This window comes from Microtus pennsylvanicus, chromosome 20 (assembly GCF_037038515.1).
Source record: "Microtus pennsylvanicus isolate mMicPen1 chromosome 20, mMicPen1.hap1, whole genome shotgun sequence".
Classification (NCBI taxonomy): domain Eukaryota; kingdom Metazoa; phylum Chordata; class Mammalia; order Rodentia; family Cricetidae; genus Microtus; species Microtus pennsylvanicus.
The window spans coordinates 18,633,023-18,705,111 of NC_134598.1; positions in this window are offsets into that span (position 1 = coordinate 18,633,023).

A 72,089-nucleotide genomic window follows, 5' to 3' on the forward strand; every position below is an offset into this window, starting at 1 on the left:
TCCAACTTCAGGAGGTTTGATGCCCTCTTCTGGCCTCTGCAGGCACATGCACTTCTGTGCCTATACCTACACACAGATATACATATACATATACACATAATTAAAATTTTTAAAAACCCCATCTTTAACAAAGGAATAAGTCAACTCTGGACAAGTCTTGAACCCATACAGCTATGTAGTGTCTTTTTCTTCTTTGAGACAGAGTTTTTCTGTACAACAGCCCTGGCTGTCCTGGAACTTGCTCTTATAGACCAGGCTGGCCTCAGACTCACTGAGATCCTCCTGCCTCTGCATCCTGAGTGCTGGGATTAAAGGCATGCACCACAACTACCCAGCTGTCTTTATTATTTTAGAAAAAGAAGGAGAAAGGGAAGAAGGCATAGTTTGTGGAATTTATTTCTTGAGCTAGTTCAAAACTGAAATGGAGATGGAAGACAATATCAATGTCTGGCATTTTCTTGAGTGGTTCTGATTTTGTTCTAATTGCATTGGGCTGTTGTTTAAGGGTTTCATACAGTAGAGTGATACCTGATTTATAACTTGGAAATTCTGCTGCAGAGTGGAAAAAGTGAAATGTGGCTGAGCACAAATGGATGTCTATTATAGGTGACTACTGATTCCTGTTGTGAGTGGGTACACATCAAACCAGTTTTCTGAATTAGAACAGTAACAATTCATTTTTTCAGCTTAAGAATTATCCTAAATGTTTTTATGAACTTTTCTGATGGGAAGAACTTTCAAACATATAAATAAATATTCCTTTTATAAAATGAGCAAATTTGTACGTATGAGCTATTAACATTTATGAAGAGATGGGCCTACATCTATCATAACTAAAACCTCATGGAATTGGATATGGAAATCTCCCTTTAAATTCCTAGTTGATAGGTAATTTTTAAAGCATTTGTTATGACACTTTTAAAGAAATATCTAATTTGTTTTTATTTTTAATTGTGTATAGTGTGCACGTGTCTGTCTATGGGCATATGGGCATAAATGCAGGTACCTACAGACACCAGAGATATCAGACTCTGCTGGACCTGGAGTTACATATATTTGTGAGGGGTGGGACGTGGGTAATGGACTTCAAACTCAGGTGCTCTTGAAGAACAGGAGATAATCTTAACAACCGAATCATCTCTCTAATCCTGGACAAATCCCTTTGTTATGTGGCAAGGAGGAATATGAGACAGTGTGTTGTATAACCACTGTATATTCCATTTCATAGGGAGCCCATCAGAATGAATTACATTTTCATGGTCTTTCTCTAACACATCTGAGAATGCTGTTTTTGACACTGAAACTGGCCCATACCCAATTTCCTTTTTGAATCTTTTTAAGTTAATCTATATCATTTTCTGCTTCCCTTTCCCCTGCCATGTACCCTACCCCTGCATGTTCTCAAAATCATGGTCTCTTTTCATGTATCCATATCTGTATACACACACACCTAAATATATACAGACATAACTTTCTCCCTCTATCTATTCTTACTTGCCTGTATATAAGTTCAGAACATCAAAGAAGAACAAACAGCTTCTTTGTTGACGAAGGAGCCCTTAAACTAGCCAGCTGTAAGACAGTGTTCCTCTCCAATGGCATGTGCTGTCCTCATGAATGGTAGCTTCTACACTCTCCTGTAGTACTGCACTTTCTAATTTAGATCCACAGGTTCCCTCAGCTACAGTTGGTTGGTTTTTTTTTTTTTTTTATTAAGTTTTCACCTTGCAGCTGCTACTGTCTAAGTGCCTGATTCATAATGCATGCTTAGTTATTATTCGAGTGAAAAGTTCAGAGGCTGTGTGATCTTGATGGGCATGTAGTGTGCGCCTTTGAAGAGTTCAACAACCCAAACGAGGAATTATTCCAAATTTACCTTGATAAGGAAACCAAGATGAAGAAATTATGAATTCTCTAGGAAACAGATGCAGAAGTTGTTCAACTCTGGCTTTATTGCCAAACATCTTACACTGTTAGTTCCCCTACCTGCGTCTTAGTCCTGAATGTGAATGCTCGTTGTTTTTTGGGTTATAAGGACAAAAGGAAACCTGCCCTGGTCTACCTATATAGTCACACTTTGTCATACTTTGCACCTTCCTTGGAGCTTGGAGCTCTGTAAATTCTTCTTTCACGGAAATTTTATAGACACATCTCTGGTTCTTGTTCTGTGTGTTAGAGTCGGGGTTCATTTTAAGAACATGTGAACTGCTTTTATTTCACATCATGATACATATTTAAGATTGTTGTGCATGTTAGCTAATTGAAGAACCACAAAAGACTGAAAGGAAAAGGAATTGTGGGGTTGCCATGCATTTCCTATTCTTGTAGTTCTCCACTTTCCCCCTATGTATTTGAATGATGCAAGCAAGTTGCATAAGGAAATTTGAACATATATATTGTACGCATCTCTGCTGCACCTTGTTCCATTATCCTTTTAAACTTGCTCAAAAATAAAATTATCTGTAATTTGGGACCCACTATGATAGATCTTTATGGGATTGAAGCATGGGATCCCCCTGTGTGCTGTTTGCAGCATTTCCAGTGTTCTGGCAAGACTGAAATACATATGACATAATAATTGCTCTAGAAAATTAAAGTTGTTTAATTCATTTATTTTAATTTCACTTGTCTTAAATATTATTGTATCTGCACCTAAAATTGATAATGCTAAATAGGAACAAATGGTCCAATTTAGCCTCATGTCTTAAATTTTAAAATGTTTAAAGAATGTTACTAACTGGGAGATAACAAAAATAATGTCAAAGGGGAAAGACTTGGAAATGAAGGAAAAGCTTCATATTTTCATGTGGTAGGACTTTCTACACTAGGCCCAGTCTTGTATTTTCATCTTATTCTTGGTCCTCTCAATTAAGTAACTGGATCTGCTAGCACGCATTTTACTGTAGCCAGTGAGATTATTCCTTGGGCCCCCTTGGCCAATAGCTTATCAAACTTCAACTCTACTTCAGCTTAAATCTTCTTTATTCCTTGTATATTTATACTAAAATATGTGCTTGATTTTCTATAAAGTTATAATCATTAATATATGGTTTGACATTGTGCTTCTTATTTACCAGTTCTACTCCTCTAAAATCATTTAATTCAAGTGGGAGTCAATAAACTGCATAGGTTTATTTTATAGACCAATTTGTATTATGTATAATGTCCTAATATTGTCTTGGATCAGTAATATGTTTCCAGGTCATCAATTTCTCACTTAAAGGTATAATTTAGTACCTGTTATATGCCAGCCAATGTGCTTTATTTACCCTATAATCCTCATTATAATAATTGTATGACTCAAAAGAGGTGATGAATAAATATTTTGTAGGCTGGAAGCCAAATGGATGAAATAAATAGGATCATAAACATGTCAGAGTAAAACCTAAATATTAGGGTTATGGGTAAAAGAATCTAAAGGAAAGAGATGAATGTAGCCATGACGATTTTTCTCAGTTGACATTTCTCTACACTTTCTGTCTCTCTGTCAAAGACTTCCCTTAGGCTTCTAGATGGGCTGTGACTCAGCAGATGGAAGAGCAACAGTCAATTACCGAACGCCATTGTCTGGTGGCAATGGTCAACCCTACTGTTCTTCATCTCCACTTGACTGGAGATGGGCAGAGTGTTGATGACAGCAAGGCACCTATGAAGTTAAATGCATGAAGAGGAAAATGGTTTTCATTTTCACATGGCTGCAGGGAAGCCTGAAGCTTAACTTCAGATGCCAGACCAGAGTTGTAAAATATGTTGCGAAGCACAGATCTGGACAGGGAAATCAGAGCACAGTATGTAATCAAAACGAGGGCAAATTTCTTATATTTGTTTCCCGTTTTGTTTCTGTTCTTTTTTTCCTCAAAGGATATAACTGTGAGAATAGAGAGTCAGAACTGAAGAGGCAGTTGCTTTGAATCCAGGCATTATTCTTACGATGCCAAAGAATGTTTCCCTGTTTTCAGGGGCAAAACTAAGACAGGAAGAAGTTGTAGTGAAATAGTAGGGTAGACAGTGCGCTCATAGTTGCTCCCCTGAAAGAATATGGAACCTGCTACATGGAAGATTGGCATGATCACCTGTATTCTAAAGTTAGAGAAGTCTACAGATTATTTGAAATGGGAGAATGGTGTTCTTATTTTTTGGGGGGGGGGGGGTTTGAGACAGGGTTTCTCTGTAGCTTTGGTGCCTGTCCCGGAACTAGCTCTGTTAGACCAGGCTGTGGTGTTCTTATTTTAATAAAAGAATATAATTTTTAGAATTGAGTGCCTGACCTCGGTGGACATTTAGGGAAGAACATTTCAAGCAGACAGAATAGTGTGTAGAATAAGAGCAAGTGACTAAAAATGTAAAGAATGAAGTGAGATAATAGTGTATCACAATTATGGATGTAGTTCACAAAGTAAATCACAAAGGGGCACATACCTTCTGGGCGGTTCTTTGGCTTTCATTACAAATGCAATACGAAATCATCAAAGTCACACTTTGGAGTGGGTGAATGACACCTGTTTATCTATTTAAGAAGTGCCACTCTATTTGCTATATTGACTCAAGAAGCAGAGAGCTAATATGGCTCACAGTAGGATTTGAAAGTCAACACAGTTTTTTAGATTGATAAACATAAAGTTTCATGGATAAAGAAAAGACAAGTATGACTTCAAACTTGGGCAGTCCTGTAATTCTGCTGCTGCCCTGAGAAATACTGTGGCAATATGCTTAAAAATAAAAAAAAACAGTGTATAATGTCACGGGTTTTGAAATGTTCAGCTTGAAGTGTTTCTTAGATGACATGACCAAGAAGTCATTTGTGATGCCTTTAATCCCAGCACTCGGGAGGCAGAGGCAGGTGGATCTCTGTGAGTTTGAGGCCAGCCTGGTCTACAAGAGCTAGTTCCAGGACAGGAACCAAAAACTATGGAGAAACCCTGTCTCGAAAAATTAAAAAAAAAAAGAGAAGTCATCTGTGAAGTTGTCTATGATTTGTCTTGGAAACTGAACCATTAAAAACACAAGTCAAATTAGGAAGTGTTCATGAGAAAACATCTCTCTCTCTCTTTCTTTCTCTCTCTCTCTCTCTCTCTCGCTCTCTCATACACACACACACACACACACACACATGCACAACACACATACACACACACTCATACACCAACACAGAGGACACCAGAAGGATAATCTATCTTGCATTGCATTTATTAGTTACAAGATTAGATTCAATAATCAAATTGTATAATTCATTTGTCATGATAATTCCACAGGAGACAGTAGTATTCCATATTGTAGATGGGAAAAATTTGATGTAGGTCTAGAATAAAGACTCTCTAGTGGGAGATCTGTTACTTCATAAATTGTGCCTCTGTAATGACACAGAACTAGGTCTTCAACAATGAAAGAAGGAAGCAGTCATGCTTTATCATCTGGGAATAAAGTGAAGACCAGAACATATAAGCTTATTGGTTTTAAGGGATTTCTTCTATGTTCATAGGAACATATTCAGAGTACCAGGCTATGCATGGCAACGATGATGTCTCACTGAGGAATTTTTATTCTCTGTAAAATTACCCAACGTGCTAACAGCTTTGATTTGCATGTTAAGAATAGAGCAATTATGAATGACTTCTGTTGTTTACCATTAGGTTCATGGTTTCTTTACAGAACTCTTCTGGGTTTATAGTTGGATAATTGTGATATTTCTTGATATATTCCCTCTTTCATGAGAACTGAGGTTCTTTGAGATTTGATAACAACAGCATGCACGAAGGTATATGATCTGTTTGTGGAACATAGGTGACATTCACTGCCTGATTTAGTGAGTGAACAAAAGACTAAAGTAAAATCCCTAAGGCAGTGTGCTTTCTTTGTACTATTCTTTCTTAAGCAAGGCATCTACAATATGGCTCCTTTCCCATAGTCTGCTGTCATATACTATTGAATGGTTAGAAGAAAACAGAGAAAAAAAATCCATTTTGAGAATTGTGGATATTCTCCATTTCATTCCTCAAATAAATGTCTAATTAGCACCATGAGTCCAACTTTCTCATTTCTGTGTATCCCCTTTAAAAGAAGAGAAGGCCTGTTCCGCAGCCTCATGGGATATTCTTTGTAAATATTTATTAAATGAACAAAACATTCTGATAGGATTATGTATTGATTTAAAGCTTGAAAACACGCAAAAGCTGTGGGACAATAATAGGTTTTAAAAACACAGGTGTTCTCCTGAGGCAAATGCCAGAATTTATACTGTTCTTGGCTTTATAATAACAGTCTTAGCATTCAGATACTTCTGTATTTCTTTGACCCCCGTGAACCTTACTTTATAAGTGAAATTCTAGGAATACAACAAAGCAAAAGTTTGAATATAAGTTATTCAGGAAAGTCTTACTGTGCTAGAACAGTGTGGAGCTCATAGAATTTTTGAGCAAAGTGGAAAAAAAGCTTTCAAAGCCCATCACTTGCTACTATGCGTTTGACCCCCTGTTTGAGCCTGCAATTTCAGATGTTGTGCAGTCTCCAGTAGAAAAGAATGCTGCTGAATGAATGGTGTTCACTCGTTGAACCTTTCCTTTTGCTGAAAGAAAAGGAAATGTAATAGCAAATAAAATTTTAGGCTGAGGCTTCAGCTTCAAAAGACAAAACATGTGGGCTGCTTTTTAGCAGGAGCGGAATGCACATTTTCAGTGGGAAAATGTGGAGTCAGAGGTCACAATTGCTGTGGCACAGATCTCAAGGAGGAATCAATACCAGGTGATCATTATATGTGCCCCCGAGAGCACAGAGGGTCAGAAAAATAATGGTTTGGGGACTCTGAGAAAAGTAAGAATGGAAAAAGTTCCTATCAAACAGGTAAATATGACTCTTCACTTTAACCTTCAAATATAAAGCTCACTATTTTAATATTGCAATAAATTATAAGAGAAAGTACTAAATGGGAAATAGAGATTAAAATAACCTTTTCTTATGAAGTAAGATGGACTTAAGTGTTGCTTGAAAAATATTCTGCTTTGGGGAATCAAGTTTCATGATTGAAGGGACTGATTTGAAATTGAGTATTAGACAGAAAGTAGGAAGGATTAAATATATCAGATGATGGGGTTGGGGATTTAGCTCCACAGTAAAACACTTGCGAAGCAAGCACAAGGTCCTGTGTTTGATCCTCAGCTCCTGGTGTGTAGAGGGGCACAAAATAACAAAATATATCAGGTGAAATTGGTGTTAACAACTGATTTGTGCTATTTACTGCATTAAGAAAATGAACTGCTTATAGTGAAATGTAAAGAATTTGTGGCATGTTCATTATTTAATTATCTAATATTTTGCCTTTTTTTTTCAAACAAATTTCTTTATCTCCTGTAACCCTTCACCTGTGCTTCAGGCTTCTGTTTCCCATAGTCAGTCAATAGTATCCCCTATCTTCACTCCACCCCCCCCCAGAATAGAACTAACAGTAAAATTAGTATAGTAATATTAAGTTGGAAGCTGTAGTATAGAGAAAGAGAAAAATCATTCATCATTCAAGGACCAGATTCCTTAGGAAAATGTGGCCCTGGAGTAGCTTGTAGCTCTTTGACTACTTTAAAAATCTGTGCAAATTGACTATCTTCCACTGAATCAGAACCCCTAGAAAGGCCTGAGTCTATGCTACCTGGTATCTCTTTTTGGTTCTGGGTTTATGAAATAAGCCATCATGCAGAAAATCAGAGAAGTCAGATAGGATGAGTTTGAAGATAAAATATGAATCCAGTTTTATGTAACAGCAGCTTGTCTGGATGCTAGATCCCTACTGGCTAGCTTTCTTGGTACTGGAAGTTACCTTGCATGCTTTGAGAGGAGAAAATTAACCAGCAGTCTCACTTACATTTGAACCCTGCAAGCAACAACACTGCCTTGCCTGACAATATTATTACCACTGGTGCAATACTATCATGAATATATGGGAGTAACCAACCACTTTATAGCTGACTCTAAGGCCTAGTAATGAGTCAAGAATCTGTGGCTAGATAGGTCCTAAAGAAGAACTCGATACTGTTATTCTGTTTAATGGACAGAGTATTAAAATGACTCCTAATGACTTATTTATTGCTCAGTGAGTCTTTCAACACTTTCCAGAGAAGCTTTTCCTTGAAGTACGTGGCATTTAGCACAGAGACTCAACTGATCGATGGGAAGTAAATAAGAGAGTTTGGAGCTCTCAGCTTTAGAGGAAACATGTATTTTATACTCCTCACCTTAAGCTTAAGGATCTTAGTAGAAGTAAATATAGGAAGATTGTAAAGGTCAAACACGGTAGATAAGTTATTTTTTTAAGTGTTTTCTGGATGTAGCAGGGCAGTTACACATATGAACTCACAGTATGCTTAAGACCTAAGACAACTTAAGTCAGACAAAAGGCCAGCATGGTTGGAGGTGGTAGGCACAAAATACCAACATTAGCTGAGGAGCCATTGGCATTTTTATAGCTGTTGAGAGAAGGGGAGTCAATTTTCTTTAATGATGTGTATGTAGGTCAACCACTCACTAGTAGAGGCTCCATGCCCAAGAGTCGTAGGGTAATAAAAACTAAACTCAATGGGGGAAAAGTAAGAATGTTTAAGTTGAGTGAATTGGAATTGGCAAATTTGATGGTGGTACGTGAGGAGTTGGGGAAGGAGAGGATGTGAAAATTTCAAATAATTAATAAAGAAATTATTTAAACAATGGAGACTAGTCATTCTCTTTCTAATCCCACCCATGTTAGAAAGCCACAGGAGCTTGATACCACTACACTAATTTTTCATGATATTCCTTCTTACTGTGTCTCTATCTACCAGCAAGGATTACATTTTCTCTACTTTTAACTTTTGGATGTTTTTGCTCATATTCATATTATTGTGTAAATAAGGGGAAACTAGCCTGCTCTGAGTCATTCTCATAATACTTCTGACACCAAATATAGTATGTAGAAGGAAGGGTAGGTGGGGGTCTCTGCATTAAGCTGTTCTCTAATTCTTTGCTCATACCAATTTTTTTCCTGTAATTTACCTCAATTACAATGCTGTCTGACATTTCCACAGAATCCATATTAGAGGTTTGGTCACAAAAGGCTGCCCCCTGGCTGAATCTTTAGAGGAAGGTGGGGCTCTCTCATACTTGTGGTAGACACAGTATCAGAGTTTTTTCCTTGGGTTTGATATTTTACTAGAATGCATGAACGTACTTACAGTTTATCATAAAGGGAGACATACATAAAGAGGCTATGTCATCAGGGACACGTTAAGTTTCCATTGCCCTGTCTGGACTCTCTGCTCTCCTGGCACATTCAGGCTTGCCAGTGTAGAAATTCTATAGACTTAATTATTTAAAGTCTGATGGAGATTTTAATATATATAATAATATATGTAATATATATGTTTGATCAAATTGTTGGTCCCTAATAATTAAATTTCTAGTTTCTCTCTCCTCCCTAAAGATTGATGGTTCTAACTTTCTAATCATGTGATTTGTTTTTCTGGGGACCAACCTTTCCTTTGCAGGAGATTTCCACAGGTCAATTCATCAACATAAACTCAAATTGGTTTACATGTTCTCATCAGGAATATAAAAAATCTTTCTTCACTTTACACTTTCAGTAAAAACTAAAAATTGTGTTCAAAGATATTGAACTACACTTTTATGAGCCCTGGCCAGAAGCTATAACTAAAAATATAATTATTATGTCATGATAGCACATTGTGCTTAAAATTCATCTGTTTTATTTTTATTTTGTTATTACCCTAAGCTGGCTTTGTCATTGCAAGCGTAACATCCCATTTCTTGCTGTCTCTCTTCTGCATGATAATGTAAACTTGGCAAACAGTATTGAATAGGTGTTTGAAGAATAAATGCATTCACATCTAAAAGTGCCCCAATTACCATCATATCTTTGGCAAGAACAAAATCCCAAAGAATGCAAATGGGACAAATTATGTTGAACTTATTTTTAACAATCACCAGATCTCCTTTCTGGAAGGCAACACTGTAGGTATCACTCAAACTTGATTATCAAGAGCATCAAGGAAGTTAATGGCCTTAATGATCTATGGGTGTCTTAGCTAGGTTTTCTATTGCTTCAACAAGACACCATGACCAAAGAGCAAGTTGGAGAGGAAAGGGTTTATTTGGCTTACACTTCTACATTGCTGTTCATCACTGAAGTAAGGCCAGGATAGGAATTCAAATTGGGCAGGAACTTGGAGGCAGGAGTTGATGCAGAGGCCTTGGATGAGTGCTGCTTACTGGCTTGTTCCCCCTGGCTTGCTCTGCCTGCTTTCTCATAGAGCCCAGAACCACCAGCACAGGGATGGCACCAACCACTGTGACTGTGTCCTCCCTCACTGATCAATAATTGAGAAATTGCCTTACAGCTGGATCTCATGGAGGCATTTCTTCAACTGAGGCTCCTTTCTCCCTGATGAATCTTGTGTCAAATTGACACAGAAAACCAATCAGTTCTGCAGGCCTTCCTTCCAGTCATTAGGATGCAGAATACCTGAGGTGGGATCCTGACAGGTGTATTTATAAACTTACCCGGATAATTCTCATCAGCTATGTTAGGGGAATAGCGGTACATGGCAGGTAGAAATTAGTAATTTCTCTAGTGAGTTTTAAAAGGTGGAGCTAGTTGAGAATGTTCCAGAAATCCTGAGGTAGGTCTTCATTTGAAGTTGGACTGAAAGATGTAAATCAGTACCTTAAACTTGGAGGGAAAAAAAGATCAGGAGGTTAAGGGTGAGAGGGAAACAGTAACAGATTTTACCTTTTCAGTTTTCACCCTGATGTTGCTTTTTACCCATCTAAATGATACTCTTTCCTAATAATTTCCAAATTAGAACATAATGGTTTTCGGATTTAATTTAGAGAAAATAATATAAATAATTTCATGTTACCACCTGTGTTTCCTATATATTTTCAACTACAATGGCCTTCACTAATCAGTAGGCAGAATCCTGAGGTTGCTGTGAGCTTATTATAAACTGAACTTGGATTTTACAGAAAACATTGGTGCTCACGGGATTTTATCGACGCAATAAAAAGTAGACACTGGTACTGATAATCTGTTGATAGCCTCAGACTCTGGAACATTTTATAAATTAGGATAAGCATATTACATTTTAAAGAATCAGATTGTTAACTTTTAAGCTCATTAGTTCTGCAAGTGGCTAATGTCCACCTGCTAAAAATAGACCCAGAAGGCTTCAGATGGCCTGCTTAATTATACTTTTATTATTTAAAACAAATTTTAAATTTAAGTGAATTTTAATCATATTCTTCACCTTCCCAAGCATCACAATCCCCTCTCCCTACCTATCCAGCTAACTTCAAGTTCTTTCTCAAAAAAAACAAACAAAAACCAAATTCTATAACAAAATCCCCTAAAACCAAGAAAACAAAATGTCCCACCCAGAAAAAAGAAAACACCAAACTGTAACCAAATAAAAAAAAAAACACACAACAAAACTCTGGAGTCCTCTACACATTGGTCAATAATTCCTGAACATGAGGCCTGTCCTGAAGTGATTAATATACCCAAGGTCATTGTATTGGGGAAAATTGGATTTCCCTCTTCCAACACGTATAAGTGGCAGTTTAATTGTTATCCTTGATCCTAGTGGCTAGGTTTTCACTTATTCTTTTCTCTTCTTTTCTCTTCTTTTCTTTCTTTCTTTCTTTCTTTCTTTCTTTCTTTCTTTCTTTCTTTCTTTCTTTCTTTCTTTCTTTCTTTCTGATTATGAGAAGGAACCCATTCTGAGACTCTGATTCTTGGGTTACAAAGAGACCTAGGGTAAAATCAAATACTACAGATCTAAAAAAAAACAAAAACAAAAAAAACCCTAACAATTAAAAGACTCCTAATGATATTCTGTTGTACTCATAGATCAGTATCTTATCCAGCCATCATCAGATAAGCTTCCTCCTGTAGCAGATGGGAACAGATGCAAAGACCCAAAAGTAGACATTACACAGAGAAAGAGACCTTGGATCACCCAGTTCTCAATGTGATGTCTACATCAAATACCTTCCCTCAGAAATCAGGAAACTTTGAAGAAGGGGAGGCAGAAGTGAGGAAGACCAAGGGGATGAAGGACACCAGGAGATCAAGGCCCACTAAATCAACAGAGAAAAGCTCATAGGAATTCACAGACACTGAAGCAACAACCACACAGGTCTATGATGTAGGATGTCCTTCTGTAGACTGTTAATATGTGTTTATCTCATGGGTTGATGAGTATAGCTGTTTTGTCCAATGGTCAGGCAGAATAGAGTTGGGAAGAAAATCCAATCCAAACAAAGAAATGGAGAGGAAGAAGGAGTGGAAAAGACGCCACCAGCTGCTAGGTAAACAAGATAAGAGATAACAAGCCACAAATCCATGAGACTAATGAAAAATATAAACTAATTGAAATGGATTAATTTAAGATGTAAGAGCTAGTTAGGAATATGTCTGAGCCATCAGCCAAAGAGTTTGTAATTAATGTAAGTTTCTCTGTGATTACTCAGGACTGGGCTGCTGGGCAATGAAAGCCAAGTCTTCACAGGTCCTCTGCATAAATATTCCAGCTTTCAGCTTAGTGCTTGGATGAGATTCCTGAATATGTGAATAAGTGGGTCTCTGATTGTTGTACCTGCTCTTGGGGCACTCTTAGTTTTCTATTGGCTTGGCTTGTCCAACTTTGATATGATGGTCTTGGTTTTATTTTATTATATTTTATTTTTCATGTTTTGTTCCTTTCTAATGAGAGACAGAAAGGGAGTAGATCCAGAGAACAGAGCGAGTAGAGAGGGACTGGGCAAAGTAAAGGGCAGGGACTCTATTCAGATTAAATTGTATGAGAAAAGAATCTACATTTTGTAAAAGGGGAGAGGAACATTAAAAGATAGAATATACTAAGATTAAACAAACTATCACATTGAAGTTGAATAAGACAAACCATCAGAAGAAAAAGAGGCCAAGAGAATGCACAAGAGTCAGGGACCCATTTTCTTGTACATTTAGGAATCGCATATAAACACTAACTTGGAAATCATAATAAAAGCAGAGAAAAATAAAGCAAACACATACAGACCCTATGCATGCTACCTCAGACTCTGTGAGTTCACATGAACTTTCCTCATACTGACTTAGAGGACCTTGTTTTTCTGGTGTCTTCGATCCACTCTGGCTCTTACTGTCTTTTGGCATCATTCCTTGGGGTTTCCTGAGCTCGGAGAATTTGATAGAAACATCACTTTTAGGGATGAGTGTTCCAAGGTCCCTTATTATGTATATCTTGCTGTGGTTCTCTGCAATATTTTCCATCTGCTGACGGAGGATGCCTCTTTGATGATAACTAAACAAGGTATTGATCTATGAGTATAGCAATACAATTAAGAGTCATTTGATCACTACTTTGTTTATTTCCTTTTTTACACAAGTATTTTTTAGTGTTACCCTAAATCTCTGCGCTATCTAGTCTCAGGTAATTGGTCACCCAATTAGCATCAGGTTTAATTTTCTTCTCCTGTCAAATCGGGTTTTTAATTGGCTACTCCCAAAAGTTTTGTGCCATTATTCCCCTAGCATATTTTGCATGCAGTAGGGTTTGCGACTGTCTTGGTGTTTACATTTCTCTTTTGAGCATGTGCAGAGTACTTTCCTATGCCAAGGATGCTGGAATATAGGGATGAAATAAATCTCTATGTGGGCACCTTCTGGACAACCACTTTCCACAAGTTGTGGAGGTATTGCCTTAAACAGTGGGGCCTTGCTGTCAGTTTGAGAAAAGCAACCTATAGTCTTGGCAATAGCCTGGATTGTGTGAGAATTCCTATATGGCCAAGAACTCAATTCTATGTAAACCACAATCTTGGTGCTAGAACTTTTGTTTTATGACAAGAGATGGACAGTTGGGAGTCTATCTTCCCCAATATTCAGCAATTTCATTTAGATCACCTTCACTTGTGTTTATATTTTAGGAAGTTTCTACTGTATTACATTTCTATACTATCTCTCAAATGTCCCCTAATTTCGCTGTCTCTGTGTATCACCCCCACAACCCATTTCCCCTCCCAACTTAATTTTCCCATTCCAGAATCCTCATCCATCCATAACTATCTACTCTATTTACCTTTTCTAATGAAATCTATCTGTTCTCTTTAGTTCTCTATACCCACCCTCTGTGGTTCTCTGGACTATAGTTGAGTTATCATTGGCTCTCAGCTAATAGCTGCATATAATTTAATATATACCATATTTGTCTTTCTGAGTCTGGGTTACTTCACTCAAGGTGATTGTCTCTAGTTTCATCCATTTGCCTGAAATTTTCATGATGTCATTCTCTTTTTTCCTTTCTCTTTTGAGACAGAATTTCTCTGTAGCTTTGAAGCCTATCCCAGAACAAGCTCTTGTGGATCAGGCTGGCCTCAAACTCACAGAGATCTGCCTACTTCTGCCTCCCAGGTGCTGGGATTAAAGGTGTGCACCACCACTGCCCAGCCATGATGTCATTTTTTTTTATTTAACAGCCGAGTAAAACTCCATTGTGTAAATGTACCACATTTTTTAATCCCTTCTTCTGTTGAGGGATAGCTAAATTGGTTATTTCTGGTTATTATAACTAGATCAGCAATGCACATGGTTGAGAAAGTGTCCTTGTGGTAGGATGAAGCATCCTTTGTGTATATGCCCAAGAGTTTTATGGCTCGATCTCAAGGCAGTGGTTATGTGAGTTTCCACTCCCATCAGCAAAGTGGGAATGTACCTATGATACTCCACATCCTCACCAGCATGAGCTTTCCCATATTTCATTGATCTTAGTCATTCAGACAGGTGTAAGATGAAATCTCAGAGTAGTTTTTATTGGTATTTCCCTGATGGCCGAACACTTCTTTAGGTATTTCTCAGCCATTTAACTTTCCTCTTTTGAGAATTCTGTTTAAATCTATTCCACATTATTAAAATGGGTTATTTCTTTTCTTGGTAGCCAGCTTCTTAAGTTCTTTATATATTTTGAATACTAGCTCTCTACTGGATGTGTAGTTCATAAAAATCTTTTGCCATTCTGTAGACTGCTGCTTTGTCAAAATGACAGTGTCCTTTGTCATGCAGAAGCTCCTCATTTTCATGGGGTCCTATTTATTAATTGTTGGTCTGAGTTCCTGTGCTAAAGTATTTTGCTTAGAAAGTCTTTTCCTGTGCCAACAAGTTCAAACCTATTTACCGCTTTCTCTTAGATCAGGTTCAGTGTATTTGGTTTTATGTTGAGGACTTTGATATACTTGGAGTTGAATTTTGCGTGAAGTGATAAGTATGGATTTATTTGCATTCTTAAGTGTGCAGCCATTTGGTTTGACTGGCAATATTTGTTGGAGTTGCTTTCTTTTTTCCGATGTATACTCCCTATTTCTTTCTTTTTTCTTTTTCTTTTAACTCTTAACTTTTTTTTATTAAAAATTTCCGCCTCCTCCCCACCTCCCATTTCCCTCCACCTCCCCCCCCTCCCCATGCCCCATTCCCCTTCCTCTCTCTCTCCAGTCCAAAGAGCAGTCAGGATTTCCTGCCCTGTGGGAAGTCCAAGGTCCTCCCCCCTCCATCCAGGTCTAGGAAGGTGAGCATCCAAACAGTCTAGGCTCCCACAAAGCCAGTACATGCAGTAGCATCAAAACCCAGTGCCATTGTCCTTGGCTTCTCAGCAGCCCTCATTGTCCACCATATTCAGAGAGTCCAGTTTTATCCCATGCTTTTTCAGTCCCAGCCCAGTTGGCCTTGGTGAGCTCCCAGTAGATCAGCCCCACCGTCTCAGTGGGTGGGTGCACCCCTTGCAGTCTTGACTTCCTTGCTCATGTACTCCCTCCTGTTCCTCATTTGGACCTTGGGAGCTCAGTCCATTGCTCTAATGTGGCTCTCTGTCTCTATCTCCATCCATTGCCAGATGAAGGTTCTATGGTGATATGCAAGATATTCATTAGTATGGCTATAGGATCGGGCCATTTCAGGCTCTCTCTCCTCAGCTGCCCAAGGACCAAAATCAGCTATTCAAAGTGTATGGATGTATATTTGGGTCTTCAATCTGATTTCATTTACCAATGTGTCTGATTTTTGTTTGTTTGTTTGTTTTGTCAATATCATGCTGGTTTTATTACCATAGCTTTGTAGTACACTTGAAATCAGAAATTCTGCACATCCAGCAGTTTTGTTGTTTTTGTTGTGTGTGTGTTTGTGTGTTTCCATTTGAAGCTGAGTATTGTTCTTTCAAGATCTGTAAGAATTGTTCTAGGATCTTGAATGGGATTGCATAGAATTTGTAGATTGCTTATATTAGAATGGTCATTTTTCTAAATGAATCCTACCAGTTCATGAGCACGGGAGATCATTCCACTTCATGGGGTCTTCTTTATGGACCTGCACTTTTTAATCTTACAAGTCTTTTACTTGTTTGGTTAAAGGTACCCCAAGGTATTTTTTATTATTTGAGGGTATTGTGAAAGGTTCTGTTTCCTTCATTTCTTTCTTAGTCTATTTGTCATTTGTATTTGCCTTTACTGCACCTAATGAAATGATCATGTGTTTATTTTTGGCTTTCAGTTTGTTTATATTGTGGATTACATTTATCTATTTACATATATTGAACCATCCCTGCATCTCTGGGATGGAGCCTACTTGATCACGGTGGATGATCCTTTTGATCTGATCTTAGATTTGGTTTGAAAGTATTTTATTGAATATTTTTGTACCTATGTTCACAAGGGAAGTTGTTCTGTAATTTGTTTCTTTGTTGGGTCCTTAAAATGAATTGGGCAATTTCCCTCCATTTCTATTTTGCGGGATAATTTGAGGAGTATTGACATGAGCTCTTCTTTGAATGTAGTGTTTTTACCGGGCGGTGGTGGCACACGCCTTTAATCCCAGCACTTGGGAGGCAGAGGCAGGCGGATCTCTGTGAGTTCGAGGCCAGCCTGGTCTACAAGAGCTAGTTCCAGGACAGGCTCCAAAGCCACAGAGAAACCCTGTCTCGAAAACCAAAAAAGTAAAAAAAATAAAATGAAAGTAGTGTTTTCCTTTTAATTTTTATTCATGTTTATCTGCTTCATCTTCAAAGATATTTCTAAAATTGCCTGAACATAGCTCAGAAATGTCGACAGAAGCAAATTTATGCATTCATATTTATGATAACCTATACTTGAAAGAAATATTCAAATAATACTTGTGGTATAAGGAAAGAGGAATAAACATTCTCTCCAAAGCCATAAAAGTTTCCCTTCAGTAGAAGTTTGAAGGAAGGAATTGATTGAATTCGAAGGCATTTAAGTTGTTCTGTTAGCAAGAAAAGGTGCTGCAATATATGTATAATGACTTAGTAAAATCATAAATCTGAATCCAAGAGCTTGCCAAACAAATACGTGAAGGGAGAAACAAATTCCTTTCATGGAAATTGATCTCACATCTGAATTCATTTCCACTGGTAGCTGCAATTCTATTCATTTAAATGATTCTAAAATGAATTTTTAATAGAAGTGTTAACTGGAAAGTGTGATCCTTTAACAAAGTCACACAAAGTCCTTTATGAAGCTAGAATTATCGATTTGTGATATACATTTAAGTAGTAAAAAAAACATGTAAATTACAAATGAAGACAGCTTTAATCCAGAATCCTCCTAAATTTATCCTATTTAGTACAGCTTTCAATCGCATTGCCTGTGTTCTCCAGAAATCAGTACTACTCTGAACTAAATACTTAGGAATTAGTGCTTGGGTTGTCTGCAAGTTTTGGCTTGGCTGTAAGGTTACTTATTTTTTAAAACCCAGGTTGAGGCACTATTCTCTGTTCCCCTCACTCCATGAATGTATTTTCCCCATCTAATTTAATTAAAATAGGAACACATTTGTTTTCCTGTTTTAGTCTCCCCCACCCCATGATCTCTTCTTTTTAGCCAACCAGATGAGAATTTTTACTATTTCAGGTGAGTGAGTATATCCTACTCGGAAAAAATGAAGTTTATTCAACATGAAAATGCTGCTGGGTATTCTTTTATGGCAGTCAATAAGAGGACTACAGCATTAATCAATAAAGATCTTGGATTGCTCTTTTGATAATGAAAACATTTAACTGTGATTGAAGGTGTTTCCCCAGAACGTTGCTTTTGACATAGACCCTGCTTGACTGCTATAATGAGTTTTAAATAGTAGGTTTGAATTGATTGAATCCAAGGTTTTAAATGTTAATTCATGCTAGCTTTTCATAGAGGTTTCTGAAGTCTAAGAGTAGCAGAACAAGAGAGAGAGAGAGAGAGAGAGAGAGAGAGAGAGAGAGAGAGAGAGAGAGAGAGAGAGGTATAATGGGGATAGCACATAGCTGAAACAGGAGATCTAGAGGTCAAAGGTCTCAAATGAATTTAACAGGACTTTTATGGGTAGAACACGCTTTTGCAGGCTTCTCTCTTCCCTTGTGCTTTTACATTTTATTATTTCTCGATGTTTAGCTTTTTCAATCAGCAAACTTTAAAACTGACAAATATTTTGGGTAAGAATATCTTCTGTTTGGCAAGTAGTTATGAACAAAATGACCCTAGAGTAACAAGCTTGATTCTGTTTTTAGAATACTTTCTGAATTTTCACTATGGAAAAGGCAGTGGAGAGAATGACAAGGAATATTATTTTACTCGGAGGGTCGTTGCAGAGTCTTGAATTTTTATTCTAATTAAATGCATGGGACAAAAGTGAAATACATTTCAACATTATTAAGATCACCATGATCAGCTGATTTCCTTTACATGGCTTGGCTCCTCTCACTTTGACAAAATTACACCAAGTTTGTCTTTCTGGACACACATCCACCTGTTCGTAGAGTCTTTGCATTGCTCAGTTTTTGCTTCAACCTTTGCTTAAAGTTCCAGGAGTTTCCTACTCAGAACCCATGGACTACTGCACTCAGTCCAGGGGAACAAGGAACACAGGCTGAAACAAAATAGTAAATGTACAAAGAACATTACGGGATTTTTGTTTTGCAATCCATATCTCAATCCTGCAGTTCTTGAGTGTGAACTTTGTGGACAACAATATCGTGTCACAGTGTCACAATGTCAGATGCACCTGTCAGTGCTGATAGCCACTTCCTTCTCATCTTCTACAGCTGATTCTTTGTCACTAATTGCCAGGTGTCATTCTCCAGAGACAAGGAAGAACTTCACAAATTCCTGCAATCATTTTTTTTGTTGTTGTTTTGCTTTCCTGGATAATGGTCACAGAAACAATTTTAGCTCCAAGTTTTTTCTATTATTAAACAATAAGATCACCCTCTGAGTGAAAGACTTCTCTGACACTCAGTTTCAGGGACAGATATAGAAAAAAAATCCCCAATAATCTCTGATAAGGTCATATTCTGACAGTTATGTCATGGGCATTAAGAAAGAGGAGTAGAATTAAGGTCTAAAGTCAATGTATGCAAGCAAATATAGAGACTTCAGAGAACTTACATGAACAAATTAAGTAGAAAGTCCTGAGGATGTTGCTTAGTGGTAGAGCACTTAAGTAGGACCTATAAGACTACGGGTTTAATCTCTAAAACAGCAGCCTTGGGGAAACATGCAGAATGGGACTGATGGTGTACGTGATGAAGACATATTATCATCTCCGAGACCACATTGTGATGAGTTATCTAAAGCTTGTGCTTTTGCCCATGAAGTAGCAATAATGTCAATCAGTTTATTCAGTGGCCATCTACTTATTGATCATAAATTGCTATAACTGATACTTTTCTCAGTCTTTGCTGAAGGACTCTGGGTACAGTTTTAAAGTGGCTTAGCATTATTTTCCCCCTTGAGTAGAGGCTCAGGGTCATAGAATTTAGGACTCAGAATTCCTTAGGATGCCTGAGCACAAAGCTAATCACAAGTAACCATATGATGTCATGCTCATAATGTATGGGTGCCTAGAACTCTAAGTGATATTTAATTTCTTTACAATGCTCCCCAGACTTTTCATTCCCCGTGTTTCCTTTTGAATTTTTGTGTGCTCCAAAACTAATTTACCTCTCAGATAACTGTACCATCAAAGTATTTTTTTCTCAAATTATTTTTGGCTCATGTCCTTTGGGAAAGTGGTTTCAATTAGCTACAGCCTGTCTTGAATGAAGAAGAGACACAAGTGATGAGTGAGTTTTCATATAGAAGCAACATGGCGCACATTCACTGATAACTTACTACAATGACCATTTGAGCGAGAGAGAGAGAGAGAGAGGGAGAGGAAGAAAGAGAGAGAGAGAGAGAGAGAGAGAGAGAGAGAGAGAGAGAGAGAGAGAGAGAGAGAGAGAGAAAGAACACAGGGGCACAATGGGAGCTTCAACAAATCATTGTGAATACCAAGTTAGCAAATGGCTGTAGGAATGCATTGGCGTGGTACCAGTTAGACTTTGAAATGGTTGCGCAAACTCGGTTTTCTACAGAAGAATACTAATTGTTTGATCTCCTTTCCAGTTCCCAGGGTATTATATTTTAGCATGATAGAGAGTTTGGAATGGCTTATCATGTTTTAACTTATTTTTTCTTTACTCGAAACTACAGAGAAGAAAAATTCTACAAATACTTACTGGTCATTCAGGATTTAACTCTTTCTTCAATAGTTGAGTAATCTCATTTACTCATGTGTTAAGTGGATTGAACACCTTTCTCATTCACAAAATGAGGACTTTTTTCCTCTAAATTTGCATGTAAATAATTTCATGTACATAATACACATGGTTTAGATACAAATACTTTCTTGAAAATGTATGTGGTAGGCAATCATTTTCCTGACTGCAACTTAAGTTTTACTTTATTGAACCTGTCATGTAATAAAGAGCAATTTTATTTATATTCATATAAAAATCAGGCAGAGAGGAGAGGTTGATATCCATGTATATTTAAGCATCTGGAAGGCATGCTCTGAGAGTTACAAAGGCATCTCAAAACCTTTCTTTTTAATTATCTATTACTTGCAGGCTTGGAATTCTGTGCCGCATTTGCAAAAGTAATGATTAGCAACTTGCAAAAATGCACCAGTGGTTCAAATAAATGACAGCCACTATGATGATCTGCCACCTACGGATAGTGTAGACATTGTCGATGAACTGAAAGCTGGAAAAATTTTAGAAACCAGAGCCTAGGAGTCGATGCTTGTGTTTTGAGCCAGCTGGAGGACTTCTTATACTGAAGCACCCAACGACGTAGTGGGGTGCTGGCAGGCTTATTTATACTCCACTGTGAAGATGCCACTGGGGAAATAAAATATGAAACCCCTACCTAAAAATGGGGAGGGATTGCATGAATTCCGCAAGGTTCCTGACTGCATAGTCCTTGTCGATGGAGTTCCTGACACCAATCCTCCCTCTCAGACACAACACATCAAATAACACGGGAGGAAACAAGCAGGGCATTTTGGCTCCTACATCTAGAACCAAAACAGACAATGCATGGGCAGAGCTGTTCACATGAGGACTAACTTCTCTTTGAGTTTTACAGCAGGTTATGCTCTCGGAGAACTTTGAGCTGGCATTTCTAAGTTATATTTTAGAAAAAGGAACTGCATATTTCAGAATCGTTCTCTCTGAATTCTCTGCATCAGATTGGTTTTGTTTCCTAGTGAAAGTTCTATGCTGGATACTAACTTGAAGGGAAAGAAGACTGGCTAGAAAATGTCAGATCCCTTAAGTGCATTTTCTGTATCTTATCTCCCAATTGTCTCTTCATAGCATGGCCCTAGGAGACTGATTTCACAGTTGTTGTGAAGTATCTGAAGATGAGAAGTTGTTTCAGTGCCAGTAACAGAAAGCAACTAAACCTAAGATTCAAAAAGCCAAAAGTTCCACACACAACAGAACACGAATAAATTGGTTTGTTACACTTCATTTAGTTGCTGTATATACAGACACACATTTAGTTGCTATATATACAGACACACACACACATATATATATGTATGTGTGAAGTCGATCTAACCTGACTTCTAATTTTTTAAGATACAAGCTAAATAATTGTAGCACAATAGAACAGGGAAGAGTGTAGTCTTGCAGTCAGAATTTAGTTTCTTTCAATCCCAACTCTGGCTCAGTCATTGGAAAGGCAAGTTATATAATCTGAGTGTTGTTCTTCAAATGTTTGCTTGCTTATTTTGAAAGAGTAAGAATCAAATAAATTATCATTATTAAAGAAAATGAAAAAACATGGCAAATTCTCTGGCCTAAGTACAGCAAGTTCTCATCAAATGTTTATTCCTTTACCCTTTATTTATATCAGGACCAAACAATTGTCATGATAGAAATAAGTAGATTCTCATTTCACATTGTCCAGTGGTTGATGGGAGATTAGAATGATTAGAAGTTGTATTGAAAAAAAGTTACCATCCCCAACTTTTAAGGCATGGTATAAATACTTTAAAGTACATTTACATGATCAGAACTCTTGCTCATCCAATTCCCTGATTATTCATAAGAGTCGAGCAGGCCTTTCGAAAGTAAGTACTTGTCAGTTCCCCCAACAGCATCCAAAGAGAGAAATGTCAAAAATTCATATGAAGCCTATTTTGGTGTTTAATCCTGCTGAGGCTGTCTCTACAATTTGACATTTGGTGGAAGCAATAAATGGTGATCATATTGTCAAGAAATTGGATCCATTCCTAAAGCATTCCAGTGACCCATTCTTTTCCATTTTATTGGTGAAATGACTTACTCAGAATAGCTATATGTATGTATATATTCATACACGACATGCATGTTCAGAACTCAGATTTTTTAATAATCCATCAGTGTTGAGGGACATCTATCTACTCATAGAACAGCCAGCTGCACTTTTGCTGGGATTATGTATATACAGTATAGCTTTGGGTACATGCTTCATTTTATCTGTGTGCAGTGTGCATGTCAAAGCAACCCAGAACTTTTTTTTGATTGTCTTTGAATATGCAGATAATTATCTGAGAGGAATATTTTACTTGGATAAAATGATCTTTTCTAAATCTTTAGTTCTCTCTGCATTAGTCGAGATTCTGATTACACGTATGGGAAACCAGTTTCAGTAACATTATCATAGGAAATAAATCTTAGGAAACTATACGAGAGTAAAATTGTATCGCCAAATTCTAGAGAGTAACCTAGAGTAACGGCAACGGGCTGTGATGCTTGAGAGTTTATAGGACCTCGCTCGTCAACAACTCATTGGTGCTGAAAACTATCCAATGAACTAGGGGCAGTGGATCTGGGGTAGAGGAGATGGATGGAACTGGGAGGAGGAGTGTAGGGAGGGGAGGCTGAATAAAGAGAGAAAAACCAAAATAAACAAAAAGTACTGATGCATTTATAGGTGTAGTGTCTCTGTGTTGACTCTTAGGCTTTTATTCAATATGTGATGGTGAGTTGATACACATACATACTAGTGAGGTAGAATGTTCCAGGTAGCAACGTTTAAGCTCACTGGATGAGAATCAAGATGAGTTTAAGAGATAAGAAAAAGGGCAGAGTGGCTTGTAGTAGAGGTTGAACATTCAAGAAGTTTCCTTTCAAATGGATTTATGACTTGCAGAAATGCAGTAAAGTAGAGCCTGGCATCTTGAAATCCTGCCCAGGTTTTGCAAACCTGTACTGAAACAAAAACCAAAGCAACAACAACAACAGAACAGGAACAGAACACAACCATTGTCTGTTGCATCGTTGGTCTGAGCACAGATTTTCACGTTTGCAGATTTCATGTTTAGAGTGTCATTAATTTGTTTGGAAATCCATTTTCCTAAATCATGCTAAGGCTCCCGTTGTCTCCTCTAATCAAGTCCCCACTTAATAGGGGCTGGCAGCCAGCCTGCAGCTCCAGCCAGTCAGACTCCCGAGGGGCCTCCTAGGGCCATATGTTGCTAATCTCCATTCTCCTCAGTGTCTTGAAATGTATTGCTTTTTCCCATCTATCAATCTAAGTAAATGATTTTATGTAACCATGCATGAGTAGGTAAGCCTCACCTGACATCAATGGTAAGGTGTTTCATGTACATTCCCGATGTTATCAGTTGCTATAACCTGAGACATCTCTCCATCCGATGTTTTATGCTTCAGGCTTTTTCTCTTTCATCTGGTATAGAACACACCCTGGCTATAATACATTCCTATTTTTTTCTTAAGTTTGGCTCTATATTTTTCCTTTTTCCCCCATCAGGTTTCTTTACACTGATATCTATATTTGTACTCCCCAACTCCTCACTCCTGTTTTAAAACAGTCTTTCCATTTTGATTTCTATACACATGACTTTTGTTTTGATTGGCTGAATATTTCAAAATATATACGCTATGAGTCACTTTGCTCCATGCTGTGACAAAACGCTTGCCAACAAATCACTTAAGGAAGGATATTGTTCGGCTAGCCTGTGAGGGTAGGAAGGTATGCAGGAGCAATGTGACACAGATGGTCATATTGCATCTGTAGTCAGGAAACCTGAAGAGGTGGATGCTGGTGACCCTCCGGCTTTCTTTGGGCTTCCCCCCACTTTGATTCAGGGGTGGCTCCAAGCCTCCATTTAGGGTGCATCTTCTCACCTCCACAGACAAACCTCTCTTAGCTGATTCTAGAGTTAGTCAAGTTGATAATGAAGATTAACCCTACCACATCTGCTATTTTGACGTCCCAGGGCTTAGGATCTGTGCAAAGTGCACTCCAATTTTGCCCATATTGCTTTTTAAAATAAGTAGTCTTGATGTTTTGTTCATTCAGTGATAATTTACTACATAGCAAGGTCCAGTAAGAAATTAGCATTTCTTCCCAAATTGTAATATTCTGCTAATTTAATAAGTGATTATAAACACAAGTGGCTGAAAACAAAGATAATGGAAGTAATAAACATTGGTACTTAGCAGGATTATGCTAATTAACTTGAAAGAGGATTAAAATGTTTTCCATTAGTCCCTCATATGCCCTTGAACCTGCCAGTGTTTTTTTTTTCCAAATTCCTTTTGAATCTGACTTTGGTTCCTGTCCCTACCATCCTCTTGATAAATTTTAAATGAACGATCAGTAAAACATAAGAGTAGTCTATTTCTCTTGATAGAACTGTTTTTACCGCCTACCTTGGAATTTCGCAGAATATTAGGTGACTTTCTGGCTAAATATTTATATTGGTCTTCTTCCCCAGTACAAGCCTTTGCAAATCAGGTAAAGGTAGTGACTTCATGATGTACCAGTTGATTCTCTTTCCTAAAAGGCAACGGTTTTTGTGGTAGCTACAAATGGAAGGCAGAAATAAGAGAGAGGCTTACTGCAAACCCAAGGAACCTCAATGTTGAAAAGCAAGGGTGAAGAGAATAAACCTTTGCAGGAGAGTCCAAGAAGGGGAGGGGAACCAAAAGAAGCTATCAATCCGGTGAGCCTCAGAGAAGATTGTGCAGGGGCCACAGTAGAAAATATGTCACTGCTTCAGAGTAATTACGTTGAGAGGGAGCTATGAAAAAGCCCGTGGTGATCTTATTAGTATTCTGAATAGTACTTTCCTAATTGGAGTTCAGTTGGAATCCTGAAGTTCTAAATCACTGATGAACCTGAGTTCACAAACTTGAGTAGCTAGTCTTGTCGCACTGAAAGATTTAAGTAAACCCAGTGCCACAAATTTGCTATTTGGCAATGTTTCATAATTTGGGGGTTAGAATTAACCAGGATACATAACACGTACATAGCCAGTGTGTTTCTCTTGTTATAATTATTCACATCCTGCTTCAAAACTGGTCTATTTTATTGATAAACCTCTGAATAAGATTGTCAATTGTCTTTCCTGGGGTGAATACGGTAGTATAATTAGTAATGCTGACTGACAGTAATGTAGATTGATATTTTGTCCACATCCTAAAGCTCGTATGACAAGATAAAAAAGGTAGGGGCATTGCAAATACCTCTCCTTCTATTCATTTTTTTTCTTTTGTTTTCTCCTTGAATGCGGCTCTAATTATTATCTCCTGGGCAAGAAAAAGATACAAGTACTCATCTTTCCGAGTTTGAGTGAGAACAAAGGGTACAAATACAGAGGAAGCTGATGTCACTTCTATTTGTTTGCTTATTATTTTAAGTTATTATTTGACAGTTTCAAAATACCATACACATATATCCACAAATTCATATATTTCTGCTGTACTCACCCCCTCGTTCCTTTTCCACCCCCATTCCCATCTTTTACTAAGTCACCCCCTTTCATCCTTGTACCAAGTTTCTATCCTACATTTATATCTTTATGGGTTTTTATGTTCTTGTTGTTGTTGTTATTTATTTATTTATTTATTTATTTATTTATTTATTTATTTATTTATTTATTTATTTATTTATTTTGTGACTCACTGGGATTTAACCACAACTGCTGGCTTGGGAATGAGTGTTAAGCTATCCAGAAATCCAGAGTGACTTGCCAGTGGCTTTATCACTGAAGACAATTATCTGATCTTCCATAGAAGCCTTCAATTGCCAGTAACTCCCCTGGAGAGGCAGGGCTGAATTTCATGAACTTCAATCACCTATAGCTGAATGGTCCTGGGCTCAGCAACCTATCTGCCCTGTTCAAGGCAACCACACCTGTTGTGAGTTCACCTGCTTTGATCAGGCAATGTTATACCCCTCACAGCATTTCATGGTCTCTTCTCCTCATCATTGGAGTGCCACGTTCTTTTGTCCCCTTTTCTATGATGTTACCTCAACCTTGGAGTGAGTAATATATACATAGGGCATACATGTGACATCATATAATATCAAATGTATTTTAAATATTTATTGTCTTGCTTTTTTTTTCTTATGACAGCCTCTTATCTGTAGTTCCGGGTGGCTTTGAATTCAAGGTATAGTCTGGAGATTCAGAACTATACTCCTGCTTCAGCCACGGCCCACAATGTTTTGATTTGACATTGACATTGAACTTTGATATTATATTGTCCCTTTATTTGTAAGCCTTTCAAAGAATGTGACTTCTTCCTTAGGCTTCCTGAAGTGGTTTCCTTCCTGTTTACTCCGAGTGAGATCATAGTGAATTTACTTCTCCCGTTGTTTATTATATCTCTTAAGAAGAGGCAATAATTTTACATTACATCAGAGATTGTCTGCTTTAGATGTGAAGATAATTCAAACACTCCTAACTTCTTAAAAATTCAATAGAAGAAGTTCTTTTACTAATCTGCTAAATTCTTGAGTTCAATTTTGTTTTAATCAGTTAGGTAAGTTTAGAGTAAAATTTCAGCCATTGATCTATACTTTTTATGCTACGATTATTCTACAGGTGTGTGAAGTATGAGCTTTGCTGGGATCTGCTGTATTAAAAATGTGTTGCATACTCCAGACAGGACACTGGACCCTTTGTTCTCAGCATAGTTTCCACGAGTTTCTTTCTTCTTTTTCTTAACAGAAGTAAAAGAGGTCACCAAAATTTTTATATTAAGTTGGTTCAATTTAATTGACTAATGGTGTTTACAGCTTAACTCCTATACTTGTATTAATCAAAAAGCTCTTATTAAGCTCCACAAGGAAACAATATACATTTTAATATTTACATGAAGCATGAACTTAATAAACATGATTTCAGCTTCCCTGTAACCAAGCAATCCTTCTTCTAATGTAAATAAACAGCAAACACTCCTGTAGGACTTAAAATGGAAAAGCCATTAGAATCATCTTTGCCAGAAAAATTGCCAAGCTAATTTTTTAAAGTATTTTCCCTTTAAGGATCTTGACTTTGAGATTCTATTCTTAGTTCAAACCAATGCTGTTTGGTTTTAAAATGAAGACAATGATCTCTTCAAATTTAGATAATTATTTTTGAGGGGAGGTAGTATATTAATATAGCAGAAATTAGCAAGCCATCTATGGAGTTATGTAAGGAATGGGTGCTGCATGTTGATTTCACCATTATGCTTTTTGAAATACAAATAATGGAAAACAGTGAAACCCATCAGAACGAGCTGCTGGAGGCTGCTCTAACCCAAGGGGATATTCAAAAGGGCACATGTACAGAGCTATAACAAGGAGATTCATCCCTTTCAACACATAAGCATGTTTGGCCCAGGGCAAGGCAATAGGATTACACAATTGGTTTCTTTCTTCATAAACAGAGGTCTTGTTGTTTCACCTCTAGAGAAGTTTTCTAGGTCATATTTTTTTACTGTGTTTGAAATGAGAAAGAAATGTGTCAAGTGCAACCATTTAAGCAAGAACATTTCTTTTTTCACACATATTTGCACGTTTTAAGTTTGGTGTGTTGCTTGGAGATCCCAAATGGACCCTCTATGATGTCACCATATATATAAAATGATAGGAATGCATAAAACTATAAAAAATATTTACAATATGAATGCAAGGTTCATATTTTTATTGATATTTCTGAATTTTCTAGTTATTAAGTGTATACTAATTAAATCACGGACATTATACAGCTTTTCTCTCATGAAGGTCTCCTTCTGTTTTTATCACCACTCAGGTAAAAAATCAAGTATTATTAAGCAAGTACTAAGGTCTTGGCCAAAGCAGATAAATACTAGGTGTGATTACTAAGTAATGCAATTTCAATTAGTACAGGCAATAAGACAAAAGAGCCCAAATATATTGGCACACAGGAAGAGTTTATGCAAATTTCACAAGTTCCATCTATTTTTAAGTGCTTTATTGTGTGATATAAATGTAAGACCATATGTTACAAAACCAAAATCAAGACTCATGTTCCAGCAATTTGTTTAGTTCCATTATTGGGTATGAGAAGCCATCTGGGAGAGATAGTTTTTGCAATGTGGTGATGGAATTTGCAGGATATTTGAATGGTTTATAGGAACAACAAATAGATATTTGAAATTAGATATCTCCCCTAGAACCTAATCTACAAAATTATTTGGAAACTCAAATGTAACAAACATCATGAAAGTTGGAACACTCCTTATTCAGTCTTTTGCATTCACAGACAATTATGAAAAGATTTTATTTTCATTTTCTTATGTTAGCAAAAGCTTAATAGGTATTAAAACTTAATAAACTGATGTTAAAAGTAATTCAATACGATTTTATGGACACAGTAAGTCCATTTTCTTTTAAACATTAGATTTTTGGTTTTCAGTGGAGGGATTAGAGAACATTTCAGCTTAAGGGAATTAAATGTTTCAGAAAACAAAAGCCAGGAAAGTTGGCATACAGTAGGACTAAGAGAGGACGGTAATTGTACACACAAAAGCTGCATAATATGGACTAGAGAGGCATGCTGAATTTTCAGTGGTGAAAGACAAGGCTCATTAACGCTTACAAAACCAGACAGTTAAGAGAGGGTCCACTATTCAGTTACATAAATTTTCCTGCTGTTGGAAGCCACTGAGCCCAATATGTGTATGATGATTTTAAATTGTTTTAAACTTCTGTTAATGATGAATGGGCATACTTCATCACCATTGGACTTTGAAGCTAATCTACAATTTTGAGTTTCTTTCTTTCTGGTCACTTAACACATGGAAATGATTTTGAAGCTTTTCTGTTCTCCTCCTCTTTCTTCTCCCTGTTTTCTTTCATTTCTGTCTGTGACTGTTTCTTTATATACTCACTATATATGTATAGTGTATATGTATATATATATATATATATATAGTATATGTGTATGTATGTGTGTATAATTACCCCCTGGAGTTGTATATAAGTGGATTTAAATGAACTTTGAGTCTCCTGATAGGAAGATATAGTGGGTGCTCAGAACAAATGCATTTGATCACATCTTAAATGCAGATGACTGGATAGAGAAGATACGATTGTATACATGCAGTACACTAGCCAGTGAAGGGACTCCCATCATCCATGTCAACATGGATGGAACAGTAAATCATTATGTAAAGTAAAATTAGCTACAGAAAGACAGTGCTGTGTAATCTCATTCACCGAAAAGAGGAAGACTTATCCCATTAAAGAAGTCAGTAGTATGGTGGTACCCAGAAGGTGGGGAGAGTAAGCTTTCAGAGGATACCAAAATACTGATCTATGGAAATTGAGTCTCAACCAGAGAAGAATTAAATGTTCCATTGTGCTGTCAAGTAGAGAGATGATTATACATGAAGATAGTGTACCATGCATTTCTGAAAAGCTGAGAGAAAAGATTTAAAATGTTTTTATTCCAAGGAAAGAACATGTGTTTGAAAAGAGAAGTATGCTCATTCTAATTTCAATACTATGCATGGTGTACCTATATTAAAATATACCACAGTAGGTGCCCTGTAAGAACAATTTCTTATAGAACATTTAAAAATAAAGTTAGTAAGAACAATGGTTTTGGTAGCTTAAAATTTTTAAAAATAAAGTATTTCCTCTCCTTTATGCATCTCAGCTGTCTTCATTATAATGGTTCTGTTTCAGAATAGCAGGAAACACAATCACATTATCTTTACCCATATTGTCATCTCACAACCCAGAGCCCATTTTATTTCCCTCTGTTCTTCACACCGTCTAAGAATCAGATGCTCCTAGCTGCATTCTTTATTAGGGCAAATAGTTAACTGTTTCACAGATTATTCTTGTTGTATGAACCCCTTTTCATTCTTGTTCATTCACTTTCTTAAAAAATTTACTTTCTTTGCTTTTGTTATAGCAATGGTATCAGCTAGCATTGTTCAGCCTTTCTTATTCAGGAGCACTGCTCGAAACAGAGTAGGGAAATCTGAAAGCTACATAACCCTGGAGGTTAGCTCTCTCAACATCCCTGCTATAGACTCATGGGTAATAAAGTGGTGCCACATCAGGGAGAGGACAGAGCGCAAACATTCACTCTCTGAGTTCATTACCACCATGGAGTTCATATTCTGAGTTGCGTTTTCACTGTTATTATGACCTGGACCCTCCTTTCCCTCCCTCTCTCTCCCTCTCTTCCTGTCTCTGTCTCTGTCTCTCTGTCTCTGTCTCTCTCTCTCTCTCTCTCCATATATATATATATACAGATACAGATATAGATATAGATATCTGCATGTGTTTGCAGGCATGTATATGTGTGAGCATATGTAGAGACCAGAGATCATGGTTGGATATCTTTCTTGATGGTGCTCCCTCTTATTTTAAGGGACCATCTTTATTTTCTATGACAATGTCAAATGCATGAACAATGTATCTTAATCATATTCACCCCCACTTCCTCTCTCTTGCTCCCCACGGGAACCACAACTACATTCCTATTTCCTTGATATTCATTTCCTAGATTTTTGGCATGGATGAAAATAGCCCACTGAGTTCAATCAGTGATGTCTGTTGAATGTTGACTGATCCTGTTGATTCAATCTTGCTCAGGTTTGGTGCAGGTAACCACAGCTGCAGGGAGTCAGTGAGTGGAATGACCTTGTAATGTCAAGAAGAAAACAGCTCACAGCATTCTTTATTGTATCCCAGCTCTCATATTCTTTCCACTCATTCTACCCAGATTTCTCTGAGCCTTGCAGGGGTTTGGGTATGAAGTTTGATATAAATGTCCTACTTAGGGTTGGGTACTTACATCACTATTTTCAGCACACTGACTCGTGTTGAGTTTCTGAAATAATTGCTAACTGCTACAGAGAGAATCTTCTCCTTCCAAGTACGAAGGTAATACTGAACCGTGTATATAGGCATAAATATTTAGAAGGAAATTTAATAACATGTCCTTTTAGCAAAGTAGTGATAGTTTCTTCTCTAGAGCCTACTGACTTCAGTCACTGCAAAAGTGGTTGGTTATCATAGAACCTTCATGACAATATTCAAATAGTGGGTACATCTTGTCTGGAGGGAAGGATTTATAGCATACAGGGTCTACCACTGGATAACATCATTGATGGCTTTTCTCCTCCAGAGGCCTGCAGGGCACTTCCAAGCCTTGTGAAATTTAGTCAGCAAGGAGCAAGTTTTCAGGTCATTTCTGACTTTATTTCTCTTGTGTACAACCAAAATGTGGTGGCTTCAGCAGCAGGGTCTTCCTATCTAGTTCTATGGGGAAACCAAGAGCAATTGCAACAGCTTGGGTTATTTTGGGAGTCTCTTGAGATTTCCTGGTTAAATACTTGTAGAAATGTGCCCCATACACAACAATGATATTTGTATGTAACTCTTATGTTCTCAGGGAGGTATTGTCCCTTCAACGTAAAATACTTCTGTTCAAACTCTTTCCCTAGTTTTCTTTTTATCAAGCAAAATGTTTAACCTCATCATAAATATAGGGTTAGTACTACTATAGCATCCTATCCATAACATAAAAGACAGCATATTTAAGTATGTAGAGAAATATATATTGATTAAGAGCACATTGTATTATAAATTATAGACAGCATAGAATCAGATAAATGTGGAAGAGATTATTACTTTACAATGTAATGAGCGTTTTCAGTCTTTGGGGTAAGGATTATTTTCTTTCTTTGGACAATAAAGATGTTAAAAGAAGTAAGAAGGTTCCAGGAAAACTTTGTAGATAACACCACAGATGGATGACATAACCTGAACACAAAAGGTACTCTCTCCAGAGCTCTAAGAATCATATCAAGGGGGATATGGAAATAACAAAGGGAGTGGTGGTGGGGGGGCTGGAAGACATGGTGCTTACACATAGTTTGCACAAAGAGAAGGAGAAGGAATGCTGACTCAGAGGACCAGTGGAAGGATGTGCCCTGTATTCTGGCAGTACTGCTGCTCGTTACTCCTCCTGGCTCCTTTGAATTGCGTTCTGTCCTTTTTGTCTCACACCACCTGCTGTTCAAGGCTGAGCTGTGGTCTAGGCCACCACAGAGAAGATAATCTATAATACAAGCTTCAGGGACAGCCAGAAAAGGGCCTTTGACTTCATACACCCCTGCTGGAATCTATTTTAAGTGACTGAATGCTTTTGGGTTAAGCAAACTCCTATAATATACAATTCTGCCTGGATATTTAGCATGGGATAAAACTTACATGAGCTATCATTTGTGTAGCCTTGTAGCTTAACAAGACGTTTCTCATTTCTCCTATTATCTAAGAGAGAAGCGCTGGATCATTATTTACAGTTTTGTAGATAATGCAAGTAAGAGTTGCCAATAAAACATGGAAGAAACAGGACAAAAATACAGGATCCATTTTAAAAAAAAAACGTTTGTCCACTTATCATTCCATCCACAGTTATGTATTCATATCGGATACAATACAAGTCTGGATGTATATAACATGTTAAAAAGTCACATGACCTTGAGGTATATTAAAAAAATATGTGCCGTTGAACCATTTATAATCTAAAGAAATTCTGGAAGCAAAAAGGAAAGGAAGTGAGAGGGAAGGGAAGAAAAGGAAGGGAAATATGGAGGAAGCAAAGGAAGGGGGGGAGTGAGAGAAATAGCAGCGATAGGAGCTGATCAAGTTGGTCCCAGAGATGCAGAGCTGGTTTAAAGTACAAAAATCTATCAATATAGTCAATTATATAAATAAAATGAAAGAAAAAAATATGGTCATTTCATTGGATGCTGAAAAAAACATTTGACAAAATCCAACACACCTTCATGATAAAGGTCTTGGAGAAATCAGGAATAAAAGTAATATATCTATAATAAAAGCAATATACAGCAAGCCAACAGCCAACATCAAATTAAATGGAGAGAAACTCACTCAAAGCGATTCTGCTAAAATCAGGAACAAGACAGGGCTGTCCACTCTCTTAATTTCTCTTCAACATAGGTCTTGAAGTTCTAGCAATAGCAATAAGACAACAAATGGAGATCAAAGGGATTCAAATTGGAAAGGAAGAGTTTTGTTATTTGTAGATAGTGTATATAAGTGACCCCAAAAACTCTACCAGAGAACTCCTACAGATGATAAATATCTTCATTGATATGGCAGTATACACAAGATCAACTAAAAAAAAAATCAATATCCCTCCTATACACAAATTATAAAGAAGTGGAGAGGGAAATCAGAGAAACATTACCTTTCACAATAGCCACAAATAACATGTCTTGGGGATAACACTAACCAAAGAAGTTAAAAACCTATTTGGTAAGAACTTTAAGTCTTTGAAGAACGAAATTAAGGAAGATACCAGAAAATGGAAAGATCTCCCATGCTCTTGGGTAGGTAGGATCAACATAGTAAAAATGGTGATCCTACCAAAAGTGATCTATAAATTCAATGCACTCCCCATCAAAATCCCAACACAATTCTTCACAGACTTTGAAAGAACAATAACCAACTTCATATAGAAAAACCAAAAACTCAGGGTAACCAAAACAATCCTGTACAATAAAGGAACTTCCAGAGATATCACCATTCCTGACGTCAAACTCTATTACAGAGCTACAGTAATGAAAACAGCTTGGTATTGGCATAAAAACAAAGACACTGACCAATGGAATCAAATTAAAGACCCAGATATTAATCCACATGCTTTTGAACACCTGCTTTTTGAAAAAGAATCTAAAATTATACAATGGAAAAAAGAAAGCCTCTTCAACAAATGGTGCTGGCATAACTGAATGCCAACATGTAGAAGAATGAAAATAGATCCATATCTATCACCATGCACAAAACTCACGTCCAAATCGATTAATTACCTCAATATAAATCTGACCACACTGAACCTGATAGAAGAGAAAATAGGAAGTAGTATTCAATGCATGGGCACAGGAGACCACATCCTAAATATAACTCCCATAGAATAGACACTGAGAGCAATAATAAATAAATGGGACCTCCTGAAACTGAGAAGCTTCTGTAAAGCAAAGGGCACAGTCAATAAGACAAAAGGGCAGTCTACTGAATGAGAAAAGATCTTTCCCAACCCCACATCAGACAAAGGATTGATCTCCAAAATATATAAGGAACTCAATAAATTAGGCATTAAAATTCTAAATAACCCAATTCAGAATGAACTAAACAGCGAATTCTCAACAGAACAATTCTCAACAGAAGAATTTCAAATGGCCAAAAGATACTCAAGGAAATGTTCAACATCCTTAGATATCAGGGAAATGCAAATCAAAAACAGCTCCCAGATACCATCTTACACCTGTCAGAATAGCTAAGATCAAAAGCAATATTGATAGCTTATGCTGGAGAGGATGTAGAGTAAGGGGAACATTCATCCATTGCTGGTGGGAATGCAAACTTGTACAACCACTTTGGGAATCAGTATGGTGGTTTTTCAGAAAACTGGGAATCAGTCTACCTCAGGATCCAGCAATACCACTCTTGGGCATATACCCAAAAGATGTTCAATCATACTACAAAAGCCTTTGTTCAACTACGTTCATAGCAGCATTCTTTGCAATAGCCAGAACGCAGAAACAACCTAGATGCCCCTCAACTGAAGAATGGATAAAGAAAATGTGGCACATTTACACATCAGAGTACTATTCAGCAGTAAAAAAACAATGACATCTTGAATTTCGCATGAAAATGGATTGAATTAGAAAACACTCTCCTGAGTGAGGTAACTTAAACCCAAAAGCTTGAATATGGTATTCCCTCATAAGTGGATAATAGCTATAAGCAAAGGACATTGAACCTATAGTTTGTGATCCTAGAGAAGCTAAGTAATAAAGTGAGCCCAACAAAAAACTTATAGACCCACCTGGAAATTGGAAACAGACAAGATCACCTGACAAAATTAGGATCATGGGGGTGGGGGAAGAAGAGGAAGAGTAGGGGAGAAAGGGGGAGGGTTGAGGAGGACTTGAGGGAATGGGATAGTTGAGATGGAGGAAGGACAGAAATGAGAACAAGGAAAAAGATATCTTGATTGAGGGAGCGAATATAGGATTAGCAGAAACCTGGCTCTAGAGAAATTCCCAGGAATCCACAAGGATGAGCTCGCCTAAGACCCTAAGGAATAGAGGAGAGGGGGCCCGATCTTGATTTGCCCTGTAGTCAGACTGATGAATATCTTAAATATCACCATATAACCTTCATACAGTAACTGATGGAAACAGACAGAGATCTGCATCAGAGTACTGGACTGAGCTCCCAAAGTCCAGTTGAAGAGTGGAAGGAATGAGAATATGAGCAAAGAGGTCAAGACCATGATGGATTCACCCACTGAAACAGTTTACCTGAGCTAATAGGAGCACACCAACTCCAGCCAGACTGGAAAGGAAAAAACATGGGACAAAAGTACTTCCTTTGAATGTGGCTGACAGTTGTATGGCTGGGGCAGATGGGCCATTTGTAGTGGCACCAGGATTTACCCCTACTGCATGTACTGACTTTTTGGGATCCTGTTCTCTTTGGATGTATTTCTTACTCAGCCTGGATATGGTGGGGAGGGCCTTGGACCTTCCACAAAGCAATGTGCCTTGCCCTCTCTGAGGTTTGGGTGAGGGTGGGGTTGGAGAGTGTGTGGAGAGAGTGGGAGGAGGAGAGGGAGTGGGAACATGTATTGGTATTTTTTTTAAATCTAATAAATTTTAAAAAATAAAGATATTTGCTTTTACTAACACCAGCTAGTTTTCTGAAAGTTCTGTAAAATGCAGTGAGTATAGAAAATGAAAAGAAAATGAGATCACTCAGTGAAGATAAAATGCTTGCGTTCTTAGGAAGCAGTTACAACCACCTGCAAAGCTACTATGTGGAGTTCAGCAGTCCACATGAACACCAGTGAAGCTGAGCATATCTATTGGTGTTGTCCATACAAAGCTCATGTTTGAGCAGTTATGTTGGTGGGATTTCATGGGTGTTGCTTCTAACATTACTAGTCAGAATAAGAAGGAACTAGAATTTTGAAGTACACATCAATGCTATTAGTAATTATAGCTACTATTCTGTATAGCAGATTAGAAAAAGTACTTCCAGCTGAAATCCGTTTTTTACTCATCTCCCCTTTACTTATCTTCTACCGCTACCCCAACAATAATTATTCTCTCTCTGTTTCTTCAAATTCTACAAGGAGCTCATATACTTCACTTCTAAATACAGATATATTTTCAAAGGCAAATCCTAAATTTTATTTAAAAGCTATAACTCACTAGGACAGATAATGACATAGTATGTACTGGTGCCAAGATTCTCATGCTTAGAGGTTGCAGCTGCAATCGTCTTCATTTTTGGAGCATAGGAAAGATAGCAGGCACCATGTTAGGCTGAATATTCCTATTATGAAGGTTTGAAATAAATAAATAAATAGATAGATAGATAGATAGATAGATAGATAGATAGATAGATAGATAAAACAAATTTGTAGATTTGATGTCTAGATTTTAGTCCCATGCTGATTATTTTATAATTATTTCAAGGAAAATTAAATAAAAACATGACGCACTTCTCTTCTCAAAACATTTTAGGTAAGGAATGCTTAACTTAGAGAAAATATTTTTTCTATTAATTTAAAATATTTTGTCTATTATTTTGAGAATTTCATGTCAGTACTGCATTTGCATCTTTTCCACTTCTCTTCCTGTACTTCTTCCTGAGTCCACTCCCCATTGCCTCTCAAATTAGTGACCTCTCTGATTATCATTCATATATGTATATTTGTGTATATATGAATATGAATATCTTGCCTATATTTAGGGCTGACTGGTAATAGTTTTTCCATGGTTGTATGAGAAAAATCAAAATATTGCTAATGTAGGATATAATTAAGAGCATCTAATCCTTCAGTTAGTAATAAAATAGCTTCAAAGAAGTTCATTAAGCATTGGTGACAAGGTCAATCTCTGGAGAGTGCTTTTGGTTTTGAAATATAATCAAAGATGCATTTAGCTCTCTTTTTAGTTCATTTCAGAAACATGTTGTTGTCATACTTTAAAAGCCTTTGAATATGATTTTGTTTACTTGTTTCTTTTTCAGAACAAAATGTGTTAAGTTCTTATGCAAAATGAATAAATGAATGGATTCATACAATGTTTAGAAATGTTTATTTTGATTACAAATTTCTTAAAATATGTAGATTTTTATTAAAAACTTATATGGTATAAGTATATGGTTAGAAAAATATCTTCTATAACTTTTAAAACTTTCAGGTTTCAGGCAGAATTACACATAACCTTATTGATATTGATTACATTTGTAAACACAAATATACTTTTCTTATGTATGTCATATTAAGAGGATTTCAAATTGCAATTTGATCAGTCTCTATGGCAGTATGTAGGAGTTTAGGTCATAGTAAGATGGGTATTCTGTCGGGAAAGAAAGTTCATTTGATTCCAAAGGAAATGTCTTAGAGAAGAATCCGTGATTCAGAAAAATAATTGTTTAGAAGTGCCTTGGAATTAGCTACCTAGAAGCCTGACTGTGGTGGCACATGCAGTAATTGCTGTAATCCCAGCAATCAGGAGGTTGAGGCAGGCAGATCTCTGTGAGTTTAGTTTACAGAGTTCCAGTTGTTCCAGAGAGAAATCCTGTCTCAAAGAGAGAGAGAGAGAGAGAGAGAGAGAGAGAGAGAGAGAGAGAGAGAGAGAGAGAGAGAGAAAGAGAGAGAAAAGAATGGGTTACCTAGAAACAAAATTGTAAGTGTAGGTTTACTATGTTCATGAAATTAACAAAGATCCTTTCAGTCTTTTACTGTCATTACTTCTTTGAATTCTGATAGTCTACTGATGTTATTTAATGAATGGTGTTAAAAATGCGTAAGAGATGACAAAATACAGAATTAAAATGACATTTAAATTTTGGTCCAGGTTGTTTGCCTAGTCTTTGCATTATCAATATTCATTTTAATCGTGGTTTTCCTGTGTCTTGACTGCTGTGTCTTTATTACTGGCAAGTCTAGAATATGCCAGTTTTCTTCAATTACTTGTAGTGTTTTCAGACTCCTACAACTGATCATGTCTCTTGTCATCAATAGAAGGTAATGCTCATTCTCTATCAGTTTTATCTTCTCAGTGTCAGTGTGGTACAAAGAACAGCTTTTAGACTTGAAGTTTCTGTTTAGACAACTCTCAATCACTTCTTTTCCAGGAGTAGTTATAACAATAGTTACCTTAGAGCCATATAGGAGGCCGTGTTAAATGATATGCACATAAGGGCATTTGCAAAGGTCTGAGTAAGAGTTCTGAGACATGGTCATGTAAAATGAATTCTTTTATCTTTCTCCATGCCTTTATCTTTCCTTGTCTTAAACTCAAAAAGTTCTTGCTATGATCAACTATGTTCTCAGTAATCTCTATTAGGCAACATGCTTTATAAGTTGTTTATCTCCAACTCTTCAGAATAGGTTTCACATTCTCTATAGGCAGAACATCTTCCATGATCTAGATATAAACGGTGTTACATGAAAACTATTTCATACACGTGTGTGTGCCCAAAAATGTGAGCCTATTTCCATCTTGATCAAAGGTCAGAGAGAAGGAACTTACCTCTGTTCCTTCAAGGTTATTGTTTGTTTCTGCCTCAAACAAAGGTCCCACCTAGATTTAGATCAGAGTTCTTCTGCGTTCTCAAGGTTATTGTCAACAATATCCAACCTTGTATTTCAGAAATAGAGAAGTAAGATGTTTCTACCTCAAACAAAAGTCTAAGGGTCCAGCTAAGTTCCTGCTCCCTTAAGGAGATAACAGTGGATTCCACCCAGGAAGTGGTTTGCCTAGAGAACGTTTTGTTTTAGGGTTTGAGTGTTCTAGTGTTTACCTAAGAAAGTAGTCTGCCACCTTCAATTGGTATCATGTTTATGTCTCTGCCTCCCGAGTACTGGGATTAAAGGCGTGTGCCACCACCGCCCGGCCCTGTTTCATTATTTTTATTTGCATCTTTGTCCTCTTTACTAAGTTTTCTGATCCCGATACCTCTACCCTGGTAAGTGGTATTTTTGTAAAAGCTGGTCTCTGACATGTGTAAAAATAAATGGATAAAATATTTCAAAATGTCTTTGTTTTGTTGTTGATTGTAATTTGGGGATATATAGTAACCTTTCCAGTTGATTTTATTTAGCAAATATTTCCTACTTATTTTGATGTCAATCTTTTTAGGTTTCTTTTACTGTCACTTTCTGTGATGTAGCAGTGAACTTTTCTGAATTCATTTTCACAGATAATTTACTTGATAAAGTTATTTTAATGCTAAGATATTTTTGCAGAGAACATTTGCTGAGGGTATGATGATATCTATTTAGGGAATATCTGTGTAAGTAATAAAATATCTTAGGAGGAAAAAAAGTCAGACACTGATTTAGGTTTTCTTGCTGTCGACTAGAACTAGAATGAGAGAAGCCCTCATCCACATCTATGGTTCACTTGATGTGAGTTCCTGGACTCACCTGAAAACCAAGATATCTGAACAAAATTAAATAAAGAAATGTACTCTTCTATATTTCATTTAAAATAACGGGCTCACTGAGACTGGAAAGGCAAACCTTGGATCTTCATGGGTGTATACCAGCTCCTCTGTGTATATGATGTTATGGCTCTTAGCTTGGTGTTCTTCTGAGAATCGCTTCTGTTTTCCTGATAAGAGACATTATGGGGCTAAGATGGAAACACAATGAAATATTCATTTTCATTTGTCTCATGACCAGTGAAGGGGGAAATTCTGTCATGTGGTCATCTTTTCAGAACTGTCCCTTTATTTCATTAACAAATTCATTGTTTGTGTTTTGTGGTGGTTGTTTAGTTTTTATTCTTTTGCATATTATAGATATCAGTGTTCTGTCAGATATATTTTTACCTAATATTTTTCTCACATTCTGTACACCATCTCTTTACCTGCTTAGTTCCTGATACTATATCTCTAGATGGTTTAACAAGCATGATTTTATGTCATATTAATGTTTAGGAATTATGGATTTTTCTTTCACAAAAAAAACCAAACACAGAAAATCAGTATCTATGATGATAATGAGTTTTCATAGTGGCTACACTGGATAGCCCGTGAAAGATAATGAGAAATTTTCAAGACATATGAACCAAGTTAGTTTAAATATAAAGCCTCTGTATTTAATATAATGCGAAAAGTCAATGTTCTATTGTAAGAGTCTCCCTATCAATATATTTATTGCTTTTTAGACACAGAATAAAAAAGTTATGTATGTATACCCATATATATGTATACAAGCATACACACATATGCATATAAATATTTCCTTTACAACTGATATAATAGAAAGAAAATTGATTAAATTTTCTCTGAAAAGTATATCAAATATTGTATAAAATGCAGCATAGAATTATATGCCATAAATATAAATATATATTTCATTATAGCATAAACTATGCATTTTATTTATATATGATAATATTCCTTGCTCATTAAATGCTTATTTTTCTATATTCCTTGATTTACATTTAATTTTGTGAGTTCACATCTATAAAGTATTATTCTTAAATATATACATTATTCATTTTAATATTTGTTATGCATTGATAGAGAAATCAATAATGGCCAGCTTTGTTATGTTCATTTTTACCATAGTGGTAAAAGGGAACTGAGACAAAAGGTGGGGTGATGAAATCTTTTTTGCAGATAGGAATACCACTTAATTTGCATTCTATATGTCATTAAAAACTGGAAAAACAGTAGTTAGGCAGATTAAAAGCAGCAGGTGAAGGCCTGTTAGTGTGTGTGTTTGTGTGTGTGTGTGTATGTGTGTGCACCATAGGAATGCAAAGTTCAATAGCTATTTCCATTCTTCAATACCTTCATAGGACCAAATGATATCTGGTGAGATACTATAAGTACCTGTCATTCTTCTAATCAAAGGAGAAAAATTTGAAAATTCCAGAAGCGAGAGTTACTTGCATCACCCTTCAGCAATTTAAGTCTAAGATTTAGCTTGAAGGTAGTTCTAAGGCCTACCCCAGGGAAATCCTTCACAAATAAAAGCTCTATGGTTCCAATCCATTTTAATGTCATTGGTTAATGGATTGAGAATTGGAATTATATTAGCCAGATAGTTGAATGTAACCACCCCCCACTTCACAACTCTCCAGAGCTTGAATAAAGACTTTGTATGCTGGGATCAGGACATGACCACCAAGAAGGATTCTTGTTGGAAGCCCACCATGGTACAATATAACACCCCAAAGAAAGCAAAGGTCCAATGTTGAAGCCTGACTACATAAGGGACTTTAGAATTGCCCCAGCACCATGGAATAATGCTTTGGTACACCTCTGAGACTGTTCAAGCATGATACTACTGCACACCTTAGCATCAGCCTGGGTGGAGAAGGGAGTACCCTAACCTTGGGCAAGGCAGGACGGCATAAAACCCAGTTTGCAATGAAATTTAGTGCTAGGTTAGACAAGCACAGCAAATGGAATACCCTGTGGGTTTTCATTCCTGGTCCTGCCTTTGCAGAGAGGTTCTGGAGCAGGCTGCCAATGCAATACTGAAGAAAGATACATGACCCTATGGAACATCCATTCTAACTAGCATCATGTGTGGGTGGACACAGAGGTCATCAGCCAAGTCACTTTACCAGTAGGCAAAACAGAGCATTGTTGACCTTCAAAGAGCGCGGGATCACTTGTGTGACATGTATTTCTACCATTAGTTGCCACAGGTGTGGCATATGTACCTGCAGCTCCTCTATTCATGGATGTTCTATCCTAATTCTGTCAGAATCACAGAGTGGTTAACCTCAAACTAGTAACTGTCAGCAAGACATCTGAGGCTACCGTGGCCCAGGGAGAGGCATGTGGGTACGGACAACTGTAGACTATTTTTTGGGGGGTACAATAGAGGAACAGCATATTTAAGATAAGCCCAAGGTTAGGTTTCCCTGTACAATTAAGCAGACATACAGCAATAGCAATCTCCTGTAGCTCTGCTTATATGGTGCTATCCAGATGTGGCTATGGTGTCAAACAAACATAAGCAGCCTGTTTAAAATTGATGTGGAGATCCATACAGCCAAAGTAGATCAGCAAGACTCGAATTGGAATAAACGCATCATCCTTTGATGTTCATATAATACATCAAAGTGTTGTTTGCGTGGCAACAACAGGTACTTATAAAATCCATGACCTCACATAATAGTCAAAATAAGGTGCCAGAAATAATAGCTGGGTGTCATGCTCCTTTGGAGAGTTTGAAACAGTTGTTTTAAAGAGCAGCCTAGAGAAGAAAGTAGACCAGTAGAATGAATTCAAACTTAAAAGATTCTACAAAGCAAAGGAGACAACCGTTAAGATGAAGTCACAGCCTGTACAATAGGAAGAAATATTTGCAAAAGGCTAACTTCCAAACTATATAAAATAATGAAACAGCTCTGTAGCAAAGATGAACTGATTTTTAAAATGGACACGAGACCAAGTAGGGATTTCCTAAAAGAAAACATATGAATGCATAGCAGGCACATGAAACGTGTCCAACATCTCTGGTCCTCATGGACATGCAAATCAAAAACACAGTGTGATATCACCTCACTCCAGTAAGAATGACTATTATCAAAAAGACAAAAGGTACACACTGGGTAAAAATAGAACTATGGAACTTACTATTGGGTAGACATCAAAAGGGAATGGAATCAGCACATCAAAAAAAATTTACTGTATTTTCATGCTATTACATCAGTGTTTGTAACAGCCAAGAAATGGAAAGAAATTCGGTGTCATTAGCTGATGAAAGATAAAGAAGTTGTAAGCGTGCATATGCACACTGGTACTATCTGCCTTCTAAAGGAATGCAATGCTAACATTTGCAACAGTGCAGACGGAAACGGAGATCTCATGTTAAGTAAAATAAACCAGCCACAGATAGCCAAGAACTCCTTGATCTCACTCAGATATCCATTCTAAAACTGTACCACAGAGATTGAGAGCTGAATGCTAGTTACCTGGAACCTTGTTAGATGAGGGATGTTGGGAAAATAATGGGAAGTGTTAGATGGTAGAAAGGATATCCCAAAGGGCTAGAAGATAAGGTTTTTAAACGATTCTCATAATAATAATTTGAAAAGGCAGATATGTTTAGTCTGACTTAAGGATTGTATATACCATACCCATCACTATACAGTTTTTAATGCTTTCTTAAAGTCAGTTCAAAAATACATTAAAAACCCAGCAGGTGTGATATATGTGAATATGTTGAAGAACTGAAGGTAAATCACATTGGCAAGAAATGAATACACTGAGAAACCGAGGCATGCTTGCTATAAAAAAAAAAATCCTTCAAATGTATTTCCAGTCTCAGGCAGTTTAGGGGCTGTCACTATTCCCTGCAAATAGTCACCCACCGAGTCTCCAGATTACCCCCATTCACAGCACATGTCTGGGCAGGAGGGAGACATTCTAATTGTGGCCTGTGCAAGACTGGAAAGCAATTGGTGCTCTCTCTGCTCCGTGGACTTATTATTGGGTGTTTCTATGCAAGACTGGCAGAAAATTGGGTCATGCACGATTTCCTTTGGAATTTCTCAGCCAGATGAGAACTTACCACATGAAAAAGACTTTGCAACAGTGGCCAAGGATGTTTGGGCAAGCCAGACTGCCACTGCTTCCCACAGGGTAATCCTCACCCATTTGTCCTTTCCCAAATCCTTGTAATTCTGCTAACTTTACCAATGGCTCATCTATTGTCAGCAGAGACACTGAGAGCCTGGCAGAGGAGGGCAAGCAGAAGTATACCTTAGGCAGGTTTGTCAAGCTTCCTAAACTCCCCTGAGCTAAGAAACTTCTAACGCTGTTGCATTTCCGTAGCTTGGACTGTACGCAAAGGCATTCTCAGAATTAAGCATCCGTATATGCTTGGCAGAGTCATAGGTGCTGAACACAGAGAGATTAATGTGATCATTACTCAAAGAATACAACAGAAGGCAAAGCCTGGCCCGTTACACCTTCCGCTGTGTCAAACAAGGCACCAAAATAAAACAACATTGAATTATTTGGCACGCTCTTACCCTTTTCGGTGTTTTCTCACGTGTATTAGCTCATTTGACTGGAAACATCCTCAAATGACTCAAGATAATGCAATGCATTGTTAGCACCAGACCGGGAACCATAAAATATAGATCCCATCTACAGTTAAGTCTGCATGTCATTAGCATAGAAGTCGCATTGGGGAGCAGACAATGTCAGATGAATGAGATGATGAACAATCCAGGGCCCTCTGAAAGCCTCTGTACAAACCCAAACAAAGATTATCATTGAGTTTGCCTAGTGCCCTTCCTGGAGGTGAGACTCAGTACTGTGACGGAGCTTGCCTGAGACTTCCATGCAGATTCCCAGACCTACATAAAGGAGGAAAATCAGAAGCAAAACAAAACAGACCTCTTTAGATGGAGGGGGCAGGGGGCTGAACTATTCTTGTTTGGGCTTCAAAAGCCAAGGTGACCCTTGATGCCTGCAGGAATGTAGGGCTTCTTAGTTATATAAGCAGTTGTTTGAAACACAGCAATTATTTCTGGTCAGATAACACTAGGGGGAAGTTTTTATAATTCTGCTGTATATGGAACAAATAATACCTGCTCTGATCTGGGAAATGTGACCATGGCTGCTTTATTGGTAGGAACTGCAGGTAGGAGCTAGCTGTTTTGACATGATTATAAAGCTACGGACTTAAGCAGAGAGAGGGGAAGGAATGAGAATTATCCCACAGACGAGCATCTTATTTTCACACCCTAGAGCAATTGGGTCTCAATTTCCCATGAAAATATTAAACATGTGAGTTTGCATATGCATACACGTCACAAATGCAGGGGAGAAAAAAAATGCCTACTATAGAGCAAACCCGGGGAATTTGGCTGCAATTGTGAGTAGCCGTATTGAAGCTGCTCTAATTTTAAATTTCCTCTCGCAGCTGCAGCTTCCTGCTCTAATCTCTATGAATACAACACATCAATTTAAATAAAAATAGTTATCTGCATCATGCCTCCCTTTCCCAGCTGCAGAGCTCTATTAGAGGTATAGAAATAAGCTATTGAAAATTAAAATAGTAACGCTCCCTTCTCCCAGTTCCTAGACTCCATCCAGTTTAACCGTCTATCAACTGAATGCAACGAGTTTTATATTTAACAAATGAATACATCTAATTCTTCACTCAAATTCTATGAACTGAGGAGCAAAGGCTTTTTGGAAGGGTCTTTCCGTTGTCTGACTTTTGTCCTGGAGTTGGTTATATACTTAGTAGATCTCACAGTAGCCCCAGAATGTGCAGCAGGCTCTTTCTTCTGTTTCTCCTATTTGTTTCTGTAAAAGTCTCTCTTACCTACCATGTTTACAAAGCACTGGAGAGAAACAGGGGTTACTTGACATTTCTTCTTTGTTCTCCCAAAGTGCCGTAGACCTCTCTTATTATCACATATTTGAATAAGAGCAAAGTCCCTGCTTGGCTTGTGTTTGCCCCAGCATTATGTCCTAATCAATGATCACATAGTAGGCAATTAATTAAAATAATAGTCACACAAATAACAAAACAAAGACATGAGGATATTACTAGCTCTTTTCTTGTCTCTTCTAGGGCCTACTGTAGGACCTTGCATATAGTAGATACTTATGAAAGGTATGTATTAAATAATTTCTAATGTGTTATAGTAACTTTTACTTTTCTCCACTGGGCAAAGAGGAAGACTTTCTGCAGACAAACAAAAGGATTCCATTAATTAATATCTTTGTCCTGAGACTAAAGTTGACTAGTGGTACCTATGTACGTCAAGCTCATCTTAGTACCGTTCATGCCCACATGTTCTGCCTCACCTCTCATCTCCCATCAGACCTCCCCTCCCCCACACTGCCCAAGTCCAGTGTATAACTGCAGGCTTTGTAACTGCATAGGTCTCCGTTTGCATATTACTTCTTCTGTCAGAAATCTCCTTCATACTCATCTTTGTTTTTTCAGCCTACAGGTTTGATAGTCACTTGTGTCTCAGAATACCCTTTCCAATACACCGGGTTGATACGGGGTGAACGTTTGTATGTTTTTTTCACAATGACTTCACCATGTGTGTGTGTGTGTGTGTGTGTGTGAGAGAGAGAGAGAGAGAGAGAGAGAGAGAGAGAGAGAGAGAGAGAGAGAGAGAGAGTGTGTGTATGTGTGAGAGAGAGAGAGAGAGAGAGAGAGAGAGAGAGAGAGAGAGAGAGAGAGAGAGAGAACGGAGTTCAGAGTACACCCTTATGTCACTATTCAAGGATTCTATCCATCTTATTTTGAGAAAGAGTCTCTCATTGGTCTAGAACTCACCTATTAATCTAGACTGGTTGACCAGGAAGATTGGCCTATCTCTCTCTCCCCAGCTCTGGGATTCTAAGTTTATGCCCACCACACCCAGCTTCTCTTCACATGGGTACTGGGAATCAAACTCAAGTCTTCCTGTCACCCTGAGCCTGGAATTTTTAATTGGGAAATCAAAGTCTTTAGGGATCAAACTACCGCTTTTCATTCTGCCTTCAGCTCATTTTAAGACCTTTAACTATGATGTTCTCATTCTTTAAAAGCCCCCACCTTATCCTGAATATCTCTTGTTTGTAATCTCCTCTTTTAAGATAGCAAGTGCTTAGTTCTTCCTGCAAAATATTTGATACCTAAATGAAAGTCTAGCGCTGTGCAGCTGACTGTAACCAGACACATCATCAAGGTGTATTCATGTCTGCTTTGGGTGAGATCTGCGCGTGATTATTATATAATTACCTGCATATGCTTCAGAAGCAGTCCAGTACCAGAAAATGAATCATGGATTCTGTAGATGATATACTACTCTCATTACCATCATTAATTTCTACCAGTTAAGACCGAGAGCTTTGTCGACACTGTCTCCTCCTATTAATTAAACCCCACAACAAGGACATTAAGGTGCTTTAAAAAATTAAATGTTGTTTAGCCCACTAGAGCTGAAAGCACACAAATTTAATGTCCACATCAATAAATAATCACTGCGAGGTTATATTATTCACCTGGACAAATTATATAAACTTGATGCTCATTTTTTAAATTAAGCTTCAGAGCTATTCCAATTAAGTCAGCTGTAGAAAGATGTGAAGGAAAGGAAGATGGGAACAAGTGGCTTGAATTTTGGAACAAGAAAAAGGTGATGGGGAAACTGGATACTCAATGATGTGTTGTAAAGGAGGTTTATTTGAGAAGTCGAAGTACAGGGGTTGGTTTTCTTCTTTGCTACACTGCAACCAACATACTAGGTGACTTAACAAAGTGGATCCTCCACATGTCCAGACATACATGAAAGATAAAAAGCTCCTTGGGAAGCCCACACTGCATATATGTGAAATATTAGGAAAAGAAATTAAAACGCTACCCAAAAGTTGCCTATGAGTCAACGAAGGGATTTAAAAATGATGAATAAGTGGTTACTGTTTTTGTGAGTTAAGCTCATTGAAGTCAAGAATAATTAGTAATGCCTTCAGGAAGGTTTAGAATGTCATCATTTAGATTTTACAGATCTAAGCAAATGATACTATTAAATATTCAGAACAACCACAGATTCAGCTACTACTGCGTTTCAGTATTTCTACATTCTCTTCCTAGACTTTCTGAACATGGATAGGATTCAGGTAACTCATACTGTTTTTACTTTACAGATGGAGAAAGTAAAGCTAGAATTTAAGCCGAGGATATTGCATCAAAAATAAGCGAAAGTTTCCTTGCTAATAAAAAGCTATTTTTTCACTTGTTCTTAGCAGTAATTCTGTTTGGTCATTGCTTTGATTTTCATTCTGTAGAGCAAAAAAATTGAAGCCCAAAAGAGATTAGTAACTAGCATGAGGACCATACTTTCAGTGAGGGCAAAAGCTGGGCTTTGGGATGTTGGCTTTCTCAGTCTAGTCTGTCACCTATTTCTGATGAGCTGAACTTTGATGGGGTAGCATATGCCATGCTCGCCTGAAAGTGGGAGTGATGGCAAAGGACCACTTCGCTTTTATATCATTAGAAGAGTTAGTTTCAAATGGATAATCAGCATCCTGAAAATTCGCATCTGTATATGGTAGATATTTCTTTGTTATGCTTGTGGGCTGCGACAGGCTTTCTCTCTGTTACCTAGGCTGAGCTAGAACTCACTATGTAGTTCGAGGCTGTCTGCTCACTTATGTTCCCATGGTCTTAGCTTACTGAGCACTGATGTCGTTGCAGTGGTACACCCCCACACTGACTAGTTATTCCTTAAGTTCGAGCTCACTCAAATAAGGTTGCCTTCTCAGTTGGCTCTGCACAGCGTATTTCCACTCGATGCTTTTCAAATAGATTGGTGCCGAGGATTACTGGGTTAGGCTTCTTAAATCATGAATTAATTAATCTATTGATTGCTTCTGACATAATCTAGCTTGATGAAGCAAATCATTTGCCTTCTTCCCATTTAGGGCAGTCTCTAGCAATGAAGTCTGGGTGAATTCTTTAATTCTTCCATTTTTTTTTTTTTTAGCTATCTTGTCTTGCAAAGTGGAATTCTTGAAAACTCCTAGCCATGGAAATAAAATCGAATGTATTTGTGGGTTCTTGAACCCACACTGGTGCAAAGACTCTTTTTATACTTCAAACCCTGCCACCTCAGATGTTTATATAAAAAAGGATGAACATTTTGTAGAGCCTACCAGGTTAACAAGGTGCTTCAAAGTGCTTATTTCAAAGCCTCCACTGAAAGTTGGGACATGAGAGGGGAGCCCTGACCTGAGTTGACATCAATGACTTTGCAAAGCTAAACTTTTCTGTATTGGGGAATTAAAGTATGTTGTTAGCATCATTACTGGGTTTATGTTTGTATATTTTCCCCTTTGTACGCAAAGAGAAGGGAAAGGATAAATGAGAAGCAGAGTCAATAAATCTCAAGAGACCTAAGGATAAGGAGCAATAACAGCAGCCAATCTAAAGAGGTTTATCCTTTTAGTTACAATCCCATTCACTCCCTGAAATGTTCAGTCATATAGAAAGAAACCTTACCTAAGTGAGGGATAGTTGGAGAGGTAGTATTATTTTACTTCTGAAAAGTGGTTGGTAACTCACACAGAGATCTGGATAACTAACTGGTGGACGTTTCTGCTATAGGACCTGAGCATATCGGTAAAATCAATAAATCACACACTGTGTATGCTTTGCTTTGTTTTTATTGCAAAGCGTGGTATATTAAAAGAGGGATAGGTTTGTAAGAGTGGGAGGTGGTGGATGAATCCAAGAAAACAGCATCTTCCAGAAACAATAGCGTTAATAATCTCACAGAGTCTGGGACAGCATGCCACAGACCTGCACAAGGTCAAACCAGATAAAATTACAACACCGAAGAGAAGTAGTTGCAAAGTCCCACCTCTTAACTAAGAAGCTATTTGCAATTGCTATCTGCTGAAGAAAGGAAAATCAGTATTCTCCAGGGGAGCATCATTGGGTATATTGGACACACTCAGAGTAGGCTCCATGACCAGGAGGAGTTGGCTAGCAAGACGTATACTCTATATTTTTGTTTGCAGTATGCTTTGTTTTGGTATTTTGTGTCTTATTGGGATTTTCTTTATTTGTTTGTTTTTGTCTTTGTTTTATGTATTTTTTTTTTTGTTTTGTTTTTTGAGACAGGGTTTCTCTGTGGTTTTGGAGCCTGTCCTGGAACTAGCTCTTGTAGACCAGGCTGGTCTCGAACTCACAGAGATCCGCCTGCCTCTGCCTCCCGAGTGCTGGGATTAAAGGCGTGCGCCACCACCGCCCTGCCTTTATGTATTTTTAAGAGGGAGAGAGGACATGAAGCTGTGGAGGTAGGGAGAATCTGGAAGGGGGTTAGGGTAGGTGAAAAAATGATTTAAATATATTGTATGACAACATTATTGTAAATAAAAAATAATGAATATGGCATGAAATGTTTCATATGGAAACCTGGCATGTCTCTGCCTCCTTCATGCCTTTAATCCCAGCACTCGGGAGGCAAAGGCAGACAGATCTCTGTGAGTTCGAGGCCAGCCTTGTTAGTTATACGAGTTAGTTCTAGGACAGGCTCTAAAGCTGCATGAAATTTGGGGAAGAACTTGAACATATTAAGTAGACTAGGTAAAGACACAGCTTAATGAATATTCTGGACATAGTCATTAAAGAGTTTTGGACACTTGCTTGATATTCCAAGAATTAAGCTTTATTTACTAGCACAAGATGAACGGACCCTAGGATTTATTTACCATATTGTATGATATCAGTGACCAACAGTATTGTACTGTGCTTATATTTTTCGTTAGAAGGTAGATTTTTGTGTTGTTCTACTGTCAATAACAATGACTAGGAAGACATAAAAAACTGATGTGATGGGGCTGGAGAGATGGCTCAGCGGTTAAGAGCATTGCCTGCTCTTCCAAAGGTCCTGAGTTCAATTCCCAGCAACCACATGGTGGCTCACAACCATCTGTAATGAGGTCTGGTGCCCTCTTCTGGCCTGCAGGCATACACACAGAACGTTGTATACATAATAAATAAATAAATAAATATTTTTAAAAAAAACTGATGTGATGGATAAGATTGTGACATATTTTGGTGCTAGTTTCACAACTATGTTCAGATATTCAGACTACACCAAGCTGTAAACATTAAAGATGTTCATGTATATTTAACACATCAGTAAAATTTTTTTCTTATTTTAAATGCTTAAGGTCCTAAATTTAATCTAACAATGAGATCTCGAGTAGATAAGAGGGAGAAGTATCCAAAGGCAACAGGAAAAACAGGTCTAGTTAGTAAAGGTGACCACGACAACAAAGCAAATCTAAGAGTGGTACAAGTGTATGAGAGAAGGAAGGAAGAAAAAATAGTGGGGGTTGCAGAATAGGGACAGTACTCAGGGTGGGGAGAGTGAGTTCTTGAAGGATGATGGCTCTGTGTAGAAAAGATAGTGGGGGTTGCAGAATAGGGACAGTACGCAGGGTGGGGAGAGTGAGTTCTTAAAGGATGATGGCTGACATTGATCATAGGGGTCTCCCAGTAACAGAACTAAGGGAGCCAATGAAATGGAAAGGAATAGGAGGGGAGAATCAAATTTAGTATACCGTGATTCATGTCTGAAGTAGAAGATACAAAAAAAAAAGATATTGAAGAGAAATCGAAGGGATAGTGTGTGCTGTCAGCTCCTCTGGCGAAAGACACAGGGTGTTCTTTCTTTTGGATTTTTGGTTTAGTTTTTGTTTACTGTAAACAAACAATTCATTATATTCCATGAAGAGCAGTGTTTGGGAAGGAGAAGGAACAGAATTACTTAAAATGAGTAACATTATGTAGGTGATGAGTACAATTGGGAACTACATTAGAGATGCTTACGGTACATGTTTCTTAATTTCTACACAACAATAGCTTTTTAAAATATTCTTAGGAAGGTAACTATAATTCATGTTTGAAATTAGAATGCTCATCAATGACTGTCATGTCTTATATAAACTCATCTGTCGAACATTATGTGATTTATACTCGGTTTTAGATGAGTATTTTATAAATGCCTCATTTTCAAATCTTAAGACACTATCATCTCTAAATGCTTTCATGTTGATCACTTTCAAATGTCTATTTTATGCCTAAGTTGACACATTCTAAGCTGAAGCTAGACATTAGCATTATATCTAATGTAGCTTCTTATCTTGTTGCACTTACCAGCAGACTTCACTTGCTTTCTGGCTGGAATCTCTCAGTACAGAAATGTAATGTGTACAGTGAAGACAAAACACAGAAAACTAATTTTCATTCTTTTAAAATCTGTGGACCCAAAGGTTTGAGAACAAAAAGTAAAAACTACTTAACATCAACTTGGCCACTTAATGCTATTTTGGTAACTTGTTTTATTTATTAAATTTATTTCTTTGAACTGTTGAAAAGAAAAGAAACCAAACAAACAAACAACCAAAAAAGAATCCACAATAATGGGTTGCTTGTTTGTATCAGAATTTTATTTATTCACATGCTGGATGTTGGAAGCAAGAGATTAGGATGGTTGGTTCTGATGAGAATGACCTAGTTTTTAGATTTCTTTCTGTTTATCTTCATAGGGGAATGTGGTAGTTTGATCTGGAATGGTCTCCATAAGCTCATTTATTTAAATACTTGGTCCCAGTTGGTAAAAATCTTTGGTAAGTTTAGGCAGTGTGGGCCTTGTTGGAGGAGGTGTGTCTCTAAGGGTAAGCTTTAAGTCTTTAAAAGCCCAGTCCATTCCCCGTAAGCTCTGTTGGTCTGTCTCCTTCTCCATCAGAGATTGTTTCTCTGATTCTCTCTGTCTGTCTGTCTTGTGATTGTTGTCTCCAGGGGTGAGTTCTCAGCTACTGCTCCAGAGCCGTGATTGCCTGCCTGCTCAGGTGCCTTCTACCAGGGTAGTCATGAACTCACCCTCTGAACTTTGAGCCCCAATGGATGCTTGTATAAGTTGATTTGGTTGTGGTATTTTATCATAAGTAACTAAGTCAAAGTAGAAAGGGGGATACAGGGCTTTCTGGGACTTACTTTATCAGGTTATTAATCTGTCCCAAGAACTCTGACTCTTGTTTAATTTGTGCCTTTTTCCTCTACTCCACAATAAATGTTCTTTGTGTTATCTTCATCAGTGCTATTGATGGCCTACAGGCGGCACTTACCCCTCTGGTTTACTAAAGACCACTTTAATTTTTCCTCCCATCTTTTCTCCCATTACCTATCATGATTACCCAAAGATAGAGACTATGACATCTAATGGGCAGGAGCCCAGTTTGCCCAGGCTTTCTTTTCTTTTTTGTTAATTTATGGTATCTTTTATATTTTTAATCATATCATAATCACATCATTTACCCCACTTCCCTTTCTTACATCCAATATTCCCTTATACCCTCCCTTTCTGTTTCTCAAATTCATGGGCTCTTTTATAAAATGTTTGTGCATGTAGGCCCATATATTCTTAATATGCTGTCAGGGTTTGAAAAAGCTTCCCTAACTTCTTTGCAAGTTAAAATAAGAACCTCTTCATTTTGGATGTGCACACTTTACTGAGGCTATCTTGAACCTTCTTACCTCTGTCTGATCCTTAGCTTGTGATCCCTCATCTCTGCAGCCATGCTTCCGCATTCAATCAAATTTGTTTTTATGCGCAGAAAAAGCAGCTGGCTCCAAAGGATGCTCGACAAAATTCAGGAGTGTTAAAAACTATTGAACTTTAATTTTTCTCAGAGCTATGTTACTCTGACCAAGATAAATGTTATTAGCAGGGTGACGAGGCTGAAGCAGCAGCTGTTAGAGAGTGGAGGCTGTGTTTGAGATGGAACACGGGAATGAGAGTGGACAGAAGAAGGCAGCTGTGAGAGGAGCTGTGAATAGCAGAAAAATAATAAGTGCTCAGAACGAGGAGGTTAATAATCGATGTGATCCTTAATGATATTCATGGGGTAAAGGCTGTCTTTGGTGCCATTATCCCAAACCTAGCTTCTTTGCAAACTCCCATCTCTGTTTACAGTTCTTCATTCCTCCTTCTTTTTCGCTTATAATTTTCTTCCACATTCAAACTGATATGTATTAGGTGATGGAGCAAGATCAGGACTGGCAATCTTTTCTTAAATCAGCTATATGCTTGTTCTGAGATTAAGGTTTAATCTTATCGGAGAAAATGTTTTGGCTACGCTCTCAATTAAACTCAAATCATAGTGGTTTAAAAATCAGAGGTTATCTTGCTCACAAATATAAATGGGCCCTAGGGAGGGGAATGGGCAGATTTGTGGAAGAATAAATATGTTTGCTTTCTAGGAGAAATTTTAGTATAGTCAATTATCTGGGAACCAGGGCTTATAAAACCTTTCCTTTCTCTAGCATAGAACACAGTTACCCAGACATTTCTAACTTAAAAGTCATCTAGAAAATAAATTCTAGCCACGTGACTGGGAGGAAGGGGAATTGAGTTATTGAAAATAGCTAATATGCACCACAGTGGCTACATCGGATGCATCTACAGGCAACAAAAACACCCAAGCTACTGTATTCTCCTCATACACATATCTACACACATGTATGCATGTCATGGGTATATGAAATTTAAAGAGGAAAAAAATCTGACAGACTATTCTTTCAAAGCATTATCATTTCTAATCGTATGTGATCTCAAAGTCTCCATGACATCAATAGGCCATGCTTCAGTGAACTTGCTTGATCGGTTGACAGCAGTGAATATGATGTTACATATATCTGTTTTGTTCACTTTTTCTCTAAAAGGAGCAGAAAGAAAACCATTAAATCACACTTGCCTAGGGATTCAAAAGCAAAGTGATTTGTAGGTGGAAGTAATTTATGTATCATATAAATAATGTTTGTGTGTGTGTGTGTGTGTTTGTTTGTGTGTGGCAACTGGAAGCAGCATGAGAAAGCAGTACAGCTGCAGCCAATCTACTGAGTGATTATAGAAATTCTTATTATCTCTCCATGCATTGCTAGAAAATTATAAAAACAAAAAACAAAATTGCTTGATGGTCACATAATTTGGACTACATTTTCTACAGCAATAAAATTTACTTAGAGAAAAAAATAAATTTCAAGTTAAAAATAGTTTGGGCTAAGTCTAATAAATAATAAACTATTCGGTGTGTGATGTGTTTGCATGTAGATCATCCGCCACTCTCACACCATCCTTAGTATTGCTGATCCCCAGCTCTGAGCATTTAATAGAGTCCACTGGGAAGACTCAGCATCCAATTCTTCACCTAGTGAAATATAAGTCCCCAACTATTTCTCCTATGGTAAAACAGTTAGAAATAAGGCCTTAGCTATCTTCATAAAAATACAGTCCCAATATTCATTCTATTGCAAGCTATTCTCTGACACATCCTACCAACTTAAAATATCTCTGATACAGAACACCAGGAATCAGGCCTGTGGTGCTAGGCTGGGTCAATGTCTTGTGTGTTCAGATCTAAGAGGTGCTCCCTTTCACCATGGACTTTTCCTTCTTTGATGGTTTGCAGTTTTCTCTGCATTCCGCTTGTGACCCTGAAGTGAAATGGTATCCCAAGCAGAACAGTAATTGCATTGGATGCCTGGAGTGGCGGCCATCAATTAGTTACAAGTGTTCCAAAGGCTCCTGACTGGCAGGTTACATTATTATTCTTGCTTGAGGATTTTAAATCGCTTTGAAGGCATTTTCAATCATGTCAACAGGTGGCAAAACTTTTGAGTGACTTCCCCACTTGTCTTTGTCATCATTCCATTAAAACCCTCATTTATCTACGTTGTCTAACAAAGCTTGGTGCTAGCATCGCTGGAGAGAGATTTCGACTTCTGACTTTTTCAGTTTTATTGTCACTCTAATCAATATTGTAATCAATGGAGAGGGAAGTACTTCAACCACCACAAGGACAAATTTCAATCAAAGTGACAAACAGAGCCATCTATTTTTACGGCTGTACCACAACCTGGGACTTCTGTGCAAATTCACATTATGACTTAGAGGATTGATAGTCACCTTGGACTCTTCATTTCTTGTTAGTTCTTGGGTAATTCTGATGCCATAGGTATGCGAATCAAGTTTGACTAACAAGAAATAGTATCTGGGCCACGTACAAAGCTAAGGCTTACCCACTCCTTTTGGGCTCTCACCTTCTGATTGGTAGCAGAAAGTCAAATCCGTTATTTCCAGGGCTGCCTAAATCACTTTGAACATTTTGGGATCAACTGGCACTCACTCATCAACCCACTCGCCATTGCCAAACCCCAACTCTTCAAACTGAACAGATTGCAGTAGGAAGCCAGCAGTTCTACTATCTCGACCCCCAAATCCTCACTCCTATGTTCCTATACACTTTTTGGGGGGAATATATAGGTGTAAACAAGAAAGACGACACAAAAATGATCATTTTTTTTTGGTTTATTACAGAATGATAAACAAATAGATCCATCCAAGCATCTGTAGTATTTAATATGGCACTTGACACATGCTCATTTTTGTTTTGTAAATAAGTATTGGATTAATAGAAAAGTTCAAAGTTGTCAACTGACATATTGCACAAGTTCGACTGTCAGATGTTTGTAGATGAAATTATTTCAAGGATTTATATAGTTGGAATATGCTGATCCTCCTTCTTACAGCATATTCTCTTCTATATATGGAATAAATACCAAAGTAGTATTAAATCCCCAGTCATCTGAATGGATTTATTAAAAGACTGTCATTGTGAGAAATGATAGGTATTTTAATATAAGAAATAATTCAAGAAAGAAATTACAGATTGGAAGAGACAGTAGACACCTCAGTTAGTTACTGGTTAATAGATGGGAGAAGGCAAAGTGGATGATGGGACCATAGAAACTTGACACAATTAATTGCTTTATAAAAAGTATCAGGTATAATATCAACTATAATTTGACATACTGAATGCATAGAGGAGTTTTAGCAAACATCTAGTTATGAGTCTTCTTCAAAAATGTTGAACCTTTGTAAAAAAAAAGGAACTAATTTGTATTATATTAGATAAAATTAAGATAAAAGATCCTGTGTAAGTATTAGATAAGGTACAATTATGTATATCTTCACTAATTACTCTCTTGACAAACATGTATTGTATGCATCTGTGTCCCAGGGCAAGTGGACTCTGTGATCCTGGGGACAGCAGGAAACAAAAGTGAAAATGTAACAGTCTCAAAGCTAGCATTTTAATGCTTGAATATTTGTGAGGAGAAATTTTTAAGGAAAAATTGCATCGTATTATAAAGCATGGTTTAGTTTGAGAAGAATCAGGGGAAAAAGACAAAGGGTAGTAGAAATATGAATTGAGGAAAATTTCAGTTATAAATCAAGTCCTCGCAGGAGATCTGGTTGGGAAGGCATTTGAACAAAACTTGAGGAAGTTAAAGGAATGAGCTCTATGTGAGCCCAAGAGGGGAGGCCCAAAGAAGCCTGCCTGGAGAGCTGAGGAAAGGAAATATGTCTGCAGCTAAGTGAGGTAAAGGGAAAACAGGAGAAGATGGAGTCAGAGGTGAGCATGACAGCAGGGTTAGTGTGGCGGAAGGCAAAGGGATCATTCAGAAGAGAATCAGGAATGGTTGCTGAGAGTGTCTTTGTGGGGTGTAGGTGAACACGTTACATGAAATCAGATGGGTATGCATGTGATATATAAAGCATAGTCTCTAACTTCGAATGACTGAAATACCCAGTTGGTAATGTTTTGAGTAGAGCTAAGGCCAGCCTTATCATAAAATAATCTAGTTGGTCACTATGCTCTAGGTACCAACTTGGGGGAATAGTTGCATTTTAAAAAGAAAGCATTCATTGGTCATTTATTACTATTAAAAGAGGCCAGGGGTACGGTTAGATGTGTTTGTACCATGAGAGGATACTATGCAAGCACCAGAGCTAAAATCTGGGATAAGTGTCCAGATACAAGGTTGCTATTTGCTTAGATTCAGGGGCTTCAGTCTAAACAGGTAGGCCCTGCCAATCTTGGCCCTTAGTGAAGTAGCACATCCTGGTAGGAACATGTGGAAAAGCAAAATGCTTACCTTGTGGTCAACTTTTAAAAGAAGATTCTAGTAAAGTCCCTTTGAGAGTATGCTGTCAGTGATTTCAAGTGTCCCCCTAGTCTCTGTCTGTTAGAGATTCTATCATTTCCAAATCCTGGAAATCAAGACTTTGGAGTGTTTTGGTTTTCCAGTCCTGGGAAGTGAAGCCAATGCCTTGTACATTCTAGACAAGATATCCACCAATGAGCTACATCCCAATCTCCAATAGAGACGTTTTGAATGCCATGTAATATCAAGGGAAGTTGTCAGCTTGTCACCTGGAAGAAAGCTCTCACCAGGATCTCTGCTTCCAGATGTTCATGCCTCTAGACAAGTGGGAAATAAATATCAATTGCTTAAAATCTGTGATTCTTTGCTTCTATAGCTCAGACTGATGAAGGCAGCCATGCTAAACTATGTTTTAGCATGTGTGATGCACTCAAATGCCTAAAAATCCATACAAGACTAAGAATCAGGACTTCATGCTCACAACAACCATTACTCGTTTATTCCAAAAGGAAATCTTTGTTCAAAAGGATAAAACTTCTAAATAACACCGTGGTTTGCTTAAGGATTTTTTTTTAAACCTACAAAACATTTCCAGACTTAATTCATGATCTTTTATTTGCAGGATTCACTGATGCAGAACTGTGATATAACAGACTGCACAATCCTGTTAGTTGACAGAGAAACTTCACTGTAAACCATGACTGCTCTATTTTCTCATTTTCACACTCACTGTGTGCACTGTTGGCAAGAATTTTTTTGAGCACATACCTTCTTTCTGGTTGGCCTGCAACTCCTTAGAGAGACAAGGCTGGCCTCCAACTCACAGATGCCTGCCTCTGACTCCTTAGTGCTGAATTTAAAGGCATATGCCACCTCTTTGGTAGTTGAAGGAGACCATTACAGAATGTTAGTCACAACACAGAGAAGAGCTGACCACAAGATAACCAGCCCCAGTGGATAAATCTTTAACACGCTCCAGCACCTAAGGTTTAGGGAACATCAAAAAGAGGTGAGATCTACACTTACCACGGTCTATACCACATATGGTGTCTTTGGGTTCCTGGTAGGAAGTGGGGCCATACTTGATCACTTTTCCTTATTGCTAATACATGATGTCCTTTTACTGTTTTGATTTGTATCTGATTGCTTTTTAAAAATGATTCTTTTCTTTGCTTACTATTAGGATTCCTTTTAGAAATTATTGCTGTCGATTTCCTCTTTTAAAAAAAGCATTTTTCTTGTTAAGTTTTGAGGTCACAGAAACTGATTAAAGCTTTTGTTAAGCCTAAATGGCAGGGTCTCTCCAAAACCACCACGAAGTCGGCACTCCTTTGTATTAGCAAAGAGTCTTTATTCAGGCTTAAGCTTGAAATCTCCATCTGCCCCATTATGTGTGTGTGGCCACGCTGCCCTGGGCCCCATAGTTTTATCTGCCATATTAGTCACCTTTTTCCGTTGCTGTGCTTGGGGATTATTCTGGCTTTTGTTTTGCATGCAGATGCTTATACTGTTTATTATTTATATTTATTATTTATACTATATATTTATATTTATTATTTATACTATTTATAATCTTTGAATCTGTTTTCACTTTCTTTCAGGATTTCTTTTCTTTCTTCAATCCTAAGTGATGTCTTCTTTGATTGTAGTTGGTAGAGAATATTTTTTACTCAAGTAAGATTTAATATTTACATTTAGCTAGTGACTTCAAATTATTTGGTGTGACAACGTATGCAAAAATCAAAGCTAGAGCCTACCTAGACAATTACCTATACATCCCAGACCCCCTCACTGAAATCCTGAAAATGTGTATCTCAGAAACTACACTTGGGTATGACTTAAAATATAATATAATTTTTTATTGTTTTCTCTCCATGCTAACCAACATGACTATGATTCCTACTTTATCTCTATGCTACATTTAAATATAGGGAAGAAATCCCTACCAATATAAATGAATAAGAAACAGATCTAAGGTTGACCAGTTGTGTGGCTTTGTCCCTCAGGATATTATTACCTTCCATCTTTGATAGCTTCCCTCTGGGGAAAGGTTCAACTTAGTTTGTCTTCAGTGTTACTGTAAACTGGGATAGAACATAAGGAACGTTCTCACAATTAGAGCTTTGCAAATGGGATTGACAAATGGAGGAAGCAATAAGCACCCTTTCTTCAGCTGGCTAAAGAAAGTGGTTTAGGAAACCATGCTAACAATAGGAGACTTTTCATAGAGTCTTTGTCTCATATTGAAGCCTTCAAGGTTCACTGGAGCTGAACAAGCCCACATTTCCCGAGTCTGAGTCTTCCTGTAAGTAGGCAAGTATTTTTGTTGTTGTTGTTTGTTTTTTGCTTTTTACTGTATAAGACTTCACCAGAAGTGTTTTCTTTTTAACTTCTGAGCAATCCTTAACCCCATAGAGCAAATCATTTGTTTCATTTAATTGGATTTGAATGACCAAATTTGCATAGATTCTCATCAAGTTTAATGTCTTTACTTGCTGTACTCTTAACAGCATCAAATGAAGTCCTAAGAAATCCAATCTAAGCCTAGGAGAAGAACGGGGCTGATTTAGAAAGTGCCCAAGATGGCTATAAAAGTTAAAACAACTAACTGGACCTACCCACCAGGGACTTTAATGCCATCCTGGAAGAAAATAAAAGTGTTATCCACTTTAAAGAGAAAATGATGATGAATCCATAAAACTGTACATAAAGTTGCACTGAAATTTGAGTTTATACCTCATTCATGCAGATACTGACATAAAAAGCCCAAGTAAACAAATGACATAGATGTATATAATATTTTAAATGAAAATGTTTAAGACAAAAATTAGTATCAGAAAAAGGGTACTCTGACTTAGTCATAAAACAAATTGCCAATACAAAGAGACAAATGTATATTATAAGGAATGTAGGAATTACATTAAGTACATGAATTAGAATTCAAATGCTTACTTTTCCTCATTCTTTGAAAAATTATTATGAATAATATTTAGAAAAATATTAATTAATCCTTAAAATTACTGATAAAGTAGCTTACTGATATATTCATTATAGGACCCAGTCATGACAAGCTCAATAGAAGCCTAAGACTCAGTAGTTTACCCTAAGGCAATACCTGGTTCCAGAAAAGCCCATAAACTGAGACCACCCAGGCACCACGTAGGAACAAACCATCCAAAGGAAATTCCTAAGTTCCAACTATTGTAGATAGGATCATCTGATGTTCCTTAACCCAGCACACCCATTCCCCTTCACTAATACTCTAACCTCTAGTATGATGAAAAAACAAACAAATAAGCAAACAAACAAAAAACACCCCAATTGAGCTCAAGGCTCCTGCTCACGTGTTGGACTCATGGAGAGTCCGAATTCAAGCTTGAACAAAAATAAAAGCTCTTTGCTTTTACTCATAGGATTTGGTCTCTTTGTTGCGTTTTGGGGGACTCTCCGATCCTGGCATAACACTCATTAATATTTTCCTTGTTATAACCCATCCGGTATGAGCCTCAAGTGATCACATCATTAAAATAGGTGAAGCTATAATACATTGATAGAAATTCTGGAGGAGAAATGAACACTTTAAATACATATCTTCTAGGAGTATTTTTGTTTTTTAAACCCTTTTGTTTCTAGAATGACTCTCAAGAGAGATTTAGCTTTTTAAATTCTGAGCTTCTTGAAACCAAGAAACTGTGTGTTGAGCATGCAGTTAATTGCCCCTTTGGCTCCTTTCTCCGCTTTCTGGTTGCAAACACATTCTGAGCTGTTTGCATGACATACTTGGCTTGCAGTTCCTGGAACAAATACAGAGGAATTTGTAATGACTGAGCATAATCTCACGTGTTTTGCATGTATTTCCTTATTTGAGGAAATCATTTAGTACAATGTGTCTACAAATGATAATTTTCATTATAAAACACACAAGTACATGCACAGGGTACTTTCACACATTGAACAAAGCATTGTTTTGAGAAACAGGCACCAGAATGTTTTTTAAAAGCAAAAATTATTAATTTTTTTTGCAATGGAAACATATATGGAGTATATCCTTTTTTTACTTTTTAAAATTCTTTCATATTTTATTTTACATTCCAAATAGAGTTCTCCCTCCCAACCCTCCTCCCACCCCCACATTCCCCTATCCACTCCTCCCAAAAGGGAAGGTCTCCCATGGGAAGTAAACCAAGCCAGGCACATTAAGTTGAGGCAGGACCAAGCCCCTCCCTCCTGTATCAAGGCTAAGCATAGCATCCCACCATAGGGAACGGGCTCTAAAAAACTAGCTCATGTACCAGGGATAGATCTTGTCAATGTTCATTCAAAAAGACCAAGCTGCACAACTGCCTCTTACATCCAGAGGACCTAGTTGGTTCCCATGGAAACTCCACAGCTGTTCATGAACTCCTGAAAATTTGGGTCTACTGTCTCTGTACATTTCGTGATCTTGACCTCCCTTGCTCATATAATTCCTCCTCCCTCTATTTGACTGGATTCCCAGAGCTTGGCCTGGTGCTTGGTTGTGGATCTCTAGATCTGGCTCCATCAGTTACTGGATGAAGGCTCTATAATGGCATTGGGTTATTCACCAATCTGGTTACAGGGGAAGGCCACTTCAGACATCCTCTTTACTATTGCTTAGATTATTTGCTGGGGTCATGCTTGTAGATTCCTTGGAATTTACCTAATACTAGATTTCTCCCTAACCCCATAATCGCTCCCTCTATGAAGATATCTTCCATTGTTCTCCCACTTTGTCCCTCCCCCAATTCGACCATCTGGCCCCTTCATATTCTCATTTCCCATCCCTTCCACTCAGGGAGGACCCTAAGAGGAAAATTATATTATATTAAAAATATTTTGTTTTTTATAAGAAGTTGAAGAGTTTATCATATGGTAATTTGCTCAACACATTCATTGACAATGATTATACTCACTTTACTGGATTTTGAAGTAAATAAAAATCTAAGAATGAAATTAAATATTATCATATATTCATTATTTTTGCTTGTAGTTTAAGGGAAAAAATTAACTTCTGTTAAACTTAACATATGCTTAGGAAATTGACCTAGTAGTAGCATTCAGAAGGATGATACCCCAAAGTGTGACACTGTGTGTTTCCAATTGAAGGGGATGGGAGGATCAGAAATGTAAGGGATTGCTGTCTTACTTTTGTCAGCCTGTCTTTTGAAAACTGTTCTCTCAAAGGCAGGTCTTGGGAATCCCTTTCCTCCTTCTATAGGTGGGTCATTGGATCTAGAACTCTCTCTAAAATAAGCCTTAAAATTTAGAAGGATTTCTGCTGTTCCCATAAGTTATAAAATTTAGAAGACAGGAGCCATGCCCCCAAATCAAGTGATGGTATAGAGAATTAGAAAAAAATTCTGAAAATCAGGACTTCCTGGGGTTCCCCATCAAAACCTCACAATTATACTCTTCTCTTACCAAATTTTGAGGAATAGTGCAATTTCCTCTAGGTGTTAGGATCTTTGTTTCTGAAGACTCCCATATTGTATAAAATTTGCTTCTATAAATTTGTTATGCATGTCCTCCTCTTTTAAACTGTTTCTATAGATTTGCAAGCCTTGAATTTTGTGATTTGTTGTAGGGGTCACTTGTTAATTCCCGGCCACCCAGACTCTGGAAATAATCACACAGAAACCATATTATTTGCAATACTGTTTGCCCTATAGCTTAACCATATTTCTCACAGGCTCATATCCTAAACTAACCCATCTCTGTGTATTGCCACGTGGCTATGGCTTACTGGGTAAAGTTCCAGTGTCTGTCTCCAGCAGGGCTACATAGCTTCTCCCTCACTCCACCTCCTTTCTCTCAGCATTCAGTTTAGTTTCCCCACCTACATATACTCTGCCCTGTGTAGGTCTAAGGCAGTTTTTTTTTTATTAACCAATAGTTTTCATAGCATACAGTGGGGAATCCCACATCAGTGACTGGTAGAAGGAAATATATAACTCTTCACCCATATATTCTAGACAAAGTAGAGATAACAGGGTAAGGTAATAGCCATCAGAACAGTAAAATGAATTCATTCAGTTGAAGGTTGATTATGATATGGGGGTTAAGGGAATATGGTCCATGATGGATGTAGAAGATTAAGGAAGATAATCATCTGAGGACAAGCTTAAGTAGTCATCCACTTTACAGGTTCCCCTTGAGAAATTCACTTCTTCAATATTTTTAACTCTCACCATTGTATCTTTGTAATAAAGTCAGATATTTGATACCTAGAGAAACACCTGCTTTCAGAGATTTTCCAAACAGAACTATTCTAGGAGAGTAAGTGAGTGGATGAACCATGTGGCTTATTTCTTATTTTATTTATCAGTTTTTTAGCCATATTGTTTTCCCAACCCTCTTCTGAATCCATTTCTTCATTTCATAGCTCTTGGCCTTAGAAAACATGTTCTGGTATGTCTGGAATACACTCCTCCCCTCTCTTGCTCAACTACAAACTCCCACACATAGCCATCCAAACAACTTCAACTAACTTCCAGTGTTGCATTTTGTTGGTGTGACCTTTCCCAAAGTTCCCGGGGATGCTGAACAATATTTTTCTTAACTTTCCCAAAATGCTTTCTGTCTCTCACTGCACCTCTTAGACGGTATGTTATAATTCGTCTATTCTGGAGAGACTGCTACCTACACACAGAGACTGCATCTGACTCAAGTGGATTTCCCTAATACCGAGCATGCACAGTGATGATGTGAACAGATGTTTTTGCTAGAGCTGATCGATGCAATCATTTTCATACTATAATTCCCTAAAAATAGCAAAGAGAGAAGCAGCTGAGGGACTCTGAGCAGGAATTTGGAGATAATGAGAAATTTTTAGGAATAGCGGTTCTGAGAAGAGACATGAAAACAAGATTCTGACAATTATCATGGGAGGTGGCAGGCAGTTTCCAGGTGGTACAAATTACTCTAGATCTTTAGGAAAATCAAAAGCCCAAGTGCCTGGTTATTTTATTATTATTATTGTTATTATTATTTATTTGTTCTTTTTTAACCTGTTCTTAGCACAGTCTCTAGTAAAAAAAATCCCATAGGTTAAAATTAATTAGAATTATACCCCTCTGAAATAATCATCAACACACTTAAGTACACCTTAGTGAGTTTTACTATTCCTCTCTCATACCCTTTTTACACTACAGGTGTCCAATTAATGCTCAAAGTTCAAATAAGCTTTCATGTTTCTTGCAGAAAATTTTGAAACAAATTCTGTGTAAATTTTTGAGCAGAATATTCATTTTATTCACTATTCATTTGAAAGCCTGTATTTTATTGTCAGTGAACTTTGTCCTGGGCTAGTTGTATGTTGGATCTAATTGTGAACAGAGAAGGGTCAGGGTCATATACAGAAGATTCAACATGACATCTGGCTCCTGAGAACTCTGATCTCATGGGATGGGAATATATTTATGGCATTTCTTATGTAAGAAAATACTTTCACTGGTATGTCTTATTTACCTTCTTTCTACAACTTATGATCTTCTACCAGATTAAGGCATTTTTAAAAGTTTAGAAATTCAGTGACCTGATTCAAGTTAATGGCTATCAGATGAAAATGCTGGGCGTGAAAATTCTGGCTACACATTACATATCCTTTGAACAATCTCATTCTTTGTTGGCTTTGTTCTCTTGTAATTTTTAAAAATCTATGCCCTGGCAATGCTGAAGCATACATGGGCAGCTTAAATATGGCGGTTCTGCTGAACCTGTCCATTTTGGGTGTCATGGTCTAAGTTAATGAGGATGACTGACCTGGTCTCTTCCTCAATTGCTTTATTCTCTACCAACTACCAAACTGATAAAGACCATTCTCCAGGAGCGCGGGTTACCATTGGAAACAGATATATTTTCAGGGCTATGTTAGAACTCGTGCAAGAACTTTGAGTAGGGGGTAGAAAATGGGTAGACTTTAAAAGCTAGAGCTAGATACCTTCTGGCTCATGCTTGAGGATGCAGTCCATCCCAGTGTGATAACATGGAGACTGGGATGACTCTTGGCTGTAGTAGCAGGAATATGGTACTGCTTGCTTTCATTGTAGCAAACCATTCAGCTCATCATCATCATCATCATCGTCATCATCATCATCCTCATCATCATCGTCATCCTCATCATCATCGTCATCATCGTCATCATCATCATCCTCATCATCACCATCATCATCACCATCATCATCACCATCATCATCACCATCATCATCATCGTCATCATCACCATCATCATCATCATCATCATCATCGTCATCGTCATCATCATCATCATCATCATCATCCTCCTCCTCCTCCTCCTCCTCCTCCTCCTCATCATCATCATCATTATCATCATCATCATCATCATCCTCATCCTCATCCTCATCATCATCATCCTCATCATCATTATCATCATCATCATCATCCTCATCATCCTCATCATCATCATCATCCTCGTCATCATCATCATCATCCTCCTCCTCCTCATCATCATCCTCATCATCATCATCATCATCATTATTTTCACTCAAGCCCAAGTTCATGGAAAGATACCACCTACATTCAGGGTAGATCTTTTTCAGGTCATCCATTCCGAGAATCCTTTATAGACAAACTCAGGCCTCTATACCAATCTAGATGATTCCAAATCTAGTCAGCTTGCCTATGAATATTAGTCATTGTAAGCTTTATCAGTAGGTAATACTCTAAGAAGAAGATGTCTTGAAGGAATCTGTTCTGAAGCTGAATTTGGGGCAAATGAGTGTTATCTAGTGAGAAGCTGAAGAGGTTATACACACGTGGAGAGAACTGTGTGTGCGCATGCACGTGCAAGCATGTGTACATGTGTGTGTGTGTTATTTCTTCACAATACTGAAATGGCAGGTTGCAGTGTCGTTTTGTTGTGGGGGGCATAATAGCAATTTAGTATTCCAGACCCTGAAGCTAAGGCGACTTCCGTTTCAAGTTTGGCTTGCTGCTGTAGCAAGATTACGTGATGGCTTAAAACCAGCTTGCTATTTATAACTAGTAAATATGGGTTGAAAATTAGATCTAAAATTTTCTTTGAAGATTAAGTGCAGTGATCACGCATACTGTGTGTGTTCTGTTTTCCTAATTGGATTGCCTGTTCTTTGAAGGTAGAGGATGGGCTGGTTTTATTTCCATATCTCAGCACTTAGAATACAGTCTGGGACATAGAGTGGATGCATTCAGCATTCACAAAATGTGCAAAAGCCTGTGTCATAGAAACTAGGAAATGTGTAAATAAAATGAGCAAATACAAAATAAAAGAAGCTTAGCAAACAAGGGTAGAAGAGGCAATGTGTGTTTGGAGCTGAATATAGGAACAGCTTCAGAGCAGTCCAGTTGGTATAGTGTCCTCCAGGAAAGGAGAGTTGCAGAGGACCTGAAGCCAAAAGGAATGTGTCCTGCTTCAACTACCAATGTTGTCTTCAACACTCTCTTCTGAGCTCACTAAATACAACACTCTTAGTCGCAGGGCTGGTTTCTGGATTGTTCTTTACTTACCTGTTCATTCAAGAGTCGACCTGATGAATTCTCAAGTGAGAGATTTAGACTGGTCAATTAGGATAAGTACCATTTTAAGTAGGATTCTTTCTTCTGGTGGCCACTCACTCATCTGTCCCCCACCAGTGACACTGGAGGTATTCTCCTCTCTTGTGGCGCACTTGAAGCCGAGACACCCGCAAGCATCTCCGTGGTGGCGCAAGGCCTGTATATAGCAAGCCGTAGGTGTTTTCCCTATTTAGATACATCTCCCAACTAACTAGCGCTGCCGCTATTAAAATACAAGACGCGAGTGGCATGTTTGGATGAGAAGATCTGATCTGTTTTGTGCTATTCTGGACTAAAGTTTCTAATTAGACACAGAGAAGGTGACAACGCTGTGGGTGTGTGACGACATGGCCTCCTTGCAGCTGGATTTGTCTCCTCCTTACTTGGCTGCCCGAGAAGGCCGTGCCTCGCTTTGTCAGTACCACGTGACAGATAAAGCATCGAGCTTCCTGTTAACAGCTGCACGTTTGGGGTATGTTCACGTGCTCCTCTCGCTGATAACAGAAATATCTTAGGAAGGTTTTTTTTTTTTTCAATCACAGCCAGAATAGTTTTTCTATCATCTGATACCATCAGTCATAAATGCCAGTTTCCAGCCCTCCATTACGTTCTACAACACGAAGGGGGAGGGGAGAAGGAAGACAGCTGTGGTAAGGAGTTGCATTTATGTTGCCTCAGTGAAAAGGGATAGAGACTTGTGGTAAAATGGGAGCCATGGAGCTGGAGAGAGGTGGAGGGGTTTATACATAGAAGGAGCTCTAAATTCTACAAATGGGTCCTGGTTCCATGAAAGGAAAACCAAATCATCAGTACAGACTTGGCCTCACCCCTCAGTAACTGGAGACATTGCCTTTTATTTGTACCTTGTGGGCACTTTTCTTTCAGAGCAGCCCCTGCATTTGCTTCTTGTTAAATCTGTATCACTTTCTCTTGTGTTGAACTTGAAGAATGACTGCCACCCTGTCTTTTCTACTGCACTGCATTTTCAGCCATTGGAAGAGTGAATGGATGTCGGTCACTGAGATAGGGACAGTCATAGAAAGAGATTAGAGGAAGAAAGTGTCAGTTACTGGCATATTTGAATCATAGGGTAGAGATATATTGGTTAAAGAGTCTGAGATGAAGTCTGGACATTTGTGTTGGGGAGTAACCAACATAGGAACAATAATATCAGAGGTTCTGCAACTTGTCATGGGCTAAGTATTTTTGTCTCAGTGTTACTCAAATTCACATGTTGAATAAAGCCCTACCAACCAATCTGATGCTATTTGGAGATAGAATCTTGGGGAAATATTTAGGTTGTGAGAGTGGAGCCCTCATGCTAATCACTGCTGACCATGGAAGAAGGCACACCGGAGGAAGCTTTAACTAGTTTAACTAGTCCCTCATCTCTTTCCTACCCATTGCCCTTTTCTTTTGCATCTTTTTCCCCAACAAGTGAAAGAATGGTAACCATATCCAACCTTAGAAAAAAGTCTTTGCTAAGAGCTGAATCTGTTGCTGCCTTGATATTTTGTCCAGAACTGAAATACATTTCTGATTTTGATCCACCAAGTCTATACCACTTTGTTGTAGTGACATAAATTTAGCCACATTTTATGTTGAATTCTGAGGGTGGTAGAAGCTATTCCTGAACTCTCCTGGCTTTTAGGAAGCAGGAAGAGAAGAAGGGGTAGAAGAGAACTCATTTCTTTTTAGAGAAATTAAATACTCTAATTAAACATCACCTCTCTGTTTACTATTATGAATCTTGTTAATTATCTTCTAATAGCATATGCATGGAATATGGACAATAAAATGTATATCACGACAATTAATATAGCTTCTGGTTATGTCCATTTTATAGTGCTTCTTAAAATGAAAATTATAAATACTTTTGCCTTCTCTCCAAAATATCCCCAAGTTTCTATTGAAAGTATAGAGATTTGGTAAACAGTATTCTGGAAGAGGTATATTTTCTTTTTAGATAAATCTGGCCTATTGGTGGCTTTTTCTATGTGTCACTGTCATGGTATCTAAACCCCGGGCTGGCTATCGTGGCTTTTCCTTCTAGAGATTAGTGTTTTCCCTTCTAAAATCCTGCTCACATGTATCCAGGCAGCATAAATACACATCAAATTGTTTACGCCAGAAATAGAGGAGCAGGGCAGCAGGGGTATTCTGCTGCCAGTCCGGCCACATCTGAACCAAGACCGTCTTCAGCAATCCTGACCTTTAGAACATCCATCATTTCCACAGCCTTGCTCAAAACAAACTCTCCACCAAATGTCCTACGGATGCAGCTGGAGAAACCGACGCCGGGAATAATGAAGTCCGTATCAAAGTGCTAACAAAGCATGGCAAAAGAGTCGGGGCAAAAATTGACTGGCAGAGGTCTCCAAAGAGCAATCATTTCTGCCTTGATAGGCGGCAGGTGCATATGTTGGACAGGAATGAAGTCGTCTTCTGGTGCCAGCGAAGGGCCTGGTCCCCGCACAGCTCAAAAGAGTGCTGTCCTCCCTTCGCTCCTGGGAATATGGCTTAACCTAGGAATCCAGACTGCTGCTGTTGCGGATACAGTGTGCATTATTTGGAGGATTCTAATTATCATAGACATACTGTGGGGCTTGAGGAAGAGATGATTTGGCTTCGAAGGCCGTAAATTTAATTTTCCCCCTGAACACCTGCTAAAGGTCTAACTAAATCATTTGCCAGTGTGAAATACATCAGGCTACAAGTTCATGCTGTATTTATTCTCGTGGAGACATGCTCCTTAGGAAGTCTACTCTGGTCTGCAGAGCCAGAAATGTATTTCTTGCCATCTATACAGCACCAAGACTCTGCAGACTAAAGGAATTATTCAGTATTTGTAGATTGTATGTAGTAGTCACAGAACCAATAAAAGGTGGAATGTCTTGATATTTTTTATGCTACTTTTCATTGATCTCCCATTTAATTATCTTAGTTGCAAAATTACCAAGTGCGATTATCACACTTCCACCCAAAGAAGCCCATCACATCCTCACAGATAGACATCATGAGTAGGGTTGGTAATTAGTATGGACAAGTAGCAACTACCCTTCCTACTGCAAAGAGGAGTACAGGATTAGAGAAGCCAGTGTTTGAGGAGAAATTTTAGAACAATGTCTCCTTGTTAAAAGAAAATGCAGTTTATGCTTTATGAGTTTTAGATAGTTCTACAGAAGTAAAGAAATTATTTAAAAGTATAATTAGCCTTTGCATTTAGTTTTGCAAATCTCTTGGAGTACTGGGAAAGGCAGAAACTGATTCCAGATTTCTCGAGCCCCTAGCCTAACTGAACACAGAAAGAAAATGTATTTTTAGGTGCATAGGTATAAATGCCATGATCTGTAAAACATATATGGAAATCCAGCATAGTATGACCTCCAGAGGTCAGCATGCCTGCTCTCTTTGGGCTATCTGGAAAAATAACACATTCCATTTGGAGAATAAAACAAAGAAATACATTTCCAAATTGTAAGTGATTCTAAGGTAGTTAGTTATTTGGAGAAAATAGAACGTTTGTTGTTTATCTCGTTGGGGATACCTACCGAATACTATCTATTGATTGAAATAAATATGGTATACTCTCCTAGTGCATTTTCCTGTATGATCTTATTGCATGAGTCGGAAAAGAAAAGTGTACCTCTTACGACCCATACTACTTGCTTAAAAACAGAAACTTCAAATTCCAAATGGCAAAACCAAGTGAAATGATATATAACTGAAGGAAAAGACTGGACGTGGCTAATTTTAGAATGGTAGAACATTGAATCCACAATATTTTTGAACCTAGGGGAAGAACAATAACTCTGGCAGATCTACCTAGTATGATGATGTCCCACGTGTATGTCTGTCGTAATATCAGGTAAGTTGATGGAGGAGTTCCTTCTGTTTGTGTGTTGCTTTCATTGGTTAATGAATCAAGAAACTGTCTTGGCCTGGTTGATAGGGCAGAACTTAGGTAGGTGGAGAAAACAGAACTGAATGCTGGGAGAAAGAACAGCAGAGTCAGGGAAGCCATGGAGATGGACACCAGTTAAAATCTTGCCGGTCAGCCACAGTCAGGTGGCGATACACAGATTAATAGAAATGGGTTAAATTAAGATGTAAGAATTAGCCAATAAGAAGCTAGAGCTAATGGCCAAGCAGTGTTTTAATGAATACAGTTTCTATGTGGTTATTTCAGGTGTAAGCTAGCCAGGGAGCTGGAACAAACAAAAGGCCCCCCCTTTTATGTAACAGTTAAGTTCTCTTTAACACAGACCATGCTCCATTGAAACGTATC